A 67,327-nucleotide genomic window follows, 5' to 3' on the forward strand; every position below is an offset into this window, starting at 1 on the left:
TTTTTTGTTCTTGATCGACACCTTTTTTAAAAAGCTAATAAAATATGGTTTAAATTTTATTTTGTTAACACTCATTATTTACAGTCAAAGTTTTTAAAGTTAAAACCTGAAATAAAAACACACAAAAACAGCTCTAACTAACTAATCACCCCATAATCTAGTAGGGAGAGTTTTTCATATTCCGATTTAAAGAATGCGGAAAGTGTGTATGTTGCATCATCATAAGCTGTTATTTGCCTAAAATGTGTTAGTTTCTTAAGTGCTTGGTAGAATTTGGACTGATTTGGAAGATGAGTGTGTGATCTCTTACCAATATGAAATCCACGAGGCTCACTATGGTTGGTGAATGCGAATGTTTTGCCTTCTATTCCTATGTTGTGCTTGTCGGGACCAAGTAGTGAAGACTACTATCAAAATGTATTTGTAAATATGCTAAAATCTCAAAAATACGATATGATTGAATGCAGCTCCCGCTTGAGGAATTTGAAAACTCTCTTCTTCTTGTTCGAGTGATAGACGACGGCAAGATGCGCTGTTGGGTCAAAGGAAACAACAGATGACCGCTGTAGTACCCCCGGTGCCGCTAGGGTCTTGCAAGTGGTGGTTGACAAAAGAGAGATCATGTTTGATGAGTATACAAAGATCTAACTAACATTCCTAAAACAACCTCTACTCTAATGCTGCCCCGAACATGTTTTCCTAAAAACTTTCTCATATCTAATTTGATAATCAGAAACCGGTGTTTATGTCATTGACAGTGTCCTTGGAGGGATTGAGGCAAGCTTTGGTATTGTCTTCTGATAGAGTAATGAAGACTTCTTTCGAGAATAAGAGTTACGGAAGCGGGATGCTCATAATTCAGTAACCAAAGCTCTTTCTTATTACCATCAGCCTCAATACACACAAGCTTTATACACAGGTATATGTGTGTTGTTGCCACGCAATAAATATTTGGATTTGCATTTGAAATGGTTCCAAATGAATTTATGACAAAACTGAAAAACTTACCCAAAAACTTAAGGTAACAATTTCAGCATAGTAGCAGCAGCAGCTACAACGGTCAAAGCAGGCGCAAACCAGACCAAACAGCGGACTAAGACCACCTTTGACGGTTGTAGCAGAGCTCTACGTTCCATGGCTTTTAAAGGGTGAGTCTCCTCCTCCTCCTTTAGCTGGATCCTTTTGCAATAGCACATCATGATTGATTGAAGCCAATTGTGACAAATTCTGCATCATAACATTCTGTTTTTATTAACAATAGCTTATACTTTGATGGTAATTTTCGCAAGGCAGAACTACCCAACAACTTCAATCAACTAAACTGGGATTCATATTCTGAAAAATAAAAGGTCGATGCTGCGATTTTTACCTTGAAAGAAAAGTTAATGAGCGAGAGATAATAAGGTGGAGAATCAAACTTCTCCAGGTTGGTGCATTCATCCAACTAAAAAAATACAAAACCAGGACAAACAGTTTGCAATAGATCCGATGATTGGAAGTACATGGAGAGAAAAGGATGTGAATTTCTAAATGCCTACCTCGTCTCCTGAATCTGGAAATGACCCGCTGTTGTTGTCAGTTTCACTATCGCTGGCACTGTTTTCACAGAATCGTGATACGAAATAGCTTGTGTCAGCTATACTCTCAGGCTGCGGTACAAAAGCAGCCTGCCAAAGAAACGAAAAGGAAAGGCAGCTTAGATTTACAGCACATTTCGCCCTTCGTTCATAAGGTGCATTGATGAAATCTTAATAGCGCAAAGCCTGCAAAGCTTTTTTCTCTGTTCTTTCTTCATCCAGCAACTAACATTTCTTTAATAGCATAATTTGTTTATCAAATATTTCTTAATGCAAAAAAGAGATGCAGAGTCGAGGTCATACCTTTTGCAAAGCAAGATTGTCCCAGTCAACTCCTTGAAAGAAGGGATGTGACTTTACCTGAAAATGAGACCAGAGCTGTTACTGAGAATTTTAGTTAAGACAACAACATCAGCATCCTTCTGTTGTAGCATGTATCTAGAAGGTATTTGTGTCTCAATTCTGCGGCATTAATAAATAGTAAAGGGAAAAGTGATGGAACCTCTGCAGCCCCATTTGCCCCCAGTCGCTTTTCCGGCTCATGGACAAGAAGCCTATTACGGAAAGAAAGGGAATCTATATGAGTATGGAAGAAACTAGTAAAACGTCAAACCTATACCGTCATTATATACTTATGTCGAACTAAGTTATGTAACATGAACCAGCTTATATAAAGCCTTCAAATCAGCTGATGTTGTGGGTGACCAATATGAAGAAACTAGGATTGATGTTAATTTATCGGCTGGAAGTATACTGATTAAGTGATTTTGCTTAGAGACACGAATGAATAGGACTGGGAAAGACCAATTATAGGAAAACGAGAGCAGGATTGAGGATCCTCAAAACATACCTGTTAATCAAATCCTGAGCTTCATATGACATTTCACCAGGCACATCTGGCCAGGGCATTTTTCCATTGAGGATGTTGTCAAATATTATCTGTACAGCACAATTAAAAAGTGAGTCTGTGTAAATTGCACACCCATTGAAAACTAGATTGCGTGTAGAACTCATCTCAATATAACTAATCATAAATGAATAATTCAGAGAATCCTTTGCTAAGAAGACATAGCTGCTATGGTTTAATCAGATATATACATATAAAATCCTCAGTGTTATTGTGAAAGGGAAATGAAGCAATCAAGTCCCAAAAATGACAAACCCACAATCACATATATATACCAAAATACCAACTGAATTTCTGTGATTCCATTGTTTAAGATGCCTAAGGAACATTGGACTACAATTATGAAAACATATGATTATGATACCACTAAGCCTATATGGCTTTAAAACTTTCTGACAGCTCCAGACCTAGATTCTATTCTAGTCAGGAAAAAACCATGCTTAGTCCAGCAGTAAATTAAAATATGTAGACACCTCTGGGCGGGCTGCTGTAAAAGGTGGAATTCCAGTTATCAATTCGAACAAGACGATTCCAACAGACCACCAATCCGAAGCATAACCTGCAAGCCCAAGAAGTTGAATATAATTTCCTATTGCTTCAGAAAAGCCTAAATATAAGGTTGTATCCAAACCGTGTTCAGTTCCAAGAAGAATCTCTGGCGCCAAGTAGTCAGGCGTCCCAACAGCTGAATGCCGAATTCTTTCTTCTTCTTGGTTCTTCTGAAAATGATGAGAACCTGTTCTTGGGGATACATCTGACTCATGGCCAGATAAATCAATTGTGTTGTTTATAAGACCAATCTTTGAAAGCCCAAAGTCTGTTAGCTGGTAACAAAAAATAATAACAAGTTAGGTGGTAAAACAAAAGGGAAAACAATATTAGCATATGGTTATTTTTAATATTTTTGTACAAGCGTGAGAAAGCAATCTGTGTTTGCACATTTGCTGCGTATAACTCTCCTTTTTATCAAGTAAAGAAGGACATTTTTCACTTTTTTTGTATGCATTGAGGAAAAAACATTTAACCACCTAACTGCAAGAAAATATTAGGTACGTGGGAGTTAAAATAACAGACCTTGATGTGCCCATTATAGGCGATTAACAGGTTATCAGGCTTTAGATCACGGTGCACAATTTTCAGAGAATGGAGGTACTCCAATGCAAGAACCTGAAATAAATGAGAACTCTTTCTGAAGGAATCCAAACAAACTTTGGTATTCCATGCATACAAAGCCTTCAACTTACCAGTTCCGCGATGTATATACGAGCAATTTCCTCGTCAAGACAGCCAACTTTCTGGAGCAGAGAGTATAGATCACCACCATTAAGATATTCCATTACCAAGTAGAGATTATCTCTGCAGGTGAATGAATAAAAAAATCGAACCTGCATTAATAAGATCAGGTGTTCAGCCTTTGAAAGAATATTATAGTTGGACAGTAGCAAAGAAGTAAAGCATTTACCAAAAAGGGGTATCTGACAGTTATTAGTATATTTCGCTCTTGCAGTATCCGCTCGATATCGTTTTTCCTTATCATATCCAACTTTTTGAGTACCTGCATATGAGCTAACTAGGATTAGCACATGGACAAGCTGACTCCGAATAGTACAACGTATAACAATGCAGCAATTAATACAACATAGGGAGCCAGGATACTAGCCTGATTCACTTATATGAGCTTTTCAAGTAGAATTTTCATAACTAAGGATTCAATCTTTTAAAAGTATTGTCATTATGAGAGGTTTGAACAATATGGCAACAACGACTAGGCTGTCTAAAATTGGACAAGAAGCAACTATTTAACTATATTTACATTTTATTCTTGTCACTAAAATATATGGTTCAAAGCGCTGCGCATATATCTGCAACAAAGCAAAATAAACACCAATTTATGTGCATCAAAGCAAAAACAAAATGCATCTACCTTTATTGCAAAAAAGTCCCCTGTTGTTCTTTTGCGTGCAAGAAAGACTTTACCAAAGGCACCTCTACTTATTGGTTTGATGATCTCAAAGTCATCGATGCTTATCCTATCTTTCAGCAGTAACTGTGGAGTAGCCGATGCATGCTCCAAGACATCTTCACTCTCTTTAACGTTACCCACTGAACTTTTATCGGCAGTCAATTCACGAGCATATAAATATTTCTCGCTGCACGTAATATCAGAGTTAGTTAAACTTATAGGACGAGTGCAGTAGTTAGTATTCTATTGCACAGTGAATTTACCAGAGAAGTTTCTCGATCCGCCCCCCAAAAGTATCAATTACAAGTGCTTTGAGCTTGCCCTGCTTCAAGACAGCTTGTATGTCTTGCATGCAGGCCATTATATAGTCACAGGACCCCTCTTTCGATAAATCTGTGCTTGCTCCACAGCGGGCAATATCAGAAAGGTCCATCATCTGCAAGATGAAGAAAACAAAGAAAAAAAACTTAATATATTATGCTTCTAAATGTTTATTTATACAAAGATCAGTGAAACAGGTAAGAAAAATGATAAATATATGATCTGGAGAATAGAGACCCGCCATTGACAAGTAACAAAATAATGAATTAGAAGGAATTGAAGCTAGGGACTCGCTAAAACCTAGAGGGGTTATAACAAGAGACGAGAAATTCTCAACCCAATAATGGCATCAGTAATACTCGCAAAATTTTGAGCGTCTAAAGTTTTATTGATTAAGACATTAAGGATTCTAAGATCCTGGCAACACCACATAATTGATTTAAACCAATTTATATTTCCAAAACTCAGCAGGATGACCCAATTCAACATATAAGAATTGATACTGCAAGGCACAGTAGTAAACTAGTACAGCAACATATAATCTGCCTAAAAGAGAATATAAGGGAAACAGACAACTAACCAGTTGAAGATCCTCTTGCTCTGGACAATGCCGTTCTAGCCAATAGGAGTCAAAGTGACTTGTTCTGGGGGTATTTGTTGAAGATACTGACGTGATGCTACCTGTTGATGATGAAGTGGCATGATGGCATATTTTGGCCCCTACATGGCTCTTAAGGTTAATAGGATATGTGTAAGACTCGTCTATGAAGGCAGTGTCCATCTCATGCAGATCCTCAAACATCCCCTCTAAACCTTTATTCCGCCATTCGTTTATCTTGGGAGAACAACCTTCAGATGCAACTCCAGATTTCCGCAGAACAGAGTTTTCCAAGCCACCAGCTTGAGTGAAGGAATTTAAACTTCTTGAATCAATTATCTGTTCCAGTATCTCCTCAAGTTTCAAAAGGCGCTCATCAACATCCAAACAATTTATTTCACATTTATCTGCGTATGCACATATGTAAGAGTGAGGTTCCAGATGGGAGAGAGGAACTTCCTCTTCACATATCCTGCAGATTACATAATCAGATCTGCCTAACTCTTTTACAGGCTCATTTAGCATCTTATGTTCATACTCATCGCTCAAATAAAATCTTTGTTGTACCACTTTACTATCAAATTGAGGTTCCTGCGATGGAAATTCCTGTTTAGCAACCGCATAACCTTCCGTAGCAGCATTATTGCTATGATCATTTGGAATCACATAATCAAAAGTTGTCTCTGACTCCAATGATTCTGTCTCTCGTCTTTTGAACTTTTGCCCAGCTTCATCCCTTTGGTATTTAGGATAACCAGAACCAGAATCATCAACTCTAGGAGTAGAACCCCAATCTGTTTCCAAAGCAGGGATGCGTTCTAAACATTCCTTGAATTTGCGAAAGGAGCTCTCATCAATTGGCTCAGTCTCCTTCTGAAACATCACAACTCTTGTACAATGAGTCAATATAAAAAGCAACTGAGAGAACAACCACTTCACAAGTCCTGCTTGGCACTGTTTCCTTTTCCTAGTTAAGTCGTGGACAATCGATTCACAAGTAGCACGAAGTTGAGCAGATGTCATCTCCATACAGGCTCGAGCCACATCAAGTAACTCCTCTGCCATTTCTCGATCTTCAGGACATGGTGGATCCATTTTCTCCATAGCCTCTTTCACATCTATGACAAAGACATCCAACTTTTTATCCACGGTCTCTTTAGCAACATCAAATCTTGAGTGAAGTGAGCCCAGAAGTTCCTGAATATCATTGCAATTGAAAAATAAGAACCAATTAACATAGTTAGACCCCAACCAAATGAGTCATTGGACTAGCTATATCATATATGGCACACAGATTTTACTTGAATTCCTTAATTTTTTCGAAAACAGAACTCAACCCTGAGAAGTTTCATCAATTTGTAAAACAATATCTTGCGACAATTTTCAAACTCAATTAAAGAAAAATTTAAAGGTTAAGACCGTAGTAGTACCTTCAGATCGTTATAGCTGTGCGGACGAGGGTAGGGAGTTTGAACACCACCCCTTGGCCCTAATTCATGGGAAAAGCTCTTTATACCCATTGACTTGGAACAGGGAAGGTTAGTTTCAGATACCTTGATGATCATCTCTTCGTCTTTACCACAGTTCTTGCCTCTTAACTTAATGTCCTGTCACCAAAACAAAGCGGTTAATTCAAAGCCAATGCCGCCCTTTCATGGAAAAACCGAAGCAAAACCACACATTACCTCACTACTCGTTGTACTCGAGCAAGCATATTTTGGAGGATGACAAGAATACTTGGGTTTATAGGAAGCAAGCCACCTCGACAACTTTGTTCCTTTACGCTCTAGTAGATATACGAAACAGAGAATTAACATCACTCACCAGCAACAAAAAATTTCAACTACAATATATGAATCTACAGAGCATTTTTGGGGGTTCCCATGGATTTTCTAAAATCCAAGCTCATAACAATTTTTTTTTTTTTTTACTATGATCATGTGAAAATTTTGATTTCTTAATTGATCATACAAAACCAATAGCTAACACAATGATTCTATAACTTAGTACTGAAAAAAGGCCATAAATCAGTGCTTGTTCCAGGGAAATTAAACGAACAAAGGGAAAAAAAAAAAGTTCATAATCTTCAAATCAAAACCTTGTTTGGAAGAGCCAGTGGTTCTACCATATCCACGAGGAACAATAATCTTCTGATTCCGATTAAACGGAGGTTTTACAACGGTATCGGAGGAATCTTCAGGTCTAAGACCTGACGAAGCTAACCGAGTTTTGATCCGGTTCAAACCAGAAGGAATCGCAACTGTAGAAGAAACACCTCGATCCTTACGATTCTCTTCCGCCATAGCAAAATCAAGGAGAAATTCCGAAAAGAAAACCCTAATACCTCCAAGCTCTGGCGTCTCCGGTATGAAGAGCCGCTTTCATCGCCGGAAGAAGCGACGAGGAAGGTGAAACTAGGGACGGAGATAAGAGAATCGGAATCCAGAGTGAGGTCGGCGATGAGGAAGAGGACGACGATGATGATGATGAGAAGAAGAAGAAGGATTCATGGTTTTGGTAAGAGCTTAAGTGCTCAATGGGGTTGGTTGGTTTTTAGGCTTCAACGACTCGCGGCCGTGACATCTTTCAATTTTTATTTAATTTTTTATTTGTCATCTGTTACCGTTTCAAACTCAAAACATTTATTTTTTTAATCAGCAAACAACACATGGAAAAGATACACTGATTCGATGTTAATTAAAAAAAAAACAAAAAATACTGATTCATGAATAATAATAAATTGAAAAAAAATCTTTTATAAAGTATAAAGAAAATCAACTTACATTGAAAACGAAGAGAATCAAGAAAAATAACAGATTTGCTAGTCTGTTAATTGCATAAGAAAATAATATCTAATTTACTTTTCCGATTATTTTTTGTATATATATATGTTTATTGATAACTATATAATTTCTGATTCAAGTTAATAAATAAGATGTTATAAATAAAATTATTTTTACCAATTTAATTTTTATGACCAAACAGAAGATTATACCGATTTTGTTTGTACATCTATGTCAAATATTTATGAATAATAAAAAAAAATTTGAAAAAAAATGATAATAAAACCATCTATATTAAATGCTCCTTAATAAAACACCGAAAATAAACAAAATGGTCCTCAATAAAATGGATGGACAAAATATCTAACTTTTAATTTCTTTACTTATGGGAAATTTACAAGAATAATTTGTGTTGTTTTCAGAATTAGGTCCAATTATATTTATAGCATAAGTAAATCTATTATCAATAAAAAAAAATGACAATTGGTTTTTCCTTTTGGCTAAGAATAGTAATCAATTATTTGAAACAAAGCATATATTTATGTGAAAATAGTTCACTACATTAAAATATAAATCTTCACAGCATGACTAACCTTGTTTTTTTCTTTAATTTCTCAAACTTACAAACATTGTATTACAAAAGTAGACGAATATCTAGATTCTTAATATTATATATATAACTATACATTATTTATAAATGATATTTGTTGTTTATAACTTATAAGTTTAAAGTTAGAAACTTAGAATGATTAATTTATTAGACAGTTATATTAATGTAACAAGCTTGAGAGAGTCTGTCCCAAAATGGTTTTGTGACTCGCACTCATCACCAACAAGGCAACAACATCCAAAGTTCTTTGAATTTTGCGGTTCTTTGTAACTCTGTTTTAGATTCTTTAAAATTCAAAGAATTTTTCCGTGAATATTTTTATTTTGTAAATAATATTTTTTTTATAAATTTTATTTTATATCAAAAGTCAATGATATGAAAAATTTATCGTAGTAAATAATTTTCATTATGAATATATAATTTAGATTAAACAAAATACATTAAAATATAATCAACTGTAAAAGTCTTAGTAACATTCACTGTTGTTTTACGTAGTAACATGAAGTTTCACTAGAGTTTTCACATAATATAATATATATATATATATATATATATATATATATATATATATATTTCACATAATATAATATAAGTGTACCATAGTCTAGTGAGAAGAAAATTAATATCATAGTCTTGACAATTTAACAAGGGAAAAAAAAACCCGAAAAAATCGCCATTTAATTTTTTTTTGGACGTTTAATACGTGTAGTATTAAATTTGGAATAAAAATACCTCCATTAATTTCAGTTGCCTTTTAAAACCTTCATTTTTAAAAAATTGGTAAAATCGTACCTCCGAGTTAACGACCGTTAACTTTGCTAACGGAAGTACTAACTGCGGTTAAAACTTAACCCATGGTGTTTTACAGAATATATATACAATCTTGTTTAATAACTTTACGTATCGATTAACTTGGTCAGATGGTTAAGTGCGGGTAAAGTGACCAACTATACCTGGGTTCGAGTCTCCCTTACTTCCTAGACGATTTTTTTTTTTTTTTTTAATTTTTTTTTTTCTCCTTCTTCGAGTCTTCATCTTCTCCTACTATTATACAATGCCTTCAACCCAGAAACTCAGAGATCATCTTCAACCCAGTAATCATCTTCTCCTATTATTAAATTAGTTTCACTAATCCAACTTAAGAACACTACAAGAAAACATAGCAATTTCCGACGAACATTTCCGACGAAATTTTTAGTCGGAATTATTCCGACGGATTTCCGGGGAATTTCCGACAAACTTCCAAGAAAATAATATTTCGTCGGAAATTCGTCGGAAACATAAAAACTTTTCCGACGATTAAAAATTCGTCGGAATTTCGTCGGAAATATTTGTCGGAAACCATGGAAAATTCCGACAATCCAATGTCATCGGAAACTGCTCGGAAACTTGTCGGAAAATTTGTCGGAAATTCGTCGGAAATCTTAAAGGTAACCACTTTAGATTTTCCGACGAATTTCCGACAAACTTTCCGACGACATTTTGTCGGAAATTCGTCGGAAATATTAAAGGTAACCACTTTAGAATTTCCGACGAATTTCCGACAAAATGTTAGTCGGAAAAGTTTTATATATATACTAGACAACGAAAGAATCATAGACACAAGAAAAAAGTTGAAAAAAAAAAAACAGAAACACAAAAATATCTTCGAAAAAAAAATGTCTTCTCATAATATTTATAAAATTAGAGAGTGGATGTATAATCGATTAGATGATGAGACCGGAGCTATGAGGCAGGAGTACAAGGAAGGTTTAATGGAATTCATGCAGTTTGCATCTAATCAAGAAATGACGCGTATCGAAGGTATTATGGCATGTCCTTGTGTCAAATGTTGTAATGATCATTTTCTTGCAAAAGACATTGTTTGGAATCATTTATATTGGGGAGGTTTTACACCGGGATATTATATATGGTTTTCTCACGGGGAGGATTTTAGATCGGGTCCTAGTAGTAGTCGTGAAAGAAGAGATGAAAACGTTATAATTAGCGATGAGCATATTCACCAGGAAGAAGATAATGTAATTGGAAGTGGTAGTGGTGAATTTCATGATAACGTAGAAAATACTAATGTTGCGGAGGAACCCAACTTAGAAACACAGGGATTTTTCGATATGTTAGATGCTGCAAATCATCCGATATATGCAGGATGCAGAGAGGGTCATTCTCCTTTATCCGCCGCAACACGTATGATGAACATCAAAACAGACTACAATTTAAGTGAAGATTGTGTTGATGCGTGGGCTGATTTTATCCACGATTATCTACCGGAAGATAATTTATCGCCAGTTTCATACAACGCAATCCAAAAATTGGTATCTGGGCTAGGTTTACCATTCCAAATGATTGACGTGTGTAGAGAAAATTGTATGATTTTTTGGGGAGATAATGTAAATATGTCTCAATGTCGTTTCTGTGGTGCTGAAAGGTTTCAGGTTACTGGTGGGCGAAACAAAATACCATATAAGCGTATGTGGTATTTGCCCTTGGCTGATAGGTTGAAGAGGTTGTATCAGTCAGATCGGACAGCGGAGGGTATGCGATGGCACGCTGAACATGAGTTCACCGGGGAGATTTCACATCCATCGGATGCATCGGCCTGGAAACATTTTTGTTCTACATATCCAGTCTTTGCTAATGAACCAAGGAATGTCTATCTTGGTTTATGCACGGATGGATTCAATCCATTTGGAAAGTCAGGTAGAAAATATTCTTTGTGGCCAGTAATAGTCACCCCTTACAATCTCCCACCTTCCCTTTGCATGAAAAGAGAATTTCTTTTCTTAACCATTTTGATTCCTGGTCCAAACCACCCTCGTCGTTCACTTGATGTGTTCCTACAGCCGCTTATAGAAGAGTTAAAAATGTTATGGTACCAAGGGGTTTGGGTATATGATGTCTCCACAAAGACAAATTTTAACATGCGTGCTGTATTGATGTGGACTATTAGTGACTTTCCCGCATATGGCATGTTATCGGGTTGGACAACTCATGGAAGACTGTCGTGTCCATATTGTCAAGATAATACAGATGCCTTCCAACTAAGACATGGCCGGAAATCAAGTTGGTTTGATTGTCATCGTCGTTTTCTAAGACGAAATCATCCATATCGTCGTAGTAAGACGTTGTTCCGCAAGAACAAGAGTATCCGTGATCCACCGCCACCTGAGTATGATGGTGATTATATATTGAATCAATTTCGTGATTTTGATGTTGACTGTACATCATCGGTAGGCGGTAATGGCCATGTCCGAATTGATGGATATGGAGAACATCATAATTGGCATAAAAAAAGTATCTTCTGGGAGTTGCCGTACTGGACAAATCATCTACTCCGCCACTGTCTTGACGTTATGCATATTGAGAAGAATTTCTTTGACAATATAATTAACACCATTTTAAATGTCCCGGGTAAGACTAAAGATAATGTCAAATCCAGAATGGATTTACCCGATATTTGTGCGCGCGAGGATCTCCATTTGCTTGCAGACGGAGTAGGTCCTATTCCTATATGGAGATTAGATGCAAGCAAGAAGACCAAGTTTTTTCAGTGGATAATTGATGATGTTAAATTTCCTGATGGCTATGCATCAAATCTATCATATTGTGTTGATGATCACAGTGGTAGATTAGCTGGGATGAAAAGTCATGACTGTCACGTCTTCATGCAGCGTTTACTACCATTTGCGTTTACACAACTCCTACCAAATGTTGTCCATGAAGCAATTGCAGGTACAAACAACTTATCTTTCAATTATTTTAATATGTTATTTTCCGATCGGTAAGTAATAGTAATTAAAATATTATAATTTAGATAATATGTTTTATTTCCTAACAACATTTTCATTATAATAGCAAGTTGAAGTTAAAAAAGGACGTAGATTTGGATACGGTTCCATTCCGTATGACGAAGACATGGGCGGAAGTTCGTCGTATTCACATGCACACGTGAATTGTCAAGCAAACGCAGCCGAAATCATCGAGTTGAAGACTCAATTAAAAGATTGTAAGTTTTGGATGGATACGATGGCCCGTCTTCATCCCGACATCGTTCCGCCTTCTCGCCAAGATCAACCCGGAAATCAAAATGAAACAAATAACGTTGACACTCTATTTGATAATATATAATATTTGCGTTTGTAATAATTTTTAGTTGTTTAAGAACTTATTAATGTTTAATTATGTTTTTTATATTATGTGGTGAATTTTATTTTTTTTAATTATGTTTTTATATAATATTTGTGTTTGTTTTATTGAATTATTACAATTAAATTAAATTAATATTATTTAATTTAATTAATTATATTAATTAACAATAAAATATAAATATATTTTTTTTTAATAAAATATAATATTTCGTCAGAAATTCATCGGAAAATAATAAAAAAAATACGATTTGTCGGAAATTCGTCGGAAACTATTAAATATATTATTATATTATATTTTGTCGGAAATTCGTCGGAAACATCCATTCGTCGGAAATTCGTCGGAACGTTCCGACGAACTTCCGACGATTTGTGGTCGGAAAATCGTCGGAATCGTACTCGATCTTGCGGCGTCGTTTGTCGGAATCTCCTCGGAATGGCGTCGGAATATGCCGTCGGGATATCGTCGGCAATTTTCCGTCGCTATTCCGACGGACATTTCCGACACCTTTCCGACGGGCTTTCGACGAATATTTCCGACGATTTTCCGACAAATATTTCCGACGAATTTTCCGACAAATCATCTCGACAGAAATTTCCGACGAATTTCCGACGAATATTGTTTTCCGACCAGAGAATTCCGACAAACTTGGTGTAGTCGGAAATTCGTCGGAAACATCCATTTCCGACGAATTTCCGACTATTTGGTTTGTCGGAATTTGCTATGTTTTCTTGTAGTGGAAAGCCTTTTCACCAGCCCCGGCTCAATATATTTGAGAGCCTTAGGGCAAAAAAAATTTTTTTGGCCTATTATTATATACAAAGAGAAAATTTACTTAATTTTTAAAAATTTTGCGGAGTTTTTATAGTAAAAATTGTTATTTTAAAAATTTTGGGCCTTTTTATACATTTTCTTATAAATAATTAGGCCTCTTAAAATATAATTCTCATATTAATAATATTTTTAAAAAATATTTGGGCCTTTTTTATATGTAAATTTTTTTATAAAAAAAAAAGCCCCGGGCCGTCGCACCTCCGCTTGATAATTCTCTTAAACATATATATTAAGATAATTTATGATATGGAAACTAATAAAACCTCCAAATTGTTTTAAAATCTAAATTAGCATGCGATTTACAAAGCTATTAAACATAATCAAATCTAAATTACCAAATATCTAACTAGAGAATATCTCAGCAATTTGAAATGCTCACAATCTACCTTATTCAACAAGAATCTTACCTTATTTTTCACTCAATTAAGATCCCGCGAATAGCTCTCCACAATCCTTATTTCCAGCAACGACATTAATTCTTCTCAATCATTCAATGGTACCTGCATTCATTCCCGAGATTCGTTCCCTTGAATATCTCTCTGAAATCGACTTTAGCCAAGAAATATATTGCTTCAACCAACTCACAATCACTCATAATCAGGAATATTCCTTTTAAGTTGGGATCCAAAGATTTTATACCTAATTTTTTTCTCCTAACAATATTTTTTGCGTGATCACAACTCTACATGCTTAACCTAATTCATTTTACTATATATACACTCTCTTGCATAACAACTCTTACCATCGGCAACTCTTGATTTTTTTGGGGAAAAATATATTTCTTCTCTCTTTCTTTTTCTCAAGGCTTTATTTCAAAATAAGGTTTGTTTATATCATCTTCCAAACTTTAATCTCACTCTTTGGCTTTGTTCAAAGCTAAAGTAGTTATGTCGGTTTGAGAAAAGAGATTAACAACGACACAATGTTTGCTTTTGCAGATGATTTATTCAGGTTTTGGTTGCATTCAGTGTTGTATCAACGATACAACATTTGGTTCCACAGAAAAGAGACACTGAGGAGATGGGGGACGCGATGAAATCCTTGGAGAACAGAACTTTGGATTCTAAAAAAGAAATGGACATTATAGCTGCACTTGATGAAATGAAATCAATGAAGGTATGACACAGATGCCTTTTTGTATCTTCTCCTTCCTGGCTCTGTCCAATTCTTAATATGTTATTCTATTTCATGCTTCAATTACATGCTTAGGCCTGGGCATATGGGTAACCCGTTCGGGTTCGGGTTGAATGGGTAATGAATTTATGGTCCATTCGGGTATTTCTATAGTTTCGGTTCTGGTCTGGTTCGGGTATTGTCGGGTTTGGGTCGGTTTGGGTAATACCCGAAGTTTAAAATCACTTTACATACAAATGATCAAATAAAGAGAATAGAACATCAAACATGACATTTAAATACTAAATCCAATCCAAAATAACAGAGATGACTATTTCACTCTTAAGTGTTAAGAGTAGATTTTAATTATCTATATCTTATTATATAAAGTATGGTTTCTAAAGTTAATAATTCATAGGATCGCGACATGTGACAAGTATTTCAATAAGATTTTGACAAGTGTAAAAAATTACAACCAATTAGATTTTGACATTATGTTAACATAAATATGAAAAATTCTAAATCTAAAACATATACTTAGATTTTAAAAAAGGTAAAGAAATATTTTTTTAATTATCAAATTAAAACTAAGAAAAGGTAAATGTTGGATTTCCAATTTTCTTTGTGAATTATATTTTAATTTTCTAATAATTTTGTTTTGTTAATTTCTAAATTATTTTTAATTCTAACTAAGATATAGATTTGATGTTAAAAAATAATATAAATTTGATATTATGTATAAATTGTGTTTGATATAATTTGTTAGCTCTAATTCATTAAGTGCATAAATATAAATTATGGTTTATTATGATGGTATAGAAAATAGATAGTTAAATTGTATTGGAAAATGGAATATGTGTGGTTCAAATCCGATTTAAAAAATTACCATATATAAGATCAAAAAATTATATAGGTTATTACTTAGATTTTATATATTCTCGATAAAAATTACATTTATTTTATTTTCTAACCCGCATATTTACGCGGGCCTTATCTAGTACATATATAAACATATGTGTATTGCATATATATATATATAAATATATATATAAGTATATAACTATATAAGACTATATATCTAATTATCTATATACATATATAAACATGTGTATTTCTTCGGGTTTGTGGGTATCCTAAATGGGTAACGGGTAATCCCCGACCCGACCCGATACCCACGGGTAATCCAATACTCTACCCAATGAGGTAATTTTCTAATACCCTAACCCGCCCCAACCCGATTTTTTCGGTCCGGGTATCGGTTCGGGTATCGGGTCCGGGTTTTTTGCCCAGGCCTATACATGCTGACATAAGTGTCTTGAGTACTGATTTTCTTTTATTTTGATTTTTGCAGTCTAGACATACCATTGTGAGTGTAGTTTGCATTCAGTGTTGTATCAACGATACATGTTTAAGGTTTGCCATTTCTGGCTCAGATTGTGTAGTTGAACTTGTGTAGGAAATCTATTCTTAACCTCTTTGTTGTGTAGTTGACACCTTATTTGTATTATCTGTATTTGCAGGGGGACTTAGGATTTAGGAATATAACAAAAAAGCCAACTGCTCTCAGTGGGAGTAATATTAATCATACAGAAGTCTAATTACTTATAGAAGTTTCCTCATACACTCTATTGTGATTCGACTTTGTAAAGCTATTTTAATTACGTGTTTTGAATTAAAACTGATGTTTTTTGTTTTTATTTATATAGGTGATAATTACTTGAAACCATATGTGAAATTCTTGGGCCGATCAGCGGGACAACAATTAATCATCGGGAAAAACAAATGACGGCAGAGACGACGGTGGTGACGCTTTAGCGAAATATAAAGATAAAGTGGAGGCTGGATTAGGGAAAACGAAAAGTGGCGGCAAGTTCTGGCTTAAAGAGATGAAGATATGAACGATTTTGGGTCTTAAATGGGTTAAAAAAAGTACAACAAAACTAAGCACTAAGAATTGATTGGTTCTTGCTTTATTCTTATTGATCGGAGATACTAAACACTTTTGAAAAAAATGATTTGGAATTGGTGTAATCTTTTTATTGTTCCATAGAAACCGGCTGAATTTTTGGTTTGTGAATTATTTTACAAATACTTTTTTTACTTTAATAAAAAGTTCAAAAAATCAAAAGAAAAAAAAGATGTATAATTTTCAGTTTAAACAAAGATCCCGTATCCATGAAAATGGGCTGAATTTTTGGTTTGTGAATAATTTTACAAATCCTTTTATTTAATTTAAGAAATATTTTGTCATACATATGAATATAAATAATACTACATTTAACTATAAGAGCTAAATTTATCAAAAACCATACACCACCAATCAGTTTTATATACTACTAAAATCATAAATTTATGAAGAACAAAATTTAAAAAGTCAAAATTGTCCCACGGGTCAATATCTAAATGTGTAATTGAGTTACTAAAATACATATGTTTTATGGATTAAATTTAACAATCCAAAAGTGTAATCATACATCTTTAATACGAAATTAAAAAGTCAATATTGTCCCACGGGTCAATATCTAAATGTGTAATTGAGTTACTAAAATACATATGTTTTATGGATTAAATTTAACAATCCAAAAGTGTAATCATACATCTTTAATACGAAATAATATTTTTTTGTTAATGTTATATATACAAATTTAAAATATTATAAATATTTAAACTTTATTAAAATTTAAATATTATAATTATGTAAGCTTTTTCACGGGACGAGGTTATATGGTGAGATGGGTTATGGTCAATATTAATAAGGGATGGTATACTACGAGTGAAATCCTATAATTAACAATCAAAATACACTTATACAATCTTAAACACTAAACAAAACAAATAATATTAACAAAACAAATACAACTTAAAATTTCATTTTTTCGTTATAAAATATCGTCCCGCGGTGTACCGCGGGTCAATCACTAGTATATAGATTATTATTATTATTATATAATAATGAGTAGAAAGATTTTGCATCTCTGGATACTTCTTTAAAGTTTTCTGTGATCAAAGACTTGGTCGAAGAAACACTCATGTAACTCGATCGATTTGTCTTTTTGTTCTAAATAAAAAATGAACTTCATCTATAGAAAGAATAAAATGTATGTAAATATGGTAGAATAAGATATGATTTAAAATGTTGAAAATAATATCTATTTACCACTATGCTTGCCCGTTCATATATATTTTGAATATATATAAAAGGATCCAAAATTTTATAAGATTTTAAGATTAGTTTAGCTTTTGGCTTACAATGATTCCGATTATAAGAAATTATTTTAAATAGAACTATAGAACAAGTATCAAAAGTATGAGTTCTTTTTATTACAATATAGGAGATGATTAAGAAAGAATGGCAATGGCGAAGAATCAAACAATGAATTAATATTTGTTTTATCAACTAAGAAAAAAAACAAACAAACAAACCAAATGTTTGTGATGAACTAATCCTACCGACCACAATTTATATTATATAGTATTAAACCAAATAGATGTTTGTGAATCGTGATATGGTAGGCATTATTGCACGAGCAACATGACTAACTTCTTAGATTCTCCCGTTTGTCCTAAACATAGAAAACACCAAAAACACACTTAACATAGTACATTTGTATATACACACTTATTATGTATCTTAATCTCAGATTAAACATAAACGCAAAATATTGTATAAGCGGATCTACTCTAGCATATATAATCACTTAGTCCAACAATGAATTACCTAGTATATACAATGAGTTTTTGTGATGATTAACCGTTGAACTTTTGCTTGATTCATTTTTTCATTTCTTTCCAAAAATATCAGATTCCTTAATATATGTTATCGGGAGACAGAAGAGGTCGTCCACATAAACACTTAATATATCTAATCTTGAAACCGTCCAATGGCTCCCCTAAAATCCAAGAAAGGTGTTTTAAAGATCTAATCTATAATTTAGTATTAAGAAGAAAGGACATATGTATGAATTATGATGATAAAATATTACAAAATTAAAACTAGAGAATTATTAGTGTATGACAAAAGTCACAAAACGTTGTATAACAAATTACAAAAATAGTTGTGTCATAGTATATAATTGTCAAAATACTTTTTGGACGAGTTTATTTGATTTTACCTTTCATTTAACTGTTATGTGATATGTATTCTTTTCATGTAACATTTTATTTTATTTTATTTTATAATTAAGGGGATCTTATTTTACAAAAGGAGGTTAAAATTGAAATAAAATATTTAAATTTTCTTTTTTTTGTCAACATATTTACATTGTCCTAATTGAAATGTACAAACTACTTTTTTTTTTTTTTTTTTTTATTTTGCTAAAATGTTAATATCATTAAAATGAAGTGTTTAGGAAATACAAGGGTAAAACCTAGAGGAGAGTAATCTTGGCAAAAAAGAATAAAAAGCAAGATTACAATAGAGATTAGGGAGAAAGAGATTTAAGGGATCCAGAGAACCATTAAGTTCCTCCAACGCTTTCGATGGCGACGAGGTGAGATGGTGTTACGCACCTCACGGTCAATGTTTTTGAAGATGAGCAGAGGAGGAATGGACTGCAAGTTGTGGAGTACATTATTCCTCTGTTTCCAAATGTGATAAACCGAAGCTTGGACAGCAACCTTACGAAGAATCGATGTACAAACTACTTCTTAACAAAACATTTATACTTACAAATTACAATTGGTAAGAAAAGCTTGGAAAGATATTTATGATGTAGCTAAGAATTCAATCTCTTTTGTGCAATGGCCAATTTCTACTTAGTTTCTAGAAGTAAACCAAATATGCATACACGTTTGGATGTGCAGTGATGCAGATTTGTACACGAATGTGATATGGTTGCAGATAGATTTTTCAATGCAAATAGTTAGTTAGCCCGCCAAGTTGTGAGCGCGATGGTGTCACCGCTCGTTTCTCTTATGCTATATGTAGCAGTGTATATTGATGTTTGACGTGCCAACCGTATGTGACCAGCTTACCTAATTTCTCTTAAAAGTTAGATTTCAAGGTCATATATGTTATGAAGCTAGAAAACTGAGAGTGTTTGTTGGAGTTAACCAACAAACAAATACTCGCGAAGCTAATTTAGCTGCTTGTGTACTCATTTTGCTTTTGATTCTCTCATTAAACCAAGTTTATAGATTGATTGCGGAAAATATTTCCAGCCCGTGTAGATGATGATCTTTGAGCAACTCCTAAGTAACTCTTCATGCATTTGTAAGTTAGCTTTGTTTCTCAGAAATATATAGAGAAATATATAGAGAAATATATAGTTTCATATGGTTTCAATTTGTGACAACTTTTGACTTTAAACGAAAGTCCAAAGCTCAAGCATAGGATATATCTAGCTCGGCAAATGTTGAACAAAACACCTTAGTTGGTCATTTTACTACTAATTGGACTCACTAATACTAGAATAGCAATTTTTGTGGTCCTTATAGTCCTAACAATGATAAACAAGGAACGACTAGCAATCTCCTAGATTCCTTTGTCAAGACTCGAATCCACATTAAACAACAAAAGAATTGAGACCTCTTGGGAGCTAAATTTCCAGGTTCCATGTAGTTTCTGCGGTCAGTTTTGGTGGCTTCAATTCCTCGGCTAGATTCATTGATGCACACACCTGTTGAAACCGTAAGAGAAACTCATTAACCACGACTGAAAAGGAACCAATTGGCTGAGTGCTTTGAACTTCTAAAAACTCGATTCAGGCACTCTTTTAAGATGCATTGCACCAAGAGAAGTTCTAGTTCACCTTCACATTTACATGTTCAAACCAACAATAATAGAGCAGAAGTTAGTTTTAAACCTATTGGAAACCCCGATCGATGATACAACCAAATATTCTACCCAACTTCCAGAACCATGTAAGATGAACTATTTCCCTAACCAAAGGGTTCTAATCCAATTCTTTGATCAACACTTAAGATCACCATGCATCTTTTATGCAATTAATGATGAAACAACATGGGCTGGGTTAAGAAGTTTTAACCTACTAGATAAAACTAAATGTCATTACAAGAAGAGCAATGTAGTCTCCTATATTGCACATAGATGCTTTGTTTTGCAGCGATAATTTATTTGTTTCATAATGAAGTGCAAAACCACAATTCTAGAGAAGAGACAGGACCATAAGAAGAAATGCTAGGATAACCATATAAGGGTATCTAGTGTCAAAAGAAGTTGCGCAATGAACAAAAACAGAGAAGTAAAAATAGTATTTACCTTGAAAGATCCAGTTGATTGAGAATTCCTCGACCATTCCAAACCAAGCATCTTACTAGAAGTCTGATAAGTGGCCTTGAGATTATCACCACCATAAAGTTTACGAGAAACCGCAAAGTCCCACACATTCTTAGCCAAGTCATAACATGGCTCAAATGTAGCTATCCCTCCATGAACATAAGTATACTTCAGCTTACAATTCTTTGTGCCCACCATGTAATTAGCAGACAACTTGTTAGCCGGATCAATCACAAGACTCCCGTCAACAATTGTCCGGTTATCTCCTCTCATATGAATATAAGTCAGATTCAAAGGCTTCTCTGCAATTCTAACAGTGTTCATGAACTGAAACCTAACATCCTGCAGCATAAAAACCGAAACTTTCTACTTCATTTCACTCATTTTCAGAGGATCCATACAAATAGAACATTGCGTAACATCCTGCAGCATAAAAACCGAAACTTTCTACTTCAATTTCACTCCTAACCTTGTATAATCACCAAAAACTCTAAATTTCTCAGAGAATCCATACCAATTTCGTCTATTTATCATTTCTTATTGGTTTGAAGCTAAAAGGGTTAGCTTCTAATATTGAGAATAAGAAAAAGGAGTAACCTTTTTAGGGACGTTGTAGTCAATGATGAAGAAGCCAGGCTTCTCGACGGCGAGAGAGAGGCCGTTCAAGCTAGGACCGGCAACGAGGGAAGTATCAGTCATGGTGGCGCGTAGCTTAGCATTGCCGGCGTTGAAGGAAAGCGAAGCAACGCCACCGCTATTGTCGACATCGAACTTTCCCTTGAAAGAAGCTTTCATCGACATCACTCTCTATAGCCGCCGCCGCCAGTGTATTCGTCTTGTTACTCTCTCTTAAAAAAATGTCTTCTTCAAATGTTGGACGTATCTTTTCTAAAGAAATTATCAAGTATTTGGACATTTCATTTTGACTTTCAAAAACTATATTTAAACCAAAATAAAAAAATAAAAAATATATGTTGAAAGAAATGACCAATTTATGTTGATTTTTCTAATAAAACGTAAATATTTGTTGATTTTATAAATTTAGACATAAAGTTAAATTATGAAACGGCGGAACAAACAAATCGTGTTTCGATCCAAAATTTTCAAAAAAAATCATATATAACGGAAGCTTACTAATGGAAACATAATTCCGTTTATTTGTTTCATTTAGCGGTTTAGCGATGTGCCTAAAAACAAGAGTTTAAGATTAGATAAAAAAATCAACAAAAGTTCGATATATGATACAAACTTGAGGTTTTTTTTCCAATGAAAACTCATAGTTGAACTCTTTATGACATTTTCCCCAAAAATCATTGGAAGAAAGGAGATAAAAAAAAAGAACGGTGTAGTTCAAGCGATAGATGGCGGTTTCTACAATTGTACAGTCGGTTGAATTAATGTCAAATTTGTTTCTTTTAAAGTTTTAATGGTGATACATTTTTTTGGATATCTTTTGATTTCACGAATTGATGAAAAATAGAAATAGTGGTTTCTGTGGAAGCCCCTTGGCCCATTGGTTGACTAAGGGTTAATTAATGCTTCTACATCAAGAGGTCTGGGGTTCGAGTCCCAAATATTGCGATTTATTAATAAATTTGCAGATTAAAGGAGGCAAGTGTGCAGGAGATCTCCAGCGAAGTACAATTATAGCCGTTCGCCAAGATTCTACGCAGAGAGAGAAGTGTCGTCAGGTCGTGGATCATTGAAGGTGTCCGTCAAGAGCATGGAGAAGGAAGTGTCGTCTGTCGTGGATCTAATAAGGGTCGGAAGGAATTGTCCGTTGTAGAATCGTCTATGTAACAGTTCTCATAATTTGCAATAAATAATAAATCTAGACGTCAAAAAAAAAAGAAATAGTGGTTTCTTCAATATTTCCAAAACCGAAGGTGATAGAGAAATACTTGATATTCCGCCATAATGCGATTACCAATCAGAACCATAAAGACATTCAAAATCATTAGCTTCCAAACTGATGGTGGTAAGAAGGTTTTTTGTTGTTGTTATACACACACATAAATGAATATATGTTAATATGATATCAAAATTTTAAGGTAATGCAGCACCAGGCTTGGTCAAAGTGATTGAAAAACTTATCAGAGATAGAATATCATCACTGAACTTGTCGACGATAGGGCAGCATGGAGACCTACAATGTCGCTTGGCAGCCCTGCGAGGTCCTAATGTCCCTATTCTCTAGTTTAAGCATTCGGTTTTAAAGTTTCTATTTGAACCAATGTTTATACATTTTTTTTGTATAACCACTTTCCATTATAAATAAATTTCACATTTAAACAAAAAAAAATTTAGGTAATGATATCAAAATAATATCATCTATTTAATAAAATACAAATTTATTAAGATGAATATACAGATATCAAGATTTAAAAAACACAATACATATAAAATATAAATACATATAAATCCAAAGAAAAAAATAAGAAAAAAAAAACTCTAGTAAAAAAGTTTGGATTTAGTCACTGGTCTTTCTTTGGCTTTCTCTCTCCTTAAAATTGCTCTCCCTTCTCTCTTCATTTTCTCGCCGCCGCATTAGGTCATCGTTTCCGACCGGCGCGTGTGGGCCACCACGGCCACAGCGTCAGTTCGGTTTTTGGGTTTTTGTTTAGTTAGCTAGGTATGGTTTCGTATCTCTGGTTTCGTTTCGAATTTTCGTTTCTTTCCCATCCATTTCTCCTATCAAATCTAGGGTATGGTTGGTTTGATTTTGTTGCAGGTTTCAATACTCTTTTTTACCTGAGCTTCCATGGCCTAAACCGCGATGGCTCTAAGCCACTCACTGTCGTTGTGGTGGTAATTCGGTTTGGGCGACCCAATTTTTTGGGTTTCCTCACACAGCTCCAACGATCGGATTTAGGGCGAGATCCACCCAGGTTTGGGTTCCTCTTACCGGTTCAAGTCGTTTACTTGACATCTCCGGCTATTGCGATTTCAACGGTCTATGCTTGTTGGGCTGAGGTTCCACCGTTCCGCTTCTCATGGTATCCCAAGGTTTTTCTTCTGAAGACTCTTAATCATCAAGTGAGGCAAGTTGATCGAAGGCTTTTTAGGTTGTGGTCTGTTCTTTTGTTGTCAATCTGATAGTTTTTGCAATCTCGGATTGTTCGGGTAAAAAGATTATTGCTTTTCTGTGTAAAATTTCCAATCTTGTTTAGATATGTTTTAGTGTTCTGTTTGTTTCCCCGTTGTTTGGGGTTTAGTTTCTGGGGGTTAAAGTCCCGCTGACGTTAGTATTCCACCATGTATCCCATCTTTGTATTTCTCCTTTCGTACTTCTATTTCATGAATTATTCAGACGAAAAAAAAAAAAAATTTGGATTTCTACATGTTAACCCATACAATCCATAGGAGTTTTTTTGGGTTAATCCATTAAAAGTTTAAAACCAAAAACGTATTGAATTTTCAAATTTGGGCTTTTTATGGGTTTCCTAAGAACGTATATAAGCCGTTTCGTGGGTTTCTTAATAATGTATATAAGCCGTTTGAATTGTCTAACGTCCTTTCACAATTAACTTCTTTGGATTCGGTTCCAACTTTAAATTTAAGAAAAGAAAGCCGCGTGCGTTTGGTTGGGACTTGAGACAAGGGACAAAGACAACTTCTCAAGTTTTAATTTTGCCAACTTGCTTTTTCTCTTCTTTCTTCCACATTCTATACTTTATACCAATTCACATTTTATTACAAAAAAAACTATATTTACTACTATATTTTCCAATCTTCTGATTCTTTACCTCTTTATTATCTAAATGACTAAATGTATTCAATTCTGCCTTTGGTAACTGCACTTTTTTATTGACCTTTTCATAAAAAAGTTTCCATCTTTTTCTAATTTCTTTTTTAAATTTTGAAAATAATTGTCTAGATAAATGTGAATTTAACCTAACCTATATATATGTAATAATAATAATAATAATAATCTTCTCTCCGGATTCTATTCTCTCATTTGGTTTGTGTGCTTCGCTTTCGCTTTCCTCAATTCTCTTCTTCTTCTTCATTTTTGCCTATTTCCCTCTTTTCTCCGCAATCGGTTTCTTCTCTCATTGTCTTTTGACGAAGAATCTCTCTGAGAGCGTTAAGCGTTTCTTTGCTCTTTCTCAACCAAAACTTCCTCAGATCGATTTCTTTTTTTCTGGGTTTGTTCAAGCTTCATCGATATTGGTGGGTTCTTATTATTTTCTGTTTTTTTTTTGTTCATCGTAATATTCAATAGAATCTCTCTATGACTGGAACTGGTTTAAAAATTGAGTCTTTGAACTTGGGTTGTGATATTTGAATCGATCTCTGTGTTTGTTTGGCAAAAGGTTATTGTTTTGTGATTTCTCTGTGGTGTTTGCTAGTTTTTGACATGGGACTTTGCTAAAGATTTGATCTTTATCTTATTTACTGATTGCTATTCTTGTTGTAGCTTTGTGAATTGTTATAGGTTTCTTGGTTTTGAAGTTCAGGTGTCAAATTTGATAATGTAGCTTTTGTATCTGATTAATCAAGTATAAAGCTTATAATGCAATTGTGGTCTTAAGATTAGGCATTGCATATCTTGAATTGTTCAGTTACACTTTTCTTTGGCTTAGTGAGAACCAGTTATGTTATTGATTGCAAAGCTTTTATCTTTGTTTTTGTTATTGAAAGATAATTTGTTACTTCTTTTTTTTTTTATTGTAGTTTGCAGCATTTTCTACATTGTGGAAAGTGGTGAGAGTCTCTTGAATTGTCAAGTGTCAAACTGTGATTAACGCTAGGATGCAGGGAGAGAGGGCTAGTCTTGGTTCTTTATCGGAGGCCTTGAATTTTGAGCATGGTTCTACATCTAGTAATGCTGTGATAGATCAGCAGATTCGTTGGGAGAATATTCACAATTATGGTGATAATGAGTTGCAGGATTACATGAGTTTAGGTGCTGATACGAATCCTGCTTTTGCAAACTCAGTTTATCATGAGCAACGGGGCTTACACAGGTTTAACATTGGTGAGGCTAGCTCTAGTGGTACGAAGAACGAAGCCACTAGTCACACTGAACAGTGGAAGGGAATTGTACGTTTTGAGGAGCGGAGAAATGACAAGATTGAGTTGAGCCCTTTGTTTGTGCAACCATCTAATGGAAGCCGTGTGGTTCGCAATGTCAATCTAAATGCTGAATATAATGAGCATCTTGAGGATATGAATCTGGTCACAGGTCATCCTGGTCATTTTGAGGTTAATGGACTCAGGTCTGGGCTTTTACCAGAGAACGGTGGTGTCAGAGCGGGTTCCTCTGTAGATGGGCGTCGTGCATCCTGTAAAAGAAAAGCTCTTGATGCAAGCATTGGTCAGTCCTCTTCAAGTGGAGGTTTCCGTGAGTTCCAGCATGGAGAATCCAGTTCTTGGATCTCAGCTCCTGCATATTATAGCCACCCAATGGCAGCAAATGATTTAAACATATCTCTTGATCATGGTCGAAGTGGTTTGGTATCTGGCACTGTTCCAAATCTATCTGCTCCTGGCATCACAGAGAGCTCTAGTAGAAATTACTCTGTCTGGGTTAATCCCGCAGATCAACAAGAAACTGTAATCCCATCTGTCTTTGCTGCAGGAAGTGTTAGCAGACAACCGGTTGCTCCATCCTTGAACTCACCAGGGCTTCTACAAGCAGATCAACAACTGATCGACTTGAGATATGGACATGCTTTAGGCAATTTTGCTTCTCAGAACCCAAATGCTCCTGCAACTCATATGCCCCCTGTTTCTAGAAATACATTTCAATGGAACGCTAGCCCAGTGGCAGCGGGTTTATCATCGAGTTCTGCTACTCCTGTTGACAGAAATGTTATTCATCGAGATGAAACCAGACACAGAAGTAATAGTCTAGAGATTCCCTTGTTTGTCCCAGCTCCTGAACTGAGAAATGTGGCGCATGGTCATATTAGCAGAAATGCAAGTGGTGCTAGACATGTTGCATCGTCTTCATCCAGGACAAGTGTTCAGCCATCACCGTCTAGTCCAGCATTGAATCTTTACCAGAATAACTCACCATATAATCAAAGAAGATTATCTGAACACTTTCGTAGGTCATTGCTTTCTTCCCTTGCTACACACCAGAGAGCTGCTCGTTCCTTGGTCCCTCCTTCCTCTCCGGATGAGCATGTGCTTCAATCTGGTGGTGTTAACACCTCTCAGGTGCATAATCGGGCTTCCTCGAGAGCAGGTCCAAGGCAAGGGCAAAATGCAACTGGCATTCCTCATTCTTTGCGAGGCTTGGCATCCACAAGTCGAGGAAGAAGCAGAATGGGGGCAGCCGAGGTTAGTTTTATATCAAGATTAGTGTTTCTTATAGATAGTGATGTTAGATTTTTGTTCATATTGACTGTAAATCCTATAGTTTTCTCAAGCAACTGCGTAATATTGAGCTGATACTGTGCTTCTCTTCTGAAACAGATCCGTAATGTCTTGGAGCACATGCGTAGAGCAGGGAACTTGCGTTTTGAGGTACTGTTTTCGATTTGCGTATAAACAAAAATATTTTATCATAGCACAAAAATATTTTATCATAGCACATGCTAATGCTACCTGTCTTCTGTATGTATTTATTCAAACCTAGATTTCACCTGAATGGTTGTTTAATCTTTTTTTTGTGGTGCTTTATCCAGGATGTTATGCTTCTCAATCAGTCAATGGTGCTAGGTGTGGCTGATATTCATGACCGATATAGAGACATGCGACTTGATGTTGACAACATGACATATGAGGTAAAGCCAGAGCAAACCCATAATCATTTATTTGCTCATCATACTAACTGTGAGTATAAAATCTGCAGGAGTTGTTGTCTCTAGAAGAGCGGATTGGAGATGTTTGTACCGGTCTGAATGAGGAAACCATATCAAACCGATTGAAGCAACAGAAGTACAAAAGTAGTACCAGTTCTCCTCAAGAAGTAGAACCATGCTGTATTTGTCAGGTAACAACAAAATCAGATTTGCATAAAATTTGTGTCGCAATCTGGTTAACCATTATGACTTGCACTTTTGATTAATCTTATTAATTATCATGACTTGCTGATTGCTAAAATTGATGCAAAAACTGCAGGAGGAATACAAGGAAGGAGAAGATATAGGAATGTTGGAATGCGGGCACGACTTCCATAGCCAATGCATCAAAGAATGGCTGAAGCAGAAGAATCTTTGCCCAATTTGCAAAACAACAGGATTAAACACTGCAGATAAGGCAAGAAGATAATGATCGAAAGACTGTTGGGTTCTAACCATTTGTCGAATCTTCAATACCATTGCAGCCTCATCAGAACACTGCAGGCAAGTTGGTGTCTGCGTTTGGGGTTGACTGAAGATAGGAATGAAGGGAAGTAACTGAGGGAGATAGAGAGAAAAGGAGAACCTAAGAAAAAACTTGGGTTCTTCTGAATTTGTTTGGATAAGTTAATTTTACCAATTAGTTTTTTTTTTTTTTTGTTATTTATGATTACCTGGTAAAAGAAAAACCCAAGAAATCTTGTAAGCCAATTTGGCAATTTATAGATTTTATGGATAATTGATTATGTAATTTCTTATTTATCTCATATCCACATTGGATCTATCAAAATAGTAAAAGCTATGCATATTCTTTGATTTTATTCAAGGAGGTAACAGTTTCTTAGCTTGATCATCAAATTGATGAAATCCACAGAATCAGCAGAGGCACTTGTGACTTGTGGATTGCAGGAATATGGGCCTACCATTTTTTGATATCCTTTAATTTGTTGAGTTTTGATTTCAGTGGGAAAATGAAGTAACATAAACTCTCTTTGTTTATTTTTAAGTGTTGCAAGGATTTTTAACACATTAAGAAAATATATTATAAAACCTCCACTTTACCGCTTACTAATATATTATATAATTTATTTCTCTAATTAATATACTAAAAGATTATACTCTCTTTGTTCCAAAATAAATAAAATATATGATGTTTAAGAAGCTTATATATATATATATATTATAAGATTTTCATGTGGTTAAGTCCATCTGACTCCGCCTTCCCCACCGGAGTTCGACTCCACTAAGTCGCGTTACCCCGCGTAGTAGGGATTGGCTATGGATCGGGCCTTGTCGATCCAAAGATGTCAAAAAACAAAGATTTCCATGTAGATTTTAAAGTTATTTGATATTTTTGACTCTTTGAATTCTGTAATATTTTTTATGATTGGTTGAATTATGTTCTTAACTAGTTAATTAAATAAATTTTTGTTTTCAAAAATATTTTCTTAATCTTGTATTGTTACCTTTTTTTTTTTTTTTTTTTGTAAACCCATCTTGTATTATTACCTAAAATATCTAATATTTTGGAAGAATAACCTTTTAAAAAAAAGGGATTTACTAATTAAGGGAATACAGTTAAAACTGGAATATAAAACGATATTTAGTTTAGAAAAAAAATCAAAGGACAATTAAACCAGAGTATGGTCAATAAAGTTTGAGAGCAACTAATGGTAGATGTCGTGTCGGCAAGGGATAAGATCAATGGTGTTGATTGCATTGGACCATGCTTTAACCGTGAGGATCGTAGTCTACTTATTTTCACGAGTATCTACCATTACCAACCAGTCAATAGCTCTTTGAAAACTGTTTTATTTATTATACTCTCATGGTCATGGAGAGTCTACTTACTTCCCAACACGAGCCAAAATAGACACAGAAATGGAAGAGTTTTTGTCTTCCATTACTATGTTTATGTTGCTTCTTCTAGCTTCTTCTCGATTTGGAAAATGCAGCAGCGATGTTTACAGCAGGAGCGATTTCCCGGAAGGTTTCGCTTTCGGAGCCGGGATATCTGCTTATCAGGTAAAGCAAGCAATCCCATCCCTTCTTCTCCGTTGTCTTTTTTTTCTTTCGATTATCAATAAATTTTGGTTTCTCAAAGTGGGAAGGAGCCGTTAAAGAAGACGGGAGGAAGCCTAGCGTTTGGGATACCTTCCTTCACTCTCGTAAGCCCTTTTCCATCTAAAATTAATTCAACCAATAAAAAATCATACTGCAGAATATAAATAGTCATAACAAAAAAAAAAAAAAAAAATCGCTTAAATTGAAACGGAACAAGTATATGTTTTTACTTGGCAGGTAAGATGGATAATGGAGACATAGCTTGTGATGGATACCACAAGTACAAGGTTCTTTTTCTGTCTATACATGTTATATATTCACCAAGCTAGCAAAATTGGCTTTGGCCTTGTTATCAAAGATTTTCTTTTGGCTTTGTAGGAAGATGTGCAGCTCATGGCCGAAACTGGCTTACATGCATTCAGATTCTCCATCTCTTGGTCTAGACTTATATCTAGTAAGTCTTCTTTACCATGCTTGACCGATTTTTCTTGCTTTACTTCAAAGGATCAAATATTTTAGCTCTTATATATCTCATTAGATGGAAAAGGTTCCATTAACCCGAAAGGTCTACAGTTCTACAAGAATTTCATTCAAGAACTTGTCAAACATGGTAACACCCGTCTTTAACTCTTCTTCGGCGGTATAAGACTTTTCTTTACTTCCTATTAACTTGACTATATGTAATTTTATTGCAGGAATTGAGCCACATGTTACACTCCATCACTATGATCATCCTCAGTATCTCGAGGATGACTATGGAGGCTGGATCAACCGCAAAATCATGTAGAGTGGCATTTACTTTTCTTCTGCTTTGACATACTTGTACAAAAATAATCTTCTTGTCATTGCAGCGAAGACTTTACTGCTTATGCAGATGTTTGCTTCAGAGAGTTTGGGAACCACGTCAAATTCTGGACCACGATTAACGAGGCTAATATATTCAGTATTGGAGGCTACAACGATGGGAATTCACCGCCTGGTCGTTGCTCCTTTCCAGGCAGAAGCTGCTTGTTAGGGAACTCTTCCACGGAAACATATATCGTAGGTCATAATTTGTTGCTCGCGCACGCCTCTGTTTCAAGACTATATAAGCAAAAGTACAAGGTATACTTGCTTATACATGTATCTATATTTTAGACAACACTCTCTTGAATGTGATGAAAATAGAGTACGGTGTTATATATGTAATGTGCAGGATATACAAGGAGGTTCCATAGGCTTTAGTTTATTTTCAATGTATTTTACTCCTTCTACAAGCTCCAAGGATGATAAAATCGCAACGCAAAGAGCCAACGATTTCTACCTCGGATGGTGAGTCAGGCACAAACAAACTCAAGCAACATATCCAAGGTTTAAAAAAAAATATATACTCTTTTGAAAACTTAGGATGCTTGAGCCTCTTATATATGGAGACTATCCTGATGTGATGAGAAAAACCATTGGGTCAAGACTGCCAGTTTTCTCTGAGGAAGAATCAGAACAAGTTAAAGGCTCATCTGACTTCATAGGAGTCATTCACTATGTTACGGCTTCAGTCAAAAACATCGATATCAACCCTTCTCTTTCAGGAATCCCAGATTTTAACTCTGACATGGGCCAATCTATTAATAGTATGAACCAAACTCAATCTATTGAATATTTTTTAAAAAAAAACTCTTAGCTCTTTGATCTTGGTATTTTGCTTTTGCTAATTATATTTTGTTTTCGTTTTATTGCTTGGGAGTAACAGTTGCATCTATGAGGGTAAGAATTTCGAGGGCTACCAAAATCAGATGAAAAGTTCCTAATATCCTTATAAAGTTAAGTGTTCGCAATCCTTTTTTACTAGTTGTTGTGTTTGTTTTTGTTTGGACAAGACTGTTGTTTCTCCATGGGCTATGGAAGGCATCCTAGAGTATATAAAGCAGAGCTATGGCAATCCTCCTGTCTACATTCTTGAGAATGGTCTCTCTCTTTTTCTATCTCTATCTCTATCTCTCTCTCTCTCATTTTTGTTGTAGTATGTTCAGTTCTCTTGCCAATGCAAATGAATAGGTAAAACAATGACCCAAGATTTGGATCTGCAACAAAAGGACACACCAAGGATTGAGTACTTGGATGCTTACATTGGTGCAGTGCTCAAAGCCGTTAGGTAAGTAAAGTGTTTCATAATGCTTCGTATATTCTCTGCTCTTATCGGTGTATGAAAGAAACAAAGACATTGAGTACATGTAGGAATGGATCAGATACGAGAGGCTACTTTGTATGGTCATTTATGGATTTGTACGAGTTACTGGACGGATACAAGAGTACTTTCGGATTGTACTCTGTCAATTTCAGCGATCCCCATCTCAAGAGATCTCCCAAACTCTCTGCTCACTGGTACTCTGGTTTTCTCAAGGGAAAAAAACACCTTTCTTGCTTCCCAAGGCATAACGCAATTGCATAGCAACTTCTCTTCTTCCTCATAGTACTTGCTAGTGTTGCTATTAATTATGGTGTATCCGGTTCAGTTTATAGTCAGATTCTTGAATAAGGAATCTATATATATAATTAGATTCTCTCCATTTAGAGTATCCACATCAGCATCCATGTCATCATATTTTATATTTTTGTGGGCTTCACTTTATTTATTAAAACAAAAACATTACAATAAAATTAATTCACACACTTTATCTTAAAAAAACATTAAAACTAAAATTAATTTACACATTTATATTATTATATTTTGCTAAAGAAAAACAGTAATTTAACAAAAAAAACCAATTAAATATTAAAAAAAGGAACAAATGAATACCTAAAATAGAAAAACTAATATTAATCTGTGTTTAGGAAATTAACATAGATTGAAAAAATTAACGTGATTTGAAATACAACAAAAACAATCCTCAAATCAAAAATAAAAATAAAATAGTCTAATTGAATAATAAAACTGTGTAATAATAATATTTGAGAATGCTATTTGGAAATTAGAATATTTTTAATTGGAAATTGGAAATGGAAGAGTTTTTAGTTATAAATAAAAAGGATTTTTTTTTTTATTAAAAATAGACATATTTTTAAATTAGAATAATTTTTATATGTTCGTATGTTACACATTTGAAAAAAATTAACATTAAGAATACTACGTAGAATTATAATATATGCCAAATTATATATGTGAAAAGAGAATTTTATATTTTTCAGTTGATCAAGATAAAGTGTAATATTTTACGTTTGAATCTGATGTTTGTAAATAGGAATGAGTCTACATATGAAATTTTTTTTGTTTATAGGGAAATTTTAGATACACCAGAACATGGTAAAAAAAACTTTATGAATAAAATTTTCCCAGATATTCTCATGTTAACTTTAATAAAAAAGATCATGCAACTTATAAAAAACAATGGAGTATTGAAAGATAGGAAGAAGAAAATACATACGATCTATCTTAAGAAAGGAGAAAATACATACGATCTATCTTAAGAACTAATTCATAGTCGAATATATTCTATGTGAGCCAGTATAAAGTGAATAGAGAATAGATTTCGAGAGACGACGAGTGAATCATAGAAGATAATGAGAGAAATTGTAGTGAAATGTGTGAGAAATGTTTTACTATTTTAGAAAGAGAAAACTAAAATCTTTTAAAATTCAAATGATTATATTTATGCTCAAAAATTTGCATTATAAAAGTTTAATATTAAAATCCCGTGCAACGCGCGGATACATAATCTAATCATATATATAAAAGTTGGCCAACTCTCTCCATATGAGTGCCACATCAACATATAAGAAAATGACATGTGTCATTATACATTATATAGATAAAAACATTAGCAAAATTAATTGAGAGAAAATCAAAAGTCTTTTGTTGTGTTAAATTCTCCATTAATCTCACTCTTAATTGATTTTTTTAAAAACCAAAAAAATATCATACTAATGTATCAAGCACTATTTTCATTCTACCCTTCTTATATTATTAAATTTTTTTATCGATGGTCATTACTCGATAATGGCTAAAAAATTACTTGTGTTATAATTTATATATTTGCTACCTAACTTCATGTTACGTGTTGTGAATATGACATTCTCTCTTTTATTTTTGTGCGTTAAGATAAGTTGGTATCATTGACACACAATTTTTTTCACTTAATTGTCCTTTGAAACGTTAGACATACCAAGAAATTAAAAACACGAAACTCTGTCCTATATGGTTGTATGCAAGGAGAGAGATCTAAAGTGTTGACTTAAAGTACTAGCATATCATGATGTGGTTGGTGTACTAGATGACGAGAAAGTAAATGGAACAAAGAATTGTTTGTTTCGAAGTAAGTTAGGCAAGTTTCAAACCACATAAGTAACATAATTACATACCATTGTATTAATATAACATATATTATTGTTGTATGTATTCATGATAATGAAAGATTAGGATCGTAGGTATATAAATAATCAGATTTATACATAAAAACGTGGAACTAATATTTTGAATCAAAGATGAATCTAATCATAAAATTATAATATAGAAAATAGATATGACTTTATTAATTACATATTAACACACACGCAAAATAACATAAAACGCAACAAAAATCATAACCATATTTTTTCTGCAATTTTTAAAACAAAAACCCACGCTACGTGTGGGTATTCATCTAGTATGTATAATAAGAGTACTGAAAACACTTTGATCAAAAAAAAAAAAAAAAGAGTACTGAAAACACAAGCACAAATCCCCTATATAATAAAAAGAAATTTTTTTAAAAAATAAACTTTTAATGTGATTATATTGACATCATATGTCATTAACATAGTTAAAATAATTGTATTAAGAAATGAAAAAATGATTTTTCAAATTAATTGAAGATCTTCATTATTTTTTTTAATGGTTAAGTAAATAGTAAACCGACGAAACCCAAGACTGTGAGTTAATAGATCTCGAACTATTAATAGAGGACATTTAGATGTACAACTTTTATTTCGATGAGAAATAGGTATAGAACTTTTTTCGGGGATATATAAATCGGGGTCATACTTTGGGCTATTACTTGGTTTGATGCAATAGTTTTCGTGGAAAAATAGCTCGTTCCCCTATCATAAGCATCTCATTACTTGTTTATGTAAAAATATCCTCAGTCAATTTTCCAATCTTCACATTAGTAGCATCATTGGTAATGACAGTTTGTGAACTCTCTTGCCATACCTTGTACTTCTTGCACCATTGTAGATGCTTCTGCAGATTTGAAGTCCCAGAAGACCTTGGAGATGCAAATATTTTTGAACAATAATGATAGTGGCACTTGTCTGTCTTGATTGTCCTTGATTCTCGTGTAATGCTCCCACACTGTAAACCTTGTTTTCTGTTCTATAGTGCCTTATAACTAGAATCACCTTTCCATTTGACTTCCTTCATTTTGCCTCTATTATAAGGAGCCTTCAAATCCTCTTATGCTCCTAAACAGCATTGTCTTCTCTTATTGAGGACAAATCCATCTAAAAGAGAAGTATAAGTATCTCACAATTGAAATCCAAATCAATAGAGGCGAGAATCATAACTGAACAATCATAACCATAATAGCCGAATCATACGAAGAAGTAACTTCAAGTAAGAACACAAAAATGAACAATAAAAATCATAAAAATATGAACAAAGAGTTAGAGACTCAAGAACAAAGTGATTGTTGTGATCAAGACTTAATTTTAAAGCAACAGAGATGGGATATACAAAAAAAAAAAAAAAAATCCATAGTAGATATGGGTTGGACCGCGGTAGGTTGTGGGCTTTGGTATTGGCCATGATGCACTTTGTGCATGCTCCGATTCTTACTTGGTTCTTTTCTTAAGATCTTCTTACTTAGTTGGGATTTATACGATATCGTTGGTCTAAATAACTGAACTATTTGAGGCCGTTCTAGACGGACCACATCAAAATCAGTCGTGTCTTCTTCGACCTTGATGTGTTCCCAAAGAAAGTTTATCTCCCATTTATTTTTTTGGCTAGACTCTACTCATCCATATGCATTGGCTTCATCTCTACTCCTTGGTTAGCTACCGGTTGAACGTCTACATCATATATAAAAACAAAAAAAAATATAAAAATAAAATGATTCATATGATAATTAATACATAAAACACACACCAACATGTATATGTATCAAAATAGTAAAACTACTTCGTAGAATAACCATACAAAGTGTATGAACTTTTTCAGTTACTACAACTCTGAATAGCTAAATATGATACTCACCAAAATAGACATAAAAAATTACATATATTCATCTTTTATAAAAAATTCAAGCATCAAAAAGAAACCGAGTTCTTCAAGTTCACTGATTTGAGATCTCCATATGTTCCAGATCCTCTAAATTTTTGTCTAAACAATAGTCAATGTTGCCCCAAATTTGTCATAATTATCGTCGTATCTTGCAAAACAATATATTTTTGAAAATTTTCACTTCATCTCTCACTCCTCTCTTCTCCTACTTCATTAGATTGAAAAATCATGTCAATGTCTTCTGAGAAGATTCTGATCCAATCCTTAAAATATGACGGGAAAATGTGGTTGATTTCATGGAAATCCCCATTTCTCGCATGCTTCTGCGATCTCTCATATTCGTCATCTTGTTACAATAACGAGTTGATATGAGCCAAAGATTTTAAGCAAAAGCTTTCTTTTAACTCAACTCTTTCTTAGAGAATTAGGTTATTTGTTGGAACTTGATTTTTTTCTTTTTTTTTTTTATCATAAGAGACTCTTATATAGGCCACTATACAACGTAACCAATCATAAACCTAAACTAAAAAGTAAAAATACCAAAACTAATCCTTAATGTAAACAGGAAAAAATACTCAAAACTTAATTAAAGACTTTGGGTTCAAGTTAAGGCCTTATGGTTCTACGTGATACCATGATCCGTATCAACAGTATCACGAGTTGATGGTCGATATCTCAGAGAAAAAATTCACTAGAATTTGTATGATCAGTGTTGAATCTGTGTTCTAGAGACTAGCGCAACATGAAAATTTAAAATGTTCATGTTGATTTATGTAAGACGCCTAAATGACCAAATCAACCTGTTTAATTTCTAATTAGGAAGACAGTATGCTATTTATATTCTAAAGTTTGTGTATCATCCAAAAGAAAACCACAAATTCTGCCAACAGGTTACGTCAAACATTTTCTGACACTTCTAACAAAGGAAAAGTGTTAGAAAACTATTTGCGTATAACGTAAAGAAAACAAAATTAAAAAAAAACACAAATCATTTAAACACTTATCCTTTTTTTTTTCTATATACAATTACCTTCTTTAAAGATAGGGCCTCAAGGTGGACAAAAAAAAAAAAAAAAAAAGATAGGGCCTCAAAACGACAAAACATAATCGATGATCTGATTAAGAGCTTGAAACCTACCCATACGTTCAAATTTATACGACCAAACACTTGAAATACCCATACGCTTAAAATACGATCAAATTTATTACGGCTGTAGTGAAGATGCATATTATGTATACACAATAAATGCAAATCTCACGGCAGATTCATCTCCAATTATTAAGCGAAACAGAGAGGTTTGAACGAATTCACGTGGTTCTATAAAATTTTATATTAATATGAAATTAGTCAAATTACTAATGACACGTTATCGACCACCAAATGTAAATTATTTTTTTTTACTTCTGAGTTCTGACCCCTATATATATCTATTTACTCACGATATTTATTTATTTTATTGTGAAAACTGAGAATGACCCAATCTCCATAGGAATTCGATAAGTTGGAATTACATTTATCTTTTATTCTCTCTGTTACAAAATGTTTTAGAGATTTTTTTTCTCAATCTATTTGATTTCTCACATTTCAATGCAACAAATTTATATATATATATATATAATTATAGCAATACAAATACAATAATATAATGTTATTTATTATACTTCATCCGTTGCATAAAAAGTGTCATTTTGACATATTTCACACAAATTAAGAAAACTTTAGATTATACATATATATATCCCTATTTAATAAGTGATTAATGATTTAAATTCAATAAAAAATAGTTTTGGGTTAAGGGTAAATCAGGAAACTTAGTGTAAAAGTCACATTGAAAATATAGCATGACACTCTTTGTGAAACAAAAATAAAACTCTAGAATGACACTCTTTGCGAAACAGAGGAAATATAATAAATAGGGAGTATAATAAATAAAACTCTAGAATGACACTCCATCATTTGTACTTTTATTTTTCATGTAAAATTCTATTTAATATAATTATATATTAAATGCTAAAGTATATTTTAAAATAAAGCATAAGATTATGATGTTATAAAAATCTCATTGCTAAAAATAATACAAACTCAACCAATTGAATGGAATTCTATAAATTTGTGTTAGGGTTAATACTACAATGGTAGTGCTTAGATTTGATTAGTTGCTAGGAATAGAAATTTAAGATATATGGTTTAGACTTTAGAGTGTAAACGTGTAGTATGAGCAGAGCTGGCTCAACGTTTATGAGGGCCACAATCAAAGGAAAAAAAAGGCTGCCTCATATTTATATTATAAAAAAAAGCAAAAAAAAATTAAAATAGTCTAAATGTTAAACAAAAGCTCTAATTTGTAGACATTGTAAAACACAAAAAAAAAGCATATTATTCTTCAAATCTAACAATTCTCAATGCATTTCTTCCTGCAAACTCATTCATCAAGCTTTTATAATCAAGTTTCTCATCATTCCCATTATCACTCTCAATCTCAGTTTCAATCTCCATATCACTCTCATTCGCATTCTCATTCTTTTTCTCTCCACACTCGTGTTCATCACCATGTTCACCAATTTCATCTTCACAAGTTTCTGAAATACCAGCTTCTTCACTACTCATATTGATCTCTTTTTCTAAAGGCTCATCAGTTTTAGAAGTTTCAGATTTTTTTACATACCTCAACATCGAGTTTTCCATTGATTTTGTTAATTTCTCTTGTCTCTTCTTTTTTCTTACTTTTGATGCTCCTCCTGGCTAGTGTCTTATTCGATTCGAAGTCATCTTCCTGCAATCATTGAACAAATCAATAGTTAGTATGACTTTCTGTACAAGGAAGAGATAGAGTCGTAGAGAGAAAGTTGTTTGTCTAATGTTTAAACGCATATAAAAAATCAATTGACAAACCTGAATTGATTCAAAACTCAAGTCTGAGCAAAGTGAAAAAAAGAGAAAGATGAATCTGATATTGTTGCTTTGATGGAGATTGATGAGGTCGAAGGGAAGAACGATTCACGATTGCAAATTTGCAAGACCAAGGAGGAAGAAGAAGAGCAAACGACTTCTTAATTAGGTTTTAAGGTTTATTGCTTTTTTTGATTAATATTTGTTTTATAATTTTTGTTTAAGTAAATTAAATTTTGTTTTATTTTTTATCACAAAGCTTTTTAATATTATTTTTCGTTTTATTTCTAAAAAACGGAAAAAAAAAAAAAAAAAAAAAGCTATTACCAAGGCTTGAACCCGAGACATGGGACATTATACACATGAGAGTAGACCACTAGACTAAAGGAACTTCTCAAAAATATGAGGCCGCAAATTAACTATAATATTTGAGGCCACAAGCCACTGCCTCATGGGCCTGTGCCATGGGCCGGCTCTGAGTATGAGCATTTCTGGTATAAATCTTCTTAATATGTTAGTCTCCTATTCCTAATATTGAAAGTTTTTTTTTTTGTTTGTCAAAAAGTAATATTGAAAGTTAGTTGGCAATTTCCTCTAAATATTCAAAGTAATCATGGGTCGTTAGGAAAAAATATGGACATATGGCCGCATAAGCTAAGAAAATGATTGTTTTTTTTTTTTACTTTCAGTTTTCCTTTGATTTTACGCGTGTCAATCTACTTGGATCAATCTATGTACCTAGACTTCATCTTTCTTTCATTTTTATTGGTTTTTCTAGAAGTTTCTTAGTTCAAATTTTGTTATATTTCGATTACCAAAAAAAAAAAAAATTTGATGCTATTAAATTTAGTAATTGGAGTTTTATATGATCCTTTATTATCTCGTGGACGCCAAGTTTAGATTTTGATTAATTAGAGAGAGTTCTTCATTTTTCTTTTTAATCGACTAAATTTTTGGAATAAAACTATTGACAAGACAATGTCAAGTTTTAGTTGGTATCTTGATCTTAGGATCACTGAATCCTCTTTGTGTTATTTCGCTTCGGATCTATGCTCTATCACAATTCCTGTTTATATTCATACGAAACACTATCTCTTTTTATCGGAAAAAAAAAAACACAATCTCTCGATCTCTATGTAAAAAAAAAATTACTTCATTCTGATTCACCTTTGGAAAAAAAAAATCGTTTATAATTCACACACTGTCGAATTTGAATACACAATCAAACCATAAGTTCCGGTCCATGCAAAGAATTGGTATCTCGTATAACCCATAACTTTTATTAGTATCACACAGTATATAAAAGTAAATTCAATAATAATTAATAATTAGTACATTTAATTATGTCTGTGTTATAGATACAAGAATAGAATAAAGAACAAGAAGGCAGATTATATTATCTGAGAAACCCAAAAATAATTCGTGTAGATACGGTCCTGTTTTTCTTTTTCTTTTTTTTTGTTAAACTAGAGCGATTAGGTTAAAATGTGAAAGAATCATTTTTATTTCGCACGTGAAAAACAACCAAAGCTTTTTATGACCACAAGGCGCTGTCTGATTGGCTCAAGTATAAAGTTAATTAATAAAAAATTATGATACCAATAATTACTAGCTCTATAAATACGTAGTCGCTCGCTAGGTTGCATGACTCACAAATCAACCATATTAACTTCTTCTTTCTTCTTATATTTGAGCAAAGTTTGTTCTTCCTTTCATATTGTGAAAATGTCCCAAACCAATATGAAATTTTGCAATAGTTATTTTCTGGTCGATCCGACCAAAGCAAGTTTTCTTGATCTCCTTCTCCTTTTGTTTTCCTTCAACCTGACCAGCGCAAGATTCATCGATTCTCCTCCAGATACCCTCAAAAGCTTCCGGAGAAGTTTCGCGAGTCGATGGATCCTTGCGTTGGCCATATTGCTTCAAAAAGTATTAATGCTCTTGAGTAAACCTTTTGCATTTCTTGGTCGTTTGCTCACATATTGGCTCAACCTTCTTACGGCAAATGGAGGCTTCTTCAACTTGATACTTAATCTTTTGACAGGTGAAAAATTTAACTATAAAGCATACTTTAATTCGTTATATTTACGTATCACTATTACCAAAAACTTGAAATCGAAGAAGGTTAAATGTTTTTTAATTTCCTTTTCTTACATATGATATAAGTTGCCCAAATTTTTTAATAAAATCAATTCAAAGATCTCAAGGGCCAAATATCATATAGTTCCACATATAATAATCTCCATGGACTTCTGGACAAGGACCAAATGACACTTACCACATATCAAACGGAGACAGACCAAAAATTCCTCTACATTCAAGACGCCGTAGCACACCGATAAAAAAAAAAAAAAACAATTTATCGATACATTGCATCAAGAGTGTAATTTGGTTAAACAACCAAAAGAGTTTAATCTCTTATAATTTAGAACATGACTGGAATTTCGAGACAACTAATCCAACTATTTTGATTTTTAATTATTGATGGTGTTTCACAAGTATTTTTACAAGACTAACCTAAATTTGTTACAGGAAAGCTGGTGAAGCCTGACAAATCTTCGGCGACATATACTTCGTTTATAGGATGCTCGGATCGACGAATAGAGCTTGACGAGAAGATAGATGTTGGTAGCATCGAATACAAGTCGATGTTGTCAATAATGGCTTCTAAGATCTCTTATGAGAGCAAACCTTTCGTCAATTCCGTCGTCAAGAACACTTGGAAGGTGAACTTCATTTCTTCTTCTTCTTTTAACTAGGTTTTTTTTTATTTAGTTAATCTTTGTTTTACTTCTCACTCTCTCTATATGACTCTATACGTCTTTATCCTGTGATCCAGATGGACTTGGTGGGTAACTACGACTTTTACAACGGTAAATTAAAATGCTACACTTTATTCTTCTTAAGAAAGTTTATTTATTTCCCATTTCAGGGATTAATGTTTTCTCTGTGGTTTTGGCCCTTTTGGGTTAATTTAACTCCTTTTGGTATATGAATAATCAAAGTCTCAAAACTGGTATATACTCGTATGCCTTTCATTTTCTTTCTATTACGAAAAAATGAAAGGCACTTATATAATTTGTTTTACACTATAAATAGATGTAAGATGTACGTAGGACATTAAATATACTCGTAACAAAAAGAGAAAAGGAGGTAAAGTGAACATTTTATATATCAAAAAAAAAAAAAAAGAGTTAAAAGTATTTACCAATATATAAACAAATTATATAAATGCCTTCATTTTCTCGTTTTTGATAATACGACAGAAACAGTTCTACGAGATCACGATGCTGTAAATGTAAAATAGTTCTTTCTATATCATAATTAAATACCAACTAAGCAAGGATCCCTACTGATTTTAAATGTGTTGTCTGATGGATATATAATAGAAGCGTATTTAATGAATATATAAGTAGAAACTAATGATTACAAGTAAAACTTCTATAAAATAATAATGTTGGGATCATTAAATTTATTATTTACAGAGGGGTTAGTTAAAAAATCAATTTGATCAATTTGTTTCTGGATTAAATTTTATTTTCTAATATCATCAAAAACCTTACTATTTAATTTAAATCACAATATATTAAAATTTAAAAGTAATGCTATAACTGGGTATTGGAACTCAGTTAAAGTTTAGGAAACGATAAACATTAAAGAGTTATGTGCACTCATTTAATCAATAAAAATAAATTTTAATTTATATAAAGTATTTGTTTGTAACTTTTTTTTTGTTAAATATTTGTTTGTAACTTACATATAAATTCTACCGAATTTAAATTCGAGTTACAACAAACCGGCGATAATAGTGATAATTAGTAGGCTACATGGTCCGGTAAAATATTGAGATATATTCAAATTGCCACTATAGTTTAAACTTTTTTTTTAAAAAAAAAGATCGGTTAAAAAAAAAGAATCATAATATTATAAAGATATATATTTTTTGTAAAACCTTGCTTTGCATAGAATACACGTCAAAAACCTTAAGATAACATATTATTTTCAATCTATGCATGTTTTTGATTTCTGTTAGTTTGGGTAACATATATGCAAATTTTTAAACTATATTGGATAATTGGACAATATCTTGGTTGTAGTTTTTGTTTTACCATTGTAAGAGAACAAATATAATAAGAATAAAACTGGTGACCCAAAATCAAAAGTCACGTGTTTTGTCCGGGTTTTGCAGCTAAGATTCTTAAAGTCAAATGCTGAATGATAGACTGATATAGATCGATTTTTTTTTTTTTTAATGATAAAATTTGTAGAATATCATTTTCTTGTTAGGTTAGGACATTGATTTTTTTAAAATAAATGTCCTCCTTTTCTATTAAACCATAAATCTTTACTTAATCGATGAAACACAACAATAATATATATAAACGTGCAGAAGAAATATATATTGACATTAACCAAGATCTTTGTTTTGTCAAGCAAGATATTTAGTTCAGAAAATTATCGTTTCTTAAAGGCTTGAAGATGACTTATAATTATAAAAGTTTCTATTTTTTCTAATCATTATTCCTACAACATCAAATTTGCAAAATATAAAATTTATATAGAACCTTGAAATATAAATTATGTAGATTCTAAGTTTTTATTCTATGGTCAGCTTTCCAAGAAAGTAAATTGACGCAAGCCTTCGTGTTCAAGACTTCAAGCACCAATCCAGACCTCATCGTCGTAAGCTTCAGAGGAACCGAACCTTTCGAGGCTGCCGATTGGTGCACTGATCTCGACCTCTCTTGGTACGTATATATGTTCTATAGGTGTAATCAATAATTACTCTTCTGATAATAGATTTTAAATTAGGTACGAGTTGAAGAACGTTGGCAAAGTCCACGCCGGGTTCTCAAGAGCTTTAGGCCTCCAAAAAGATGGAGGATGGCCCAAGGAAAATATAAGTCTTCTACACCAATATGCTTACTACACCATCAGACAGATGCTTAGGGACAAGCTTGCCAGAAACAAGAACCTTAAGTATATTCTAACAGGTCACAGCCTTGGAGGAGCACTAGCTGCTCTTTTTCCGGCGATTCTAGCTATTCATGGTGAGGATGAGCTGCTAGATAAGCTAGAGGGAATCTATACGTTTGGACAACCACGTGTAGGGGATGAGGATTTTGGAGAGTTTATGAATGGTGTGGTGAAAAAGCATGGAATAGAGTATGAGAGATTCGTCTATAACAATGATGTTGTGCCTAGAGTGCCTTTTGATGACAAGTTATTATTCTCATACAAGCACTATGGACCTTGCAATTCCTTCAACAGTCTCTACAAAGGAAAGGTACATTCAAGCAGCCTCTATCCAATTATTGGTTTTTTTTTTTTTGCATTGCTATATTATTTAAAAAGACAAAGATTAATAAAGAGGGTAAATAATAAAAATGGGCATGAAGAAACTTAAAAATTTTCCTTTTTTAAGAGAATTGTCATTTTTCACATGAAATTGACATCCTAGAAGATAGTAATAAATAACCTACATAATTTGAGTTTTAATTTTCCTTTGTTTTAGACTCTTAAGAAACAGGCAATATTTTATACTAAGGTGGTGTTATTCAATGATGGATTTTCATAGAATTGAAATCCAACACTAATCCAGTGTTATTCAACTAATGATTATAAAACTAACGTTAAAATCTAGTGTTATTAGATCTTATACTTCATTAGATTTTAAAAGTTTGGTGTTATTCAATGGTGGAGTTAAAGTCAATTCTTTAAGGTTTGTAAAATCCAGTGTTATTCAAAACTAAAAGACTTGTAAAATCTTTGTATATTAAGTCATTTCAAATGAAACCTCTTTGGAGTTTCATGAGTAAATTATTAGAATCAAAATCCAAGATATACTGCAAAGATTTTGAAATCCACACAAACAGATTCTTAAAACCAATATCAGAAAACAAATCTAAACCTTAAAGAATTGACTTTAACTCCACCATTGAATAACACCCCCTAAAAGTCTAAAACTAATACATGGTCCATATTTTTAAAAGCCAACCATTTAAGTAGCAATAATTAACTCTTAAACCCTAACGCTAAATTTTTTTATTTTAAACTCTAAAAACTAGATCTTAAAAACGGCATTACTAAAAGAGCCACAATTCTTTTCACATTTATCATGCTATATTAGATAACTGTACTCAAGATTGGCTTAAGACCAATCATTGACAAGGATGCTTACAATATTTGTACTCGGTAATCTTAATGATAAAGTTTGAGTTAAAAAAAAAAACCGCGAAAATGGTAGTTCCTTAAGTTTTTGTTTAAAAATATATATGTATTTTTAATATGGGCTTTTTTTTAGCATTTTTTTCTTTAACTGTCCATTTTATTATATATAATGTACATTCTTGGTGAATGATTATGAATATTTGTTTTATGTTGGTTAGGTAAGAGAAGATGCACCAAATGCAAACTACTTCAACTTGTTGTGGTTAATACCGCAGCTGTTGACTGGTTTGTGGGAGTTTATAAGAAGTTTCATATTACAGTTTTGGAAAGGCGAAGAGTACAAAGAGAATTGGTTGATGAGATTTGTTAGGGTTGTGGGAATAGTGTTCCCTGGTGGCTCTAACCATTTCCCATTTGATTACGTCAACTCTACGCGCCTAGGAGGCTTGGTTCGACCTCCTCCTAGTACTACTCCTGAGGATAAACTTGCCCTCATTGCTTGAAGTCTCAATGTTTAATAATCCTATCCATTTTATCTGCCCTAATGCGGTTAAATAATTGTACTTGAGCTTTAACTTATTCTCTGTGTTATATGTCTTGTGTACGTGAGTTTTTTTTTTTAATCGTGTGTATGTTGGTAATAACACTATCTACTTTTTCTTATCTTCTGAATAACCAGATAAAAAGTATTCCTCCTGGATTACACTATCATTGTTTTTCCTACGTACATTGTAGAAGAAGGTCATGTCCTGGTCTCTTTGATATTCTGTTGGATGCCTCTTTTAAGTGGTATAGATCTTTCAATTAACATTTAATGAATATATGCGATGCCTCTTTAAGTGGTGGGTCTTTTCTTGACATGATGCCTAATGTAGATAGGTCAGGCGTTAATATGAAGTCTGTCTAATTGTGGAATCATCCTATAATTAGAAATTTTCTTTTCCCAATAAATGTTCACATAATAAAGGAAAATAATCTAATAGAAACTAAAATGAAATGACATAATATTAACTTTTAGATTTTTGACTTGAATGATTTAAGATTTTTAGAAGCTGCCTATAACCTTGTTAAAATTTAGACAAAACTGGCAAAATAGACACTTTTAAGAACATTAATTTGAAGAATAAACACCTTTTACAAATAATTGGCAAAGTAGACACTTTTCTCTCTCTTCCTCTAATAGAGAGTTCTATTAGAGAGGCTCTGTGTAATGACATAGTTACCCTTTTTATTGTTTTCTACATATATTCTCTTTCTTCTTTTTTTCACTTAAATTATTTTATTTTACTTTGTTAAAAATATTTCATAAATTTTTTGATCACAATAACATATTAATCTTTAATTTTTTTATTTGAATAAAAAAGTCCAAATTTGCTATATTTCGCAGATATATAACGTTTTAGTTTACTTAATCTCAACTTGACGGTGTACGTGATAATGTTAAAAGTAGTATACATCCGATAGTGTACGACAATAATGTCAAAGACAATGTATGATATTGATGTAAGAAGTAGTATATCAGGTATGACGGTGTACAAAGTGGTGTACAAACGATAATCTATAGTGGTGTACCAACACATGGTGTACCGTCTACTTTCACACATATTGTACACCACGTTTATAATAGAGAGAACTATTTTCGTCGGTGTACTTGATGGTCTATGAGATAGTGTACAAATATCAATATACGAAATGATCAGGTGTATGAGCGTTAGTGTACAAAACGATGTTTAAAGGATACAAGATTGGTATACGACATGTACAAATCTTGGTGTACACTACGAGAGAATATACAAACCATCACTTCTCTTTAATGGTGTACATCACACTTGTCCACCATCATGTTCAATTTGGTGATGTACACCATCATGTACACTGACGAAAATAGTTTTCTCTTTTTGAAGAATAAAAAAAAACTTTAGAAGAACAAGAGTTTACAAAAAAAAAAAAAGGAAAGAAATATAAAATAAAAATGTATCCACACATATATATCTCTATTACACAAGGTTAATTTGGTATTTGATATGTTATTTTGTCTTTTAGTCTATTACACACCACTCTATCTCACAAAAAGCAAAAGGTGTCTATTTCTCAAAATATTTTTTAAAAGTGTCTATTCTTCTAATTTATTTTCAAAATGTGTCTACTTAGCAAACAAACCCTAAAATTTACCGCTTCAAATTCTACTAATTTTGATGTAGAACGTTTTTAAAAAAAAATCATTTGCTTTTGGATTTATAGATCCAAATTTCAACAGCACACAAAATAAGGCTCTGAGTTTTTTTTTTTTTTTTTTCGTTCGTCTAACTCTCCGTTGTTTTCTCTCCTTGCCATTTTATCATTTCGTTGTTAACAAAGCAATATATTTTTATTTGTAAAAATAATATACCATATATTTTAACACATATAATTTAAAATTTTCTATAATAGGTAAAAGTAATATATAAATTGATATTTATTATTTTATTTAAGTTTTTGAATGATGTATTTGAATTTTTAATTAAATTATGTATCTGTTTAGATTATTTTAATTTATTATTTATCTGCTTCAAAGTAAAATGGAAATTTTTGTAAATTTATTTATATTAAACTCTTTTTCATAGTACAGATGATAAAATGTTGACAAAAAGCTAATACACAACTAATATATACAAATCATGTTTTCATTTATTAAAGGCACATAACAAATTATACACCTATATAGAAAAACCTTCAATGTAATTTTTTTTTTGTCAACCACACATTAATTTAGAAAATCAGTCCATGATTGGTAGCTCAATCAGGAGGAAAAGAGTTTACAAATGAAATTTCAGAAAATAAATTTCTAGAGTACCGAGCGAGATAATCTAAAAGAGAATAACAAGAGCGAGGAACGCTATAAACCCTTCAATGTAATTTCTGCACCAAAAACCCTAATTTATATTATTTTTAATTAAAACTGATTATAGTACACAAAAAATAATCTATATCTAATAAATTATAATCAAAATTGAATAGAAACTAGACGAAAAAGAAACGTGTTGAAAACATAATCACATATTCAATTATAAAAAAATATAATCATACATATAAAAGTAGGGTTTCACTCTCTTCTTATTGGTCTATTTAGAAATGTAACTTAATTTTTTTTATTTTTAACTAAATCATAAATAAAACACATTTAACTCACACTTTAATATAAAAACTGAAATCATTAAAATTATACATTAATTATATTTTTCCTCTCAATTTTATTCAACACACAATAAATTGGAATTGTAACTCCCATAATTTATTTATTTAAATTGTAACTTATATAATTTTTCATCCTATAAATACTCATTTCTCATTCTCTCATCCTCTCATCCTCTCACCCTTCTCCTATAGCTCAAATCTTAAATATTTTTTTGTTTTGTATTCTTACATTAGTTTTTTTTTTTTTAAAGATGCATCTTCATTGTCTATTATAGATAATCATCTTATAAGTAATCATTCTCTCATCTTCTTCTACTATATTTATGTGTCTATTTTTTATGTTGTTATATGGATTAAAAATCAAGAATTCTATTCTAAATATATTTTAGAATGTATTATATATATCTAACATAGTATTCATTTTTGTATATTTCTAAAACTATACTAAAATATACTTATTTATTCTTTAATTTTCATATTTTTAAGTTTAAATTCACATATGTATACTAAAAGTTTTGATGGTTATAACAAAATTTTCAGGTTTATTGGTGATGGTGAGTTAAATATAGCAATTCCAATCATTGCACAACAAGATAATGAAGTTGAAAAAATCCATTTCCATTTCTACTTTAGATGTTTGATTATTTTCTAATATATACATGTAACTTTTTTTTTTTGTAATACATTTATTAAATATATATTTCTTACCTTTTTCTTATCTCGAATAAATATTGTAATTTATTTTTAATATATGTATTATTATATTTACTTTTTGTGATCCAATAGATAATTATATAAAAATCGTTATACTTTTATTTTATTTAAAATTTGAGGTTTAAGTATTTTTCAAAGTAAAAAGAATTTCGTTTAAAAACATTTGGCTCTTAAGATTAAAAAAAGGAATCATATGGTTCAAGAAAATTAAATTTAGGTAGAATAGAAAATTAAAATGAAATCATTAAAGTGAAACCTAACACTCATACTTAAATAGAGTGAAATATATAAAACAATAATTATAATGAAAACAAAAATCATTTTATTAAATCATATAAAGATAAAACCATTAGTATAAAATCTAGGACTATAATTTAAATTGAAGAGTGAAATTTTTTTTTAAAAAATATAGAAGTTATCCTTGGATCTTTGATGATTTTAATTAGATTGAAGTTCATATAATTTTTATAAGAAAAATAAATTGTTTGCCACTTGCAAAATAATATGAATTTGAACTATTATGTGGAAATTTATATCAACAAACAAACAAATTATCTGTGATTTTATATCAACAATTTATTTTGTAAAAGTAATAGATAACATATGTTTATTGATGTTTACATACATAAATAATAGTAAAGTAAAAAGCAACACTAAAATATGAGCAAATGCAAGATATCAAATCTTAAGAGTCTTTTAAAAAAATTGCAATCATATTTATATTGAAACAAATATCATCCACATCATTAGCATATAATAATTTAAGATTTTTCTATAATAATATATTATAATTATATTTTATGTATTTTCTCATATTTTGTAACCTCCATACTAATAATTATCATTATGTTGTTAATGCTCACACTAAATTACAACAATACTTTAAATACAATTATACAAAATGAATTCTACACAATGAATTCTTTGAAATGTAACATAACTTTTTTGAAATGTAACATAACTTTTATGATATAAATACAATTAACTTACTCATAAATGACATCTAAACATAATTGTTAAAGTTGAATAGTTGTAAAACGTAAATATGTTGTCTTTTATAAATAGTAATATACACATATCACTAACCATCATATTCCAAATTTCATAATATTGATAAATTTTATAACAATTTCTTTTATAATCCGATTAATGGTGTTTCAATATTACATTTTTGTCAATTTTGTAAGAGGCTGTGAAGAGGAGATGACTTTTAATCAAATATTGTATTGATTAAAAGAAGTCATATACTCTTAATCATTTTTTAAAAAACATAAATATCATTGTATATAGATGAATACAATTCAAATTTTATAGAAAAAATCAAATTTGAATTTACTATCATTCATTTATTTTTCTTTAAATTTTAAATTCAAGTAAAAAAACTAAATAAAATAAATAGCAAACATATAACGTAGTATGCAACAAGCCGCGAGTATCGCGGCTAAATAACCTAGTTTTAACAAAGGAAGAGTTCACGCTCCATCTACTATCTCCACCTAAAAAAAAGCTACATTAAAGTTGCTTATTTAATGTTTACTAGTATTACCTTTAAATAAAAAAAATTCAAAAAAAAACTAAAATACACCATGAAAAAAATTAAGAAACTCGGATACATTAGGGAATTATACCACAAGTACACCTATGGAATATGTTTGACATTTTGTAGTTTAATCTCATCATTCTAATTTTCGATATGTCGAGAATTGAGCATGCATCATATCGAACACCAATGAAATTGCTTGTTGTTGTTTTATGGACTTTCTGGCGGACGTCGGCATATTGAGTACTTTTAAGGAATTTTATCCCATAACTGAAATTCAAAATCATATCTATACTATTAATTGGGAATCACTAGATATTAAACAACCAAATGAAGGGTAAAATATTACATAAGATGTCATTGGTTTTTAGTGCTTTTAAATAAATTCATTAAGGGTACAATAGTAATCACAAAATTAATATATTTAAATAAAAATAGTAAAATTATTTAAATAATTATTAGCTTCCAAAAATTAAACTCACTTTCTCTCTCTTATTAATTATGGACGAAAATATAAAATTAATTTCTAAAAAATTATTAACCAATGAGAATTGAAAAACTAAGTTTTGATATCCAACTAAGATTTTATCTAAACCAATACTAATCGACTATTCTATATAAAAAATAAAATAAAAATAATATCATTCTTTTTAAAAGATTCACCAATGGAGGATTTTAAGATTTAATTTGAAATTTTGTAAAAAAATTAAATATAAATATTTTAAGATTCAGTTTTGTTATAATATTTTCACAATTTTTGAAATATAAAATGAAATTTTATTTCATAATTTCTAAAAAACTATATTAGATATTAAAAAATATGAAATAAACTCAAATAATAATAAATTTAAAGTAATTATCATTATGGCCTTTGTTTAGAGAAAATGTCAGAAATATCTAAACGATAGATTGTACATATTAATTTCGAAATATTTTGTATTTTTTTTTTTCCTTTTCAACCGGATCTTCCTTAATTAAATCCCTAATATATTGCACAAATTTTTTTCGAACTAATATAAATTAATTATATATTTTGCATTCAAAACAAATTATGCAGCAATAACAGATCCCTTTTATAGATGTATCTCAAATTTTTATTTTTAGTCTAAAAATCGAGTTAATTATGCAAAATTTAGCTAAAGAAAGAAATATTAATAAATTTGTTAAAAAATATTTGTAACTTTAAAAGCATACATATTAATCCACAAAACTCACAATATGTATTGTATGGTATTTAAAGGTAAGCAAATAAGAATTTGGAACATGATTTTAATGGAATGAAATGAGAACGGGAATTACGAGACGAGATGTCAAGGGAACATAAATTAAAAATCACACTAAATACCCAACTGGTATGAGTTCGGGTTATGAGCACTATATAAAATAAATTTGTTACACACATAACCATGTACGTACGTTTTCAGTTACACATAATTTATTTATGATGGATACGGGACCGTAATATTTTTATTTCATGTATACGAGACGGGTTATGGGACGAAGAATTTATGACAGATACAGGACGAGATAGGTTTCCCGTTCCAAAATAGTTACGCCTAGCTAATATACATGAAATAACCTAAACTAAAACCGAATCCATATCCTATTTAACATTTGTAATCAACCTGTTAGAAATGTTTTGATTAGTTTAGAAAATAAAAAGGTAACATCACTTAACTTTTGCACCTAAATTTTATCTTAAATAAAATTTCGCACATACGTGTAGGTCTGGATCTTAAAATATAACTATGCACTAACGCAACTGAATTTCGTTCATTACACTGACTTTATAATATCTATACTATTACAAAGCTCACTAACACAACAAGTATTTTATAATTTTAAAATTTATATAACGATTTCTATAAAATATCTCTGCACGTATGAATGGATCCAGATCTAATACACTAAAATATATAAAATAAAAAATATTTATATTGAATTAAAATTTGTTAGAATTTTTTTTTAAATATGAAACCCCACACGTATGTGCGGGTCAGGATCTAATAGCTCATTACGAAAGGCCCATAAATAAGAGCTAATCCCAATTTGTATATATCACTTATCAAGTATCAACCGTAAATAAAACTACATTAATTTTGTTTGCCAGCGTTAAGAAAACTATTTAATAATTAATATTTTACGGTATTTCAATTAATTTCAAACTTATGTCATAATTATTACGTCATGTAATCAAATACAAAATATTTAACAATTTGTTATTTTCCCCCATGACATTGATAACACCTAAGATGCGTATACTATGTAGCAACATATGTAGTATAAAGCAAAAATTACAAATACATTTTGTCAAGAACATGAAAACTAGAAAAGTTGGGGTAAAGCTTAGAACATTAACATGAATCATACAATGATGCATATGTAATCAGTAAGTAAGGAGATTTTGTCCTCTCAAGGGATCAATTCACCTCTAAACACCCCGGGGCGGGCCAACAAAGGTGGAAAGGGGTGGACTCATCCCTCGGATTTTACTCAGCTATGAACTAACATACAAATGTACTAAGCGCATGTATTCAAAATCAATTAACAGCTATTAGCTATCAAAAGTACTACAAAGTAGGAATAAGAGCACCAAATATTAAGCGTATGCATGAGTGAAGAGTCTCCATTTACCGTATTTTTCTTCGAAAAAGGGCAACTAGAATACATGGCAGGTGAAGCAACCACTAAGGGAAGGAAGCTTCTTCTTCCCACATCTTTTGAAAGATGAAGCTTTACCATGGGATGCGTTTGAGACTCTATTGTCTACCACCGACCTCCTCATCTCCTCCGCTCTCTTCTCTGCTGATTTCACTTTTCTCATAATCTTTTCCATTGATGATGATCTTTTCTTTTCCAATTTCATCTGTGAAAAATATTTCTGACATTAGTTATATTACTCTAGGAGTGATATATTACTTAGAAGCTGTTGATACCAATTGCAATTGTTATATGCTTAAAGCCACAGATACAAATAAAAAGTTACAAAAATAGGATGAGATGAAAGAACCTCTAGCTTTCTTATTGCTGCCTCGGCCTTAGCTTTCTGCAAATTTTCCCAAGATATGATTCTAGCTTCTTTGGTCTTTGCGCTACATAAACACGAAACTTTCAATCAGAATCCCAAGTTGAATCCAATCATATGACAGTCTGTGATGGTACACATTAGATTAACGGTCACCTTGGCCATATCTGATATGGCATGCCTATTCAGATTCATGAATTTGTAAAATAATGACGTGGGAATAAAAATATTGTTTTCATAGATACTCAGCTAAAAACTACCATTCTTGTTGCTTATATGATTTCTCCAGAATTAAAGAGAGTGATTAATGTGTCAATCCGATAATCTAGATTTTGATTCAAGGGGAATTACGCGGAGGAATTTATTTGTAGGTGAAATGGAAGAGGGAAAGACCCTCTAACAGCTTAGAACATTACCATGTGAAATCTTGAGGGTCCCTAGCTTTTCCATGCAAGTGATCTCGCATTTTTGAGCCATTTCCATGGTACAGACCTCTGTGCTTCTTTGACCAGCGAGTTACGGTTACCTTCTCATCAACCTTTAAGTCCTTGACTTCTGCTCGGTTGGAATGAGCATTAAGTAGTTCTGAAATAGGTAGTGCTGATGGAGAGGAGGGAGAGAACGAACACTGTCTATCAGGGGAAAAGCGGATGCTTCCCTCGGGACTCATCTGGGTTGCCATATCCCTTCTTGAGACAGCTTGAGGATCAGTAGCAGCATCCTTAATACTTTCATGGATGTCATCTGTACATATTGGTAACATATCCGTAAGCACTTACCAGACCAGAATTTCAAAATGATCATGATTTTGTAACGATCAATAGAGCAAGATAATGATGTGTTCATGCATGAGTCCTTTTGTCCACTCTAATTGTAGCACAAAACCAATAGAAGTTACGGAGAGTTTATAAAAATGGGTTACATAAGTTTGATCCATCTATACCTTGGGATGAGGGTGCAAGAGTTTCAGAGCAGCCATGCATGCTAACTGATCTAGCCATGCAAGGATCGGTCCGTTGTGGGAAGGCTGTTGTAGTAGAACCCCGAGAAGAGACAGTTTCTGGCAACACACCAGCTGAAAATGGAGAGCTAGCTGTTAAGAAGCCCATGTTCCCACCATGAACCATAGGAACCGCAGGGGAATACAAAGAATAATATGCAAATCCTGCAGGTCCTAACGGACCACTCTTTGCTTTAGGTCGCCTTTCATGCGATGCTCCAAATGAAGTTCGGGTAGCTCCTTCCTTAGCAAGAGGACTAACTATCCATCTCTCTGCATCTTCCCACTTAGAAGGAACCGTTCTACCACTATACAAAGGTAAAATCCCAGCATTGGGCGGACTTCTTCCTCCGTTTGAACGTAAAGGTACTCTTTCTGAACTCCAACCCTTTTGCATACTATGCAGATAAGTCGGAGTTCCAGGACTAGGAAACACACTCGATTTATTAGTTGAAACTGAAGCTCTCTTAACATTCACCACTCGCGGAGACGAAGAGGTTACATTACTAAGATCCAACGAAACAGTCCTTTGGTAATCTAACTTTTTCGCCAGCGCTTCAGATCTAGATCTTCGTTCCTGACATTCTATAAACAGTTCAGATTAAATAACCTGTGTGTTCTCTACAGCTAATCAAAACCATGACTACTAAAGTATAAACTGTTCCTTTTTCCCCTTTTGTTATGATGTAAAGTAAACTCACCTCTAAGAGCTACAGAAAAAGAACTCCTAGCTGAATCAAGATTCTGGCTCTCATCATCCTTATTCACCTCAAACTCCTCTTTCCAAGCTGCTTTTTCCCAGTAGAAAACAACAGAAAGTAAAAAGTAAGAGACACACAAAACATGGTTTTTCAAAATTCCAAAAGCATTCTTGTTATCTTTTAGACTATTTTTGTCGCTTGTCTCTCTCTTTTCTTGACAACTTTTAATCAAATCACTAGTAACAACAACAACACTATATCAGTAGTAGTAGTAGTACCTTTTACTTTATTTGATTTTCTAGAGTTACAACTATTCTTCCACCCTGTACCACGCTTGTCTAGATCTAGATCTTTGCAGCTTGAACTTACCCTCTGATCTCGCTCCTGTTCATCTCAAATAACGCCAAACAAAAAAAGTTACTCCAAATTCAAAAACACATTGCAAGCAAGATCCAGAGTAGCTTCTTCACTAATCAAATCTATATAGTTCTATTGCATGTAACTCTAAATCCAGTGCAATTGAAAACACAAAATCTGTATTCTTCGTCATTGATTGATGAACAGTGAAATTCAAATCAATTTTGCATGATTTGACTTAGTCAAATACACGCGTATTCATAAATATCACTAGTCAAATTAGTGAACTCTCAGATTTATGAACAATGTGGGAGTACCAGAGAAGGAGCGGAGATGAGAGAGTCACGGTCGTGAGCGTCGGAGGTGGAAGAGCAACGATCGACACTGACGGAAGCGGAAGAGAAGAGACTGAGATTTGATTCCGGTGTGAAGATTATAGAGTCGGGGCTTGAGTCTCGTCGACATACTCCGGATTTCGCCGGACGGTGGACTTTGTACGATAACTCCGACGGCATTTGAGTCTTTGTGAGCTAAATCTCTCTAACCGTTTTTTGAGTTCGAGCTAGTGAGAGAGAGAGAAGAGAGAGAGAGGTTTTGTGGTAATCTGGTTTTGGTGTGACTCCTCTGCAGGAAAATTTGATAATAATGTGTGTGACTTTGACTTGTGTGAAAGACTGTTGAGGGAGAGAGAGATGAATTTTATTTACATTTTATTTGTTTTACTGATTTTTAGAGCTATCTTTTGGGGCGTGGTAGATACGAATTTTATTGAATTATAAGTGTTATTGAATGGTACGTTTTTTTGTCTTTTTTTTTTTTGAACATCAAGCTTTCCATTCATTTAGGCAATGGAAAAACGATGATAACTAACATGGAGTTTTTTTTTTAAGTAATAAATCAAATGGGTGGGAAATAAGTTTTGAATGGTTTTTTTACCTCTTGTTAATTATTATCTTTACTAATAATTTATTAAAGAAATATATATATCTTATTATATAAAGGGTTTTGTGCAAAAATTGACTTGCATTTATTTGAGATGGTGGTATTGACTTGCATTTATTTGAGATGGAGGGTTTTCTTGCAAAAATTGGCTACTTCGAGGGTTTTTTTGCACAAAACCCTTATATAAAGTATGGTTTTCAAAGTTAATAACTCACGAGATCTTGACATGTGTCAAATATTTCGATCTCAGATTTTGCCATGTGTCAAATAATTTTTTTTTTTTAATAAAAAGGTAAAAAGATAATAATAAGAAAATTATAAATGTAAACAGTTTGGAAATGTAAAAAGTTAATTGCAAGGAAATTGTACCAAACTACCTATATTTCCATCTACCAACCAAATTTTTTGTTTTTAACAACTTAAAATTGTTAAAAGATAATTGTAACCAAAATTATAAATTAAATAGTTAGATCATAGTAAGAAAACTATATGTATATATAAAGAAATTATATGTGTATTTTCCATAAAAATGAAAATTAGAAAATTATGCTAAACATTTTATTTATAAGTTACTAATTGTACAAGAAAATAGAAAAAGGATTAAGGAAATTATACAATCAATTATTATTCCAATAAGAAAAAGGATTGTAAATAATCACCTTTATATAAATAGTAAGTTATCTCATATTTTCTCACCAAGCAAACTAATTTCTTCGCACACCACCGTTGTTTTAACTTCACTCTATTGGTAAAACTTTTTTTTGGTTATAAAGTATTTTTAGGATAATATAATTAACTAACATTTGACCTAAAAATAATTAAAGAAAATATGAAATAAATACTAATAACACGAGTTAAAAAAATTTAGAAAACTAATGTTTTTAAGATATGTGAAAATTCAAAATGGCTCTCAAAAATAATTTACAAAACTAATATTTTTTAGATATTTGAAAATTCAAAATGGCTCTCAAACTAATAATACGAAAAAATCTGAAAAAAAAAAATTAATATTAGAATTCTAACAACGAAATAGAGACATCCAACAATGTCATTAAATAAAATAGCATGTCATACTGAAAAAATAGGAGTACCATGTGATTGTTATGGAGGTGATGATGGTGGTGGTTGATGGTTATAGAGGTGGTGATTGGGTGATTTTAAAAAATAACGTGATCATGTAAAAATTACATGTATTTATCATTTGTTGTAAAAATATCATATCTATTAAAAAAACAAACACTGTGAATCACGATGGTTTTCTAAAAACAGCATGTGATATTCAGATCCAAAGAATATAGGGCAATTGAGGCCAATTAAGAATTATGAACGACGATGGACATAGATTAGAGTTGTTGTCGGAGAGGCTTGGCCTGATGTCGGAGAAGATAAAGAAAGTGGAGTAATAAGAGAATTTGGGAAAAGAGGAGAAGAAGCGATAACAGTGGTGTTGGTGTTGATGACGATGGTTCAGGTAGGTGGTGGCAGCGGTGATAAATATTGATGAAGGTGGTGGATTGAAATTAGCGAGATTCGGTATTGATACTGATGGTGATTGTGATAGTAGTGAAATTCATTTGTGGTGGTGGGTTAGAGTAGTGAGACTCGGTGGTGATGTCCGACGAAGGGAAGAAATGGAGATAGGGGAAAAAAGAGGGAGGGAAAGAGAAAAAAAAAGGAGTTCAAGCAAAAATAAGATAAAACTAATGAGAAAAATATAGAGATTTGAGAATTTCTCGCCGGCGAGCGGAATGAATAAAGAGAAAACGAAGAAATAGGTAATATATATATGAACCAAAACTTGCCACGTAACTATATAATTTCATTTTTTTAACTGTCACAGTTTATTCCATCTTGCCCACATTGAAATTATAATATGTAATACACTCTTCTGATGGATGGATGTAAATAACTTATTAAAAGTCAATAATACAACATATGAATATTTATGGCTTCATAACTTATAATAAGCAAAAAATTATATAAGTTTATATATAGGCCAATATTTTATTAGATGATTTAATAATTAGTATAACATAACTACAAATAGTGTTTTATACTGCGCAATATGCATTATAAATCAAATAAAAATAATCAAAATACTGCATTATTTAAAATATATATGTTTATATAATATTAGTTATGCTTTTAAAAATAAAATTAAAAGTTAAAAATGATAATTTCGAGCGGCAATCCGTGCAACGCACAGGTCCATATCTAGAATATATATATATATATATATATATATATATATATATATATATGTATATGTGGAAGTCGAAACTAACACAATCGAGATTTGTCTAGGGTTTTATTTCAGGGATACAATAAACGAGAATTCTCAAAAAACAACAGAACGGATTGAAACCAAAGATGGTGTTCTTGATATTATTAAGAAAAATTAAAGATGACTTTGATCGTACAAGATTTTGATCGTAAAAAAAGAAAAGTGTTTTTGCTTCAGAGCTTTGTGTAGTCTAAATTCTAGGGCGATATTGCCCGTTCTTTGTGAGAGCTTTGAGTCTCTTTATATAGAGACTAGATTTTAACCCGCGGTACACCGCGGGATGATTTAATTTTAAAGTTAGTATAAAAATATTTTGTAAATTGTATCTCCTTATAACATATTTATTTATATTATAGTTTACAATTGTTATTAAGTAACGGTATACCACGAGTCCACGAGATAATTATTAATAAACTGAGGATTTAACCCGTATTAAAGCGGTATATAAATATTGATTCAAATTCGTCCGCCATATAAATCATTTCCGAAATATAACCCGTTCCGTAATTTCTTAACCCGTCCTGTGATTTGTATTAAAAAAATAAGGATTAAATCCGTATTGAAGCGGCGGATTAATGATATTTTAATCTTTTTATTATTGTTGATTCAAAAACCCGTCCCGCCAAACCCATCCCGCCAAAAAACTCATTTATTTTATTAATGTTCTTATTTATGATATGATTCTGAATCATTGTCTAAATATTTTAATCGATGTAGAACGTTGAACTCACATTTTCGTCAATTGGATAATATATGTCCGTTTTTAAAATTTCGAATCACAGTATATGCAGAAAAAAAATTGATTTTTTTTTTACTTTATGTATTATATGATGATTCAAAACAGTTAAAAACAAATCAAACAAAGATGATAGGAGAATCATAATTATAAATCTTAATCAAATCTTCTAAAAATCTAAATTATTAAATATGGAATATCCGGTGTATGAGTTGGGTTAAATATAACCCGACCCAACAAATTTTTTGTGAAGAAATTTTTAAAATGGGTCGGATATCCGATATACCCGAAAGCTTTTTTACCCACCCATCACAAAAAGTGCTGCGATTATACTTGTATAGATGATAAGCCGCCTCTCCAGCGATATTATCGGAAGATTTCCATTTATCTTTAAGTCGGCTCAGAATATCGCGGATTAGGATAGTTTCCTTATTCTTCAGGGTTTTTCGGAAGCTTTCCTGATTTGAGTTGATCTTTCGAGATTCTCCCTTATCATTTCCGTGTTTATCGGAAATGATCCTTTTTTTTCGGAAATGGTGCCTTGCTTGGAAATGGTACTTCGAAGGTGAATATTTTACCAAGTCCTTGCCTCGGGCGGTTTGGGAGATATCGACGTGACACGCAATTCCGAGCCGAGGAGACTTTGAGACGACTGGGCTCGGATATCCGAGGAGTATCGGCTCGGGTACCTGAAGAGATAGGGCTCGGGTATCCGAGGAGTACCGGCTCCGGTACCTGAAGAGATAGGGCTCGGGTATCCGAGGAGTATCGGCTCGGGTACCAGAGCTTGCTGTCAGGCCCCGAGGTGAACCTTGTGTGTTCTCCGAGGTGGATGACGTTCTGCCCCGAGGTGATCAGAGTCTGGCTCGGCGCCAAAGGATGGAATCCGACCCCAACAGTATGTATATATATTTGGGCTAATTTATTAAAGAAATATATATATTTGGGCTAATTAAAATTTATTTAGGCTAATTTATTAAAGAAATATATATGAGATATATTGGATGAAAATTTGGATCTTTTTTACGGTTGAATTCAGTGTTGATGGAGAACTTCGTATGTTGGGAACAACCCGAGATTCGTCCACTGGGGATTGATTGATCCTATGTTTCGGTTGTCGGGAGCATCCATGTAACTCCTTCAGGGTGGCATCCAAGTTTTCAGAATTTCTACATGCGTTATTAACATGGTGAGGAGGTCTTCAAGAAAACAAAATAGGGTGTATCTTTCGGAAAACTCTCCGACACTTAAATCAATAAGGGCAACGTGATTGAATAAAGAGTCTATATTCTAGTAAGCTAGTGATTATTAAGTTTTGGGTCTTAGCCGAGATTTGAAGAAAATCTTATATTTTGTGAAAGAGTTTTGAAGAAAGAAGTTATTCCGATGGGGGATTTGGATCTCTCCATCGGCCGGTGCTAGCTATTAGGGATCTAAATTAAGTGGAGAAAGAGGACTTTATGTTGAAAATGGACAGAGATTTGATTTTCATGTTATAACTGCATCACAATGTCCATTTTAAGGTTGCATTATCTATCTCTGTCTGGATCTATGTTTATATCTGGACGTCTTAACTTTGGTGTGGATACGACCTGAAATCTTCTTGGGTCTGGTTCAAGATTCGATCCTCTGGTCCCCCTCTTCCTTGGTGAAGAGACGATCCTTGATCTTTGATCCTCTGATTCAATGGTAATTTGTTTTTGATAATTAGATTCAATGGTAATTGAGAAGAGTTATCTATTGAATCTGTAAAATAATGTTGACTTAGTATGTAAATGGAAAATAACTTCTACAAAATACATCTTTATTTGAAGTTTTAACTGAGCTAATGCTTCATAGATATCAAAGATTGCATGAATCATACAACGAGAAGAAATACTCCCTCTGTTTCACAAAGAGTGTCATTTTAGAGTTTTGCACACAGATTAAGAAAACATTAAATTTTTTGTTTTTTCTAAACAAAAACATCATTAACTATATACCTAAACATAATCTGCCCAATAGTAAAACAATATGCAGAATACTAATAGTCATAAAACATAAAAAAATCATAAAATTTTGTATTGAAAACCTAAAACGACACTCTTTGTGAAACAAAAATAAAACCTTAAAACGACACTCTTTATAAAACGGAGGGAGTATGATTCTTTCTTCTCCTTTTGTCACCAAACTTCATATCACGTGAAAATAGAGATGTTAATATGGGCTAACCCACCCCATTTAGACCCATCCCATTTAAAACTTACCCCATTTAGATCCATTCCATTTAACCCCATTTAAGTTTACACCCCATTTATCTTCCCCATATAAACTCATTTAAATTTCCTTTACTCATTTAAACCCATTTAGACCCATATACAGTAACACTGTTTTGTTTTAAACAATATAATATAATCAATAATTATTTTTATTGATTATTAAAAATTTACAGATTATTTCATTAATTATAATTGATAAATAATGATATAACTGTTTTATTTTATTCTGAGATTTACCTAGAATGATTTATTATTTTGTTGAAGAATAATATAGTTTCAAAAAAATAAAATTTTGCGGTTTTGGCGGAAAAATGCGGGTTTAGGATTTCTGCGGGAAAACGTTATTTTATAATATGATATTTTTGGTTATAAAACGCAATTTTACGATTATGACGGGAAAATGCGGGTTTACGGTTTTGGCTGAAAAACGCCATTTTCCGCCAAAATCGCAAAATTGCGTTTTATCACCAAAATTTATTTTTCCATAAAATAGAATTTTTCCGCCAAAACCGTAAATCCGCGTTTTCCCGCCAAAACCGTAAACTCGCATTTTCCCGCCAAAACCGTAAACCCGCGTTTTCCCGCCAAAACCATAAACCTGCGTTTTTCCGCCAAAACTGTAAACTCGCATTTTCCTGCCAAAACCGTAAATACGCGTTTTGCCGCCAAAACCGTAAACCCGCGTTTTCCCGCCAAAACCGTAAATACGCATTTTCCCGCCAAAACCATAAACTTGCGTTTTCCCGCCAAAACCGTAAACTCGCATTTTCCCGCCATAACCGTAAACCCGTGTTTTTCCGCCATAATCGCAAAATTGCGTTTTATAGCCAAAAAATATCATACCGTATAATGACGTTTTCCCCCAAAATCGTAAATCCGCGTTTTCCCGCCAAAATCGCATAACCATGTTATAGGAGACGTGGTTTTACGTTTTGTTGTAAATATTTAAATCAAAAATTGAATTTAAATAGAATATTAGTTTTAAATATATTTAATATTTTGCTCTTTTATTTTAGTTATTAAGATATTAACATTTTTAATAAAAATAACTAATATAAAATGAAACATAAATGGGTTTAAATGGGTACCCATTTATTTGTGTGAAACCCATTTTAATAAATGAGTTTAATTGGGGTAACCCATTTAATCTCATTTAACATTTTTCCATAAATGGATTTATGTCATGAATGGAGACATGATATAGAAACGCATCTCGATTCTCGTGTATCAAAGTTCCGCTCTAAATGGGTTAATTTTTTTTGTACATACCCATTTATTATATGGGGGTTCTATGCCCAAGTTAACATCCTTACGTGAAATGATCAAGGAAGAATTTAATGTTTCTCGCTAGGCCTGGGCATAAAACTCGAAATCCGAAAACCGATCCGAAACTGATCCGAAAAATCCGGAACCGAACCCAAACCGAATAGTCACAAAATCCGAACGGATAATGAATTCTCCTATCCGAATTACCCGAACCGAACCCGATCCGAACCGAAAACCGAAAGGATATCCGAAAACCGGAAATAAAAATTATATATCCAAAAATATTAGTTATATTTAGTTGTAATTTTATAGCAAATAACAAAAATATCCTAAATATCCTAGATTTGGGAAAAATTTTAGTTATATTTGTTAAAATTATACATATTTTTGCAAAATTTAACCAAATTTTAGTAAGATTAAACCAATTTTTATTAAGATTGAACTATTTTTAAGTTTTTTTTCCCGAAAACCGATCCGAATCCGACACCTATCCGAACCGAAACCGAACCGATGACTCATAAAATCCGAACGGATAATAAATTCTCCTACCCAAATTATCCGAATCCGAATATATCCGAACCGAAACCGAACCGAAAAATCATAAAATCCGAACGGATAATAAACTCTCATACCCGAATTATCCGAATCCGAATATATCCGATCCGAATCCGATTTGAAATCCGAATGCCCAAGCCTATTTCTCGCTATGTGACTCCGACGAGCTTTAATGCCTCTAGAAGCACTAGTTCAATTAAAAATAATATGGAAAAAGGTAGTCTCATGTGGATGAAGGGAAGAAAGTATTAACATTTACTTGTCCCAAATTTTTGGATCCAATGAATCTTTTCTCTTAGATAGTAAATTCAGAAGTCGATAACAGAAAATATCATTTTAGATAATAAATCATTTTAGATAATATATTGAGAATTTATAAATTTTAGGTCATTATATGCTACTCAGTTTTAAATTTTTGGCGCTTTATTTACTTTTATTGTTAATTTTTTTGAGTATGTTTCAGTTTTGCCATTGGATTAGAGCATGATTAGTGGTAGTCTCTTAATGAATCTCTCACAATTAAAAACAATTAAAAAATATTAAATTAATATTTTTGCTAAAACGTACATGAGATTCGATTTTCATATGAGGGACTTTGAGAACCTCATGAGAGCCTTTTATATGGGACACATGTCATCTTGTGAATGATTTAAATTTTATTAGGATAAATCAAATACCCAATAGTTTAAAAGTTAATTAAATAGTTTATATGTTATTATTTTTTTTAAAATTTTTTAGAAATCATAAAATAAAATTACATATCTAACAAGTTCCATGCATATTTGTTAAAACACTTATTTAAAATTAATTACTAAAAATATTTGAGATTCGAAAAGTTTAAAATATATTTTGATAGTTATAAAATTATATATTATAATATTTTATTATGTTGACCAAAAAAAATATTATTATTGTTAATTATATCTTTGACCATGGTTTTATATGTTATTATGTATTTTTGCATTTTAATTTTTTTTAAGGATTTTTTTTATTTAATTTTATGTTTAATTGTATTAATAATATTTATGGTTTTAATTTTGTTACTATTGCAGATTAAATAAACAAATATAACTAATTAATAAAATCAAATTTATTTAAAATATAATTTGATATAATTTCAAAGATATTATTTAAAAATATTTTAATTTAAAATAAAATATAAAATAGATTTTCAGGTTAATTTATATTACAAATAATAAACTATAATAATATTGTATGTTTTTGTTTGAAAAAATGATTATTATATTGGTGAGAGACTCTTGGTGAGAGACTCACCAATAGAAGTAAAAAATTCTCATAATAAAATACACACAAAATAAAAATAGGGTAATATTAGGGAATAACCAAATAAAACACATAAATTAGGAAACTAGCAGAGAGAAAAGTTTTTGTCGAAAACAGCGATGGATCAGCGTTGTCAGAGGATGTGAAATAACAAAACCATCTTCCGTTTGTTTTGAGATCAACAGTAGGCGACATTGTTTCCTGAGATTTTTCAAAATAGCACGTAAGATCTAATATTTAACTAAAAGACATGCTATTTCAAAAAACGTAGTGAAATTTTAAGAAAAAAAATTGTTACGTAGTGTTTTTTTTTAAAAAACATTGTTATGGAAAAATTAAACTTGAATAGAATATTTTTTTAAAGAAATAACATGTGATCTTTGTAAAAACCGTGAATTACTAGAAAATAAGAATCTTTTTTTAAAGAAATCACATGTGATCATAATAAAAAAAAACGTGTATTACTACAAAATAACATGATAGAGAGAGATATTAAACTAAATAGAGTGTTTTTTCAAGAAATACCATGCGCTCTTAATAAATGTTTGGACCAATGCAGTGACCGGATAATGTTTGGACCAACGCAGTGACCGGATAATGTTTGGACCAACGCAGTGACTGGTGTCGCCAAGTATTCACAAATGTTGGTCATGTTTAAGTAATTAAGCGGATAAACTATCATGTATACAAACTATTAATAATTATTTGTTTTGTATGTGAAAAAACTGTTTAATCAATTAAACATTTACATGTTTTTAGATGATCAACCACAAGTTAGTGTTGACTATGATACTACGATTGACCATCTATGTAGCAATAGAAAAATATTCTATTACAAATAGATAAGGTGTAATATAAATATTCACGTGAAACATAGTAAAATAGATTTAAGAATATACAAAAAATATAATCATGCTTCATTTTATAAAATAATTTGTAATATGTGTGATAATGGCTAAAAAATGTGAAAACTTAGAAAAATAAAAAAAGAAAAGAAAGATGTTAGTGACAATGTAATTTATACCAAGGACTGAGAGTTATTAAAGGGATAATGTTAAGACAACTGCAGTGGCTGATCTCGCCAAGTATTCACAAATGATAGTCATGTTTAAATAATTAAGCCGATACACTATCAATAATTATTAAGTTTTGTACATGGAAGAAAAAAATATATACCGTTGTAAAGTCAAAACAAAAGACTTTCTATCCCTGAAGTCCGCGATAGAGCATATGGATGAATCATAACAGCAATCCGACCATTTTTAGAAAAACATAAAGAATAACCTCTTGTAACCTCGTTTCTTCCACCGTAAACCTGTTGGTTTTCATCCCAAGAAGCAGCAGACCTCACACAACTGTGATCATCATCACTGTTATGCAAGAGCAGAAGAGCGTAATAGCGGCTCACCCTCTAGCTAAATGCAGCAGTACCCATTTTTTAGAGAAAGTGAAAAGAGAAACGAAACTAGAGAAACGAAACTGGGGAGAAAGAGAAAATAAAACTTACTAAAGGAAAATAAAAGAAAAAATCTTTGCAAAGATAAAAACACAGATCTTCTTCTTCTTCTTAAGAACACAGATTTCAAGCATAAATCTTTGAAAATAAGTGTCTGAGCACACCTATATCAAGGTGAGGGAGAGACTACAATAGTCAAACTTTGATTTGAATGTTGATTCGACGTCTCCGCTTTCTTCTTCCCTCTTCAGTTAGCTAAATGGGTATGGGCCTTTATCATAAAAAGAATTCTGTTTGCTAAATGGTATTAATAGGCTGAGCCAAATCGGCTTTTTCATACCCCCACAGTTGTGTTATGTTAAATTTATACATAAACTATATCGTTGTGCTAAAACATACTTTTATTAATAAAACATTTGAATTTCATACCTACACTTTATGTTTTGTGCTAAATCATGCATACGCTCTAAATCTTGATTACGTGGATCCACGTGTGCAACTACGTGGCTTTGGTGTAAAGAAATTGGTTTTTTCATACCTCCACAAAAGCAGTATGTGAAATTCATACATGAAGTGTATATTATTGTGCTAAAACATATCCTAAATAACCAAAAATTTAAATTTAATATAAATCGAAAACTCAAACCGGAACCGATCCGAAAAACCTGGTTCAGATCGGTAATGGATATAACCAAATTACCCTATTGTGTCTTATACATATCTATTTGTAGATATCGGTTCGGGTCTGGATATTATCTGATACCCGAACGGGTATACGGTAGAAGAAACGACGT

At 32.3% G+C, this 67,327-nt stretch overlaps 6 protein-coding genes, 1 long non-coding RNA gene and 1 pseudogene across 9 annotated transcripts; 5 read left to right on the forward strand and 3 right to left on the reverse strand.

The window, feature by feature from the left end:
• Window positions 1-854: 854 nt before the first annotated feature.
• Window positions 855-7,948, reverse strand: LOC9330071 (probable serine/threonine protein kinase IRE4). 2 transcript variants are annotated; one of them, XM_021012269.1, is made up of 17 exons: window positions 7,492-7,948; window positions 7,052-7,152; window positions 6,797-6,973; window positions 5,349-6,563; window positions 4,711-4,883; window positions 4,409-4,634; window positions 3,947-4,039; window positions 3,729-3,869; window positions 3,559-3,651; window positions 3,116-3,308; window positions 2,958-3,043; window positions 2,428-2,516; window positions 2,080-2,131; window positions 1,881-1,937; window positions 1,539-1,667; window positions 1,370-1,444; window positions 855-1,227 (listed from the first exon to the last, which is right to left on the reverse strand). In XM_021012269.1, exons 1-17 carry the CDS (start codon window positions 7,667-7,669, stop codon window positions 1,126-1,128), a joined length of 3,180 nt encoding a protein of 1,059 aa, XP_020867928.1. In that variant the 5' UTR covers window positions 7,670-7,948; the 3' UTR covers window positions 855-1,125. The 2 variants fall into 2 exon arrangements, with proteins under 2 accessions (XP_020867928.1, XP_020867927.1); XM_021012268.1 differs by having other exon boundaries at window positions 7,465-7,947.
• Window positions 7,949-14,514: 6,566 nt separating this feature from the next.
• LOC110225179 lies at window positions 14,515-16,546 on the forward strand. Its single transcript, XR_002329589.1, has 4 exons — window positions 14,515-14,558; window positions 14,675-14,852; window positions 16,201-16,262; window positions 16,370-16,546. It is a non-coding gene; the product is annotated as an uncharacterized LOC110225179 (long non-coding RNA).
• A 36-nt stretch (window positions 16,547-16,582) lies between these two features.
• On the forward strand, window positions 16,583-17,085 carry LOC110224439 (annotated as a pseudogene).
• A 3,017-nt stretch (window positions 17,086-20,102) lies between these two features.
• LOC9330072 (outer envelope pore protein 24A, chloroplastic) lies at window positions 20,103-21,973 on the reverse strand. Its single transcript, XM_002893965.2, has 3 exons — window positions 21,685-21,973; window positions 21,070-21,429; window positions 20,103-20,467 (listed from the first exon to the last, which is right to left on the reverse strand). Exons 1-3 carry the CDS (start codon window positions 21,886-21,888, stop codon window positions 20,387-20,389), a joined length of 645 nt encoding a protein of 214 aa, XP_002894011.1. The 5' UTR covers window positions 21,889-21,973; the 3' UTR covers window positions 20,103-20,386.
• A 3,053-nt stretch (window positions 21,974-25,026) lies between these two features.
• LOC9330073 (probable E3 ubiquitin-protein ligase RHG1A) lies at window positions 25,027-28,650 on the forward strand. Its single transcript, XM_021013201.1, has 6 exons — window positions 25,027-25,260; window positions 25,765-27,378; window positions 27,514-27,564; window positions 27,726-27,824; window positions 27,893-28,033; window positions 28,162-28,650. The coding sequence occupies exons 2-6, from the start codon at window positions 25,843-25,845 to the stop codon at window positions 28,309-28,311; spliced, it is 1,977 nt and encodes a 658-aa protein (XP_020868860.1). The 5' UTR covers window positions 25,027-25,260; window positions 25,765-25,842; the 3' UTR covers window positions 28,312-28,650.
• A 903-nt stretch (window positions 28,651-29,553) lies between these two features.
• Window positions 29,554-32,502, forward strand: LOC9327380 (beta-glucosidase 1). Its single transcript, XM_021014196.1, is given in 14 exon segments — window positions 29,554-29,906; window positions 29,986-30,049; window positions 30,183-30,232; window positions 30,324-30,399; window positions 30,484-30,555; window positions 30,641-30,728; window positions 30,797-31,049; window positions 31,141-31,256; window positions 31,332-31,555; window positions 31,675-31,688; window positions 31,802-31,889; window positions 31,980-32,076; window positions 32,160-32,328; window positions 32,330-32,502. Coding segments are annotated over 14 exon segments (1,521 nt in total). The 5' UTR covers window positions 29,554-29,762; the 3' UTR covers window positions 32,396-32,502.
• An 8,197-nt stretch (window positions 32,503-40,699) lies between these two features.
• On the forward strand, window positions 40,700-45,949 carry LOC9330074. Its single transcript, XM_021014223.1, has 6 exons — window positions 40,700-41,114; window positions 41,603-41,796; window positions 41,910-41,943; window positions 43,683-43,818; window positions 43,883-44,357; window positions 45,460-45,949. Exons 1-6 carry the CDS (start codon window positions 40,715-40,717, stop codon window positions 45,742-45,744), a joined length of 1,524 nt encoding a protein of 507 aa, XP_020869882.1. The 5' UTR covers window positions 40,700-40,714; the 3' UTR covers window positions 45,745-45,949.
• A 6,984-nt stretch (window positions 45,950-52,933) lies between these two features.
• On the reverse strand, window positions 52,934-56,654 carry LOC9327382. Of its 2 annotated transcripts, none has more exons than XM_021014685.1 (7): window positions 56,070-56,654; window positions 55,674-55,779; window positions 55,396-55,485; window positions 54,638-55,279; window positions 54,111-54,438; window positions 53,680-53,761; window positions 52,934-53,535 (listed from the first exon to the last, which is right to left on the reverse strand). In XM_021014685.1, the coding sequence occupies exons 1-7, from the start codon at window positions 56,265-56,267 to the stop codon at window positions 53,329-53,331; spliced, it is 1,653 nt and encodes a 550-aa protein (XP_020870344.1). In that variant the 5' UTR covers window positions 56,268-56,654; the 3' UTR covers window positions 52,934-53,328. The 2 variants fall into 2 exon arrangements, with proteins under 2 accessions (XP_020870344.1, XP_020870345.1); XM_021014686.1 differs by having other exon boundaries at window positions 55,396-55,482; window positions 56,070-56,651.
• Between the last annotated feature and the right edge of the window lie 10,673 nt (window positions 56,655-67,327).

This window comes from Arabidopsis lyrata (assembly GCF_000004255.2).
Source record: "Arabidopsis lyrata subsp. lyrata unplaced genomic scaffold ARALYscaffold_1, whole genome shotgun sequence".
NCBI lineage: Eukaryota > Viridiplantae > Streptophyta > Magnoliopsida > Brassicales > Brassicaceae > Arabidopsis > Arabidopsis lyrata.

Bases quoted from the DNA above. Each gene is read 5' to 3' on its own strand.
- LOC9330071 (XM_021012268.1), bottom strand. From the start codon at position 7,669: ATGGCGGAAGAGAATCGTAAGGATCGAGGTGTTTCTTCTACAGTTGCG. The intron at 4,884-5,348 runs GTTAGTTGTCTG...TTCATCTTGCAG, and splicing joins AGCAAGAGGATCTTCAACTG to ATGATGGACCTTTCTGATAT. The intron at 3,044-3,115 runs GTTTGGATACAA...TTGGGCTTGCAG, and splicing joins TCTTCTTGGAACTGAACACG to GTTATGCTTCGGATTGGTGG.
- LOC9330072 (XM_002893965.2), bottom strand. From the start codon at position 21,888: ATGTCGATGAAAGCTTCTTTCAAGGGAAAGTTCGATGTCGACAATAGC. The intron at 21,430-21,684 runs GTTACTCCTTTT...TTTATGCTGCAG, and splicing joins ACTACAACGTCCCTAAAAAG to GATGTTAGGTTTCAGTTCAT. The intron at 20,468-21,069 runs GTAAATACTATT...CGGTTTCAACAG, and splicing joins AATCAACTGGATCTTTCAAG to GTGTGTGCATCAATGAATCT.
- LOC9330073 (XM_021013201.1), top strand. From the start codon at position 25,843: ATGCAGGGAGAGAGGGCTAGTCTTGGTTCTTTATCGGAGGCCTTGAAT. The intron at 27,565-27,725 runs GTACTGTTTTCG...TGCTTTATCCAG, and splicing joins CAGGGAACTTGCGTTTTGAG to GATGTTATGCTTCTCAATCA. The intron at 27,825-27,892 runs GTAAAGCCAGAG...TAAAATCTGCAG, and splicing joins TTGACAACATGACATATGAG to GAGTTGTTGTCTCTAGAAGA.
- LOC9330074 (XM_021014223.1), top strand. From the start codon at position 40,715: ATGACTCACAAATCAACCATATTAACTTCTTCTTTCTTCTTATATTTG. The intron at 41,115-41,602 runs GTGAAAAATTTA...AATTTGTTACAG, and splicing joins GATACTTAATCTTTTGACAG to GAAAGCTGGTGAAGCCTGAC. The intron at 43,819-43,882 runs GTACGTATATAT...ATTTTAAATTAG, and splicing joins ACTGATCTCGACCTCTCTTG to GTACGAGTTGAAGAACGTTG.
- LOC9327382 (XM_021014685.1), bottom strand. From the start codon at position 56,267: ATGCCGTCGGAGTTATCGTACAAAGTCCACCGTCCGGCGAAATCCGGA. The intron at 54,439-54,637 runs GTATAGATGGAT...CAATATGTACAG, and splicing joins TCTTGCACCCTCATCCCAAG to ATGACATCCATGAAAGTATT. The intron at 53,536-53,679 runs GTTCTTTCATCT...TATTTTTCACAG, and splicing joins CAGCAATAAGAAAGCTAGAG to ATGAAATTGGAAAAGAAAAG.